Source organism: Diuraphis noxia, unplaced genomic scaffold (genome assembly GCF_037042655.1).
Source record: "Diuraphis noxia isolate RWA-SAM2 unplaced genomic scaffold, SU_Dnox_SAM2 contig0001, whole genome shotgun sequence".
NCBI lineage: Eukaryota > Metazoa > Arthropoda > Insecta > Hemiptera > Aphididae > Diuraphis > Diuraphis noxia.
The window spans coordinates 40,748,687-40,820,775 of NW_028301711.1; the positions used below are offsets into that span (position 1 = coordinate 40,748,687).

At 25.2% G+C, this 72,089-nt stretch overlaps 4 protein-coding genes across 12 annotated transcripts; all 4 read right to left on the reverse strand.

Annotated features, from left to right (window-relative positions):
- Positions 1–884: 884 nt before the first annotated feature.
- Positions 885–10,445, reverse strand: LOC107161511 (ATP-dependent DNA helicase DDX11). Of its 3 annotated transcripts, none has more exons than XM_089217060.1 (17): positions 10,204–10,445; positions 9,724–9,903; positions 9,379–9,624; positions 7,517–7,714; positions 6,455–6,618; positions 5,862–6,105; positions 5,630–5,782; positions 5,182–5,305; positions 4,955–5,109; positions 4,733–4,865; positions 4,419–4,626; positions 3,796–4,006; positions 3,568–3,717; positions 3,331–3,454; positions 3,129–3,256; positions 2,851–3,069; positions 885–1,460 (listed from the first exon to the last, which is right to left on the reverse strand). In XM_089217060.1, the coding sequence occupies exons 1-17, from the start codon at positions 10,228–10,230 to the stop codon at positions 1,428–1,430; spliced, it is 2,697 nt and encodes an 898-aa protein (XP_089073186.1). In that variant the 5' UTR covers positions 10,231–10,445; the 3' UTR covers positions 885–1,427. The 3 variants fall into 3 exon arrangements, with proteins under 3 accessions (XP_089073186.1, XP_089073185.1, XP_089073187.1); XM_089217059.1 differs by having other exon boundaries at positions 3,126–3,256; positions 10,204–10,441; XM_089217061.1 differs by having other exon boundaries at positions 3,126–3,256; positions 10,054–10,242.
- Positions 10,446–21,597: 11,152 nt separating this feature from the next.
- Positions 21,598–45,128, reverse strand: LOC107161533 (uncharacterized). 3 transcript variants are annotated; one of them, XR_016189948.1, is made up of 19 exons: positions 44,671–45,128; positions 35,587–38,148; positions 35,383–35,442; positions 35,069–35,185; positions 34,869–34,997; positions 33,837–34,032; positions 33,677–33,774; positions 33,407–33,614; positions 33,100–33,342; positions 32,906–33,027; positions 31,706–31,878; positions 30,653–30,698; positions 30,528–30,587; positions 30,283–30,372; positions 29,969–30,192; positions 26,635–28,868; positions 26,433–26,577; positions 25,358–25,477; positions 21,598–24,035 (listed from the first exon to the last, which is right to left on the reverse strand). XR_016189948.1 is itself a non-coding variant. In XM_015507977.2 (17 exons), exons 2-17 carry the CDS (start codon positions 38,127–38,129, stop codon positions 26,425–26,427), a joined length of 6,699 nt encoding a protein of 2,232 aa, XP_015363463.2. In that variant the 5' UTR covers positions 38,130–38,148; positions 44,671–45,128. The 3 variants fall into 3 exon arrangements, 1 of the variants encoding a protein (XP_015363463.2); XR_016189946.1 differs by having other exon boundaries at positions 30,283–30,375; positions 44,671–45,127; XM_015507977.2 differs by lacking the exons at positions 21,598–24,035; positions 25,358–25,477 and having other exon boundaries at positions 26,425–26,577; positions 30,283–30,375.
- Positions 45,129–48,144: 3,016 nt separating this feature from the next.
- Positions 48,145–55,571, reverse strand: LOC107161517 (uncharacterized). 3 transcript variants are annotated; one of them, XM_089217040.1, is made up of 7 exons: positions 53,824–53,969; positions 52,534–52,625; positions 52,379–52,463; positions 51,058–51,161; positions 49,442–49,638; positions 49,233–49,368; positions 48,152–48,822 (listed from the first exon to the last, which is right to left on the reverse strand). In XM_089217040.1, the coding sequence occupies exons 2-7, from the start codon at positions 52,604–52,606 to the stop codon at positions 48,743–48,745; spliced, it is 675 nt and encodes a 224-aa protein (XP_089073166.1). In that variant the 5' UTR covers positions 52,607–52,625; positions 53,824–53,969; the 3' UTR covers positions 48,152–48,742. The 3 variants fall into 3 exon arrangements, with proteins under 3 accessions (XP_089073167.1, XP_089073166.1, XP_015363435.1); XM_015507949.2 differs by lacking the exon at positions 53,824–53,969 and adding an exon at positions 55,256–55,571 and having other exon boundaries at positions 48,159–48,822; XM_089217041.1 differs by lacking the exon at positions 53,824–53,969 and having other exon boundaries at positions 48,145–48,822; positions 52,534–52,618.
- Positions 55,572–58,359: 2,788 nt separating this feature from the next.
- Positions 58,360–69,166, reverse strand: LOC107161536 (protein FAN-like). 3 transcript variants are annotated; one of them, XM_089216385.1, is made up of 18 exons: positions 68,973–69,166; positions 67,676–67,870; positions 67,293–67,386; positions 67,121–67,234; positions 66,825–67,007; positions 66,184–66,255; positions 63,744–63,937; positions 63,208–63,370; positions 62,973–63,127; positions 60,957–61,135; positions 60,753–60,884; positions 60,458–60,631; positions 60,087–60,372; positions 59,794–60,024; positions 59,322–59,410; positions 59,091–59,232; positions 58,847–58,956; positions 58,360–58,657 (listed from the first exon to the last, which is right to left on the reverse strand). In XM_089216385.1, the coding sequence occupies exons 3-18, from the start codon at positions 67,332–67,334 to the stop codon at positions 58,557–58,559; spliced, it is 2,367 nt and encodes a 788-aa protein (XP_089072511.1). In that variant the 5' UTR covers positions 67,335–67,386; positions 67,676–67,870; positions 68,973–69,166; the 3' UTR covers positions 58,360–58,556. The 3 variants fall into 3 exon arrangements, with proteins under 3 accessions (XP_089072511.1, XP_015363465.1, XP_015363466.1); XM_015507979.2 differs by lacking the exon at positions 68,973–69,166 and adding an exon at positions 68,376–68,558; XM_015507980.2 differs by lacking the exons at positions 66,184–66,255; positions 68,973–69,166 and adding an exon at positions 68,376–68,558.
- Between the last annotated feature and the right edge of the window lie 2,923 nt (positions 69,167–72,089).

Here is a 72,089-nt window from a genome sequence, read left to right on the forward strand (position 1 = left end):
TATTATTAATTTAATATTTTTTATTGGTATGTATTATATTTTTCTATTCAATTTCAATTTTTTATTTTTATTTTTTATTGATCTATTCCAATCTTTTACTTATTTTACTTACTTTTTTTTAAAAATGCAGGTTCATTTATTGCTATTATATTTTTTAATTATTTAGGCATTTTATTTAATTTAGAATATTTTATTTAGTATTATAGATTAGAAACCAATTTGCAAAATATTGACATAGTTTTGTAATCGATCGGACAAAGTCGGGGGGCTGCCTGAAGGTGCCCCCCCCCCCCCCCCCCCCGGTAATGGTTTTTTGCTTATAATTTTTTTATGAGTAATTTGCAAATTCTAAAAACCATTTTGCAATTATTTGCAATTATTTGCAATTAATTTTCAAAATATTGACATAGTTTTGGAATCGATTGGACAAAGTCGAAGGGCCAACTTCACACACATTAAGATAATAAGTGATAAAACCGTTGTTTCTTTGTCAATTATTGTTATAAAACATAATACAAACACTCAAGCAGCTGATCAATTTAACAATTTAAACCACGTGTGAAGACAGATATTCATAATCTATTCTATAACTGTATACTAGCACAAGCAAAGCAACTGCAGTACCTACTGCCACCAAAATGTAAAAGCTATGATAAATTTAAAAAATAATGATACCTAATAACTAATTAATAAACACAAAATATTTTTTAAATAGATTAATTAATAAATAACCTTGCCAGATAACAATAATATATACATATATTTTACTTAATCCTGGCAACGACAGGTAATTCAGTTAGTAAGATATAAATGACAAGTTAAATATATTTAAAAAAAAAACATTGACATCATCCTGAGCTCCATAACTGTTGATTGAAACAACATTTTTTATGAAAAAAAAATTTAATATCCAAATGTAAAAAATAAAAACCAACTCTTTTACTATTAGGAGGGGAAACATTTTATTTGTGCAGTGTTATTCCATGCTGAACATAATAATAAGTAATGATACAAAAATAAAATATTTTTAAAAAAGTAAAAACTATATTATATAATTAGGTAATGCAATCAATCAAACATTTTAATAAATGCTAATTAATAAAAAACATAAATAAAACTGATTACAATTTTGGCGAAATACATTTTGCGATATTATTTAATTTTTTTTTAAAACATTTTATTTTTAACATATATTTTAATTAAAGACTATTCAAATGATATTCTTACATGATTTATTCCATTTAAAAATAACACCCATATTACATAAAATATTATACATAGTTCATAATACATAACATTAATTATAAAAATAAACAGTAAATTTTTCAAAACTATGAAAGTAGAAAAATAGGTAGGTGATTTTTATTAAAAATTAATTTCAAAATCTTCTTTTTGAAAGTCCTTGAAGTCTTCATTTTATCAAATAATCACCGTTGTAATTTTTTTTTACCCATAAAAAACTAAAAATAAATAATAGTGGTCAATAAAATGTAATAATTAACAATTATATACGTAAATATTAAAAGTAAAATTTAACACGAAAATACTCATTATTTTATTATTTATTACAAAACAAATTTGGATAAGTACAGGACATATTTGATTTATATTTTTAATACCTTATTCAATATACTATTACAGGGTTCCTACTCGTTTTTTTTTTTTTTAAGTGAATAGTGAGTATTATTATCATTAAAATGAGTTCTTTAAATCAAAAATATATAATTTTTTTTAAAACAACAGTTATTAATATTTTCACTTATTTTTTTAAACTTTTTATTACTCTTAAATTATTATACTATTACATTATTAAAAACAATTCTTTTAAATATTTACTATAACAGTGATATATGCATTTTTTAAAAATTTATTACTAGTTTATAAGTCTATGGAAAATTTGTATTTTCGTGATAAAATGTTTCTTTCATCAGACAATGAATTTTTTTAAAAATTTTGCACTGAATTTCCAATGAACAAAATAGTCCCAAAATATTATCAAACATGAAAATTTCAAATATTTAATTTAAACACTTATTTACATTTAAAGAGCTTTAAAATAGCAAAGATAGTAATAAATAGTGAGTGCATAGTAATATAATAATATATAATAACAAGACTTCTTAAATGTAGGTAGAAAAAAATGAACTTGCATTCATTTCCATGCAATGGGTAAAGTATTTAAAAACATTAAATGTGTACACTAATGAAAGTTAAATTATATTACCACAAACAATCAATTTTTGCTTTATATAGTGTGTTTTGATTTCTTAACAAAAAAATTGTCAACAAAAAGTGAATAAATAACAAAATAAAATATGAACCTTAAATTCAATAGCAAATAATAAAAAACTAAAATAAACATATTTAAAATAATTTAAATACATAGGTAAAAATAAAATAATAAGTGTTGCTAATAATAATGAATGCTGGATAAACAAGATATTAACTCACCGAGTCTTAAGATTTTAATAATATACCACAGCTACAATTATAGTTTAATAATTTAATTTGATAGTATTTGTAATTTTATTAATTTTTTTTTTTTTTGAAATATGAAAAAAAAAAATTAAAATTATGTCCAAAAACTTATGATTAGCCCATATTATAAGCGATCCCCTCCCCCTGGGATTTTCTGAGTAACTCACCAACCCAATGGAGCCCAGTTACTGCAAATTCACTTTATGGGTGTGCAAATTAACTATAAAATAATTTTGATATAACCTTATCAGCTTGATTTGAATTAATTTTGAAAATTTTAGTGGATGTATTCAAGCATTTCACACATACAAAATTTACAAAAAGGCAAAAATAATTTATTTTTCTTAGAAGTATATTTCTACAAAAGAATACCTTATTTAACTGAGCAAATGCTGGTCCGAACTTGGAATGTTCTTGTAAAGAAGGTTGCAACCATTTAGGAAGAGCATTACGAACATTATCTCGTTGGTAACGATGATCTAATAGCAATACTGCCGCATAATCATGTTGATGACGAACAGAACGACCAATTGATTGGTTGACAGCTTTCATACATAAATTTTCATAATGCTGTTGCCCGGTGCCTGGACCCTAAATAACAATAACTGTGTTTTTTAAACAATTAACTTTTAAAATCAAATTTATACCACGTAGCTATTAAGATAGTTCATTTTCTGTTGTAATTCAAGTGACTTAATATTTGGATATGGAAGACCAATGACAATAACACAACGTCCCAAATCATCACTAAAATTCAAACCTTCGCTTAACTTGCCACCTGTAAATATAAAACAAATTATATAACTCCCTATTATCAAATGTATAGTATTTATTTATTTTATGTAAAATTACCAATAACACTAAATAACAGTGCACCCGTTACTTTAGAATTTAAAGCCGATGTTGTTATAATAGCTTGAGAGTAATTCTTCAAAACTTCGTCAACTTGATTAGTTGACTTTGGTTCTCTAAACAACTTCAATTGATGTAAAGAATTAAGATACATTTCATACATTTTTAGATTTGGAACTTATTTAAACATAATATCATGTGTGATAAATATAATGCATTATAGACAAAAGTAATTACTTTTTTTCTTTCGGAAAGTCTATTAATAACTTTGTTTTTCTCTAAATGCTGATAAACAAACTGTTCATAGTCATAAGATGGAAAAAAACACACAATTCCAGCAGGAACTGTTCGACAAATATTTTCTAGTAATGAACCAATTTCGTTAAGCTATAACATATCTTGATATTAAATAGTATACTAGTTAAACATTTTAAACTTTAAAATAACAACAAAATGCAATCCCACCATTTTAATTGAAGTTCTTTCTTGGTAAGAAAAATCTAATTGTTTTCCAGTAGGTCCAGAACAAACAATCAATGGTAAAATATTATCAGGTGGTACAACATGGCCACAACTAAAATGCACAATTCTATCAGAATTATCTCCATTCAAATTGAAAAGCTGATCTTTAAATTCAGATATAGGTTCCATTGTTCCACCCGAAACGATCACTGACCTAATGATAAGAATATTTTTAATTACAATATTTAGATACAGTAATCTCGCTTATCTGGACTAGATGGGACTAGGCTCTATCCCGAAATCCTTAAACGAAATAACGTTTTATTTAAAATTTTAAACTTAATAATGATTTTTTTTCAAAAAACGTCTATGTATTTAAATAAATTCAAAATTTATTGATTTACAATTTTACATTACACATAATTATTGCTATTATTCTGATATATGTATTACATATGTACATATATCAGTACAAATGTATAGAAAATGTATATGTATATATACATGAGTACTTAAGTACAAAATATAAATTGTCCGAATTATCCAGATATTCGGATTAGCGAGATTTTACTGTACATAAATAAGATACAAATATAAAAGCATTAAAATAAAAATGAATTATTTACCTAGCTTTATCAACAATTTCTTTAAAATGAACTGCAGGATTCAGAAGCAAAAATTTTAATACTCCTTTGCTGACAAATGCTTGCGTAGTACAAATAATCCGACCATCCTCACAGTAATTTGTTAATGACTCTATAAACGCCATTACTGGTGTAAGAGGGTTGTTACTAATTATATCAGTAACTTGTGGCTCAGTGTGTTTGTTTTCATCTTTAACACATTTATAAATTTATTATTTAAAAATAACAACTCAAATGCAAATGTGTTTGTTTAAATACATAATTATTTTAAATTGTTAGAATTTCTGTTTTCCAACCTGTTTTTAGATTTTTGCCTTTGTTATTATTTTTGGTTTCAATCTGTTTAAGGAAAGCTTGCAAATTGCTTAATTTAGGTTTAGATGGATGCAATGATACTGAAGGCATATATTTTTCAGAATAACCTCTAATCTGAAACGAAAATCATATAACATATATTATTATTATTATTATCATTTAGAAACTTTAGCATAAAACTGTATACTAAGTAAACTAATTACTTTTTGACCAATCTTGCTTTTTTTAAAAAAATCAACAAGCATAAACATATTTAGATGATCAATTTCAGCTTGATGTACAAAGTTTTCAAGTGTGTATACTTTTGAGTCGACTCCTTTTCGGCTAGATTCAGCATGACTAACGCCAGGAGTACCACCTTTAGCATATGAAAAGTATCAAATAATATAAAAAAATGTAATAAATAATAATATATTAATATCTACATTACCAAGCATATTAATGAGCTTTCCAATGACATAAATTAACTGATTCAAATGCAGCAAATTACTAGCGCTAAACCTTAACTCAAACTTGTTTTTATACTGTATCAACTGGCTATAACTATGGGTCAACTGAAATGTAATAATTATAAAATTATTATAGAATCCATATAATATGGTTTAAGTACAATAGTAAATTAGCAGAAGTAATATATAACATTTTCAATTGCAATCATTATATTCAATATATGATATGTTATTTAGTGATGATAATATGCATATAACAGCATCTGGAAGCAACTCTAACTAGAAATATTTTTAGAAAATACATCCGAGAACAAAAATAAACACAACAATAAATAACCATATTTTAAAACTTCGATTATGGCTTTATATTAGATTCTAAGTGATAATACAAATGATTATATTATTAAATAATATTTATTATAAATGTACCTGTTGACCATTTATTTGTGAACTGTGTATATGACCAATAGTATCTAGTAAATTATGAGCTTCATCAATAATGAATATATTACCCTCAAGGCGGATACCACTTGCTTCTCTAGTACTTTTATGTAATAATGTATTATATGGTAAAGTTATGATCTATAAAAACAAAAAAAAATAAACATATATATGATAAAACTTATATTATAATATATTATTATAACACATTTTACATTACCTGGGCAAATTTTACAGATTCTCTACTAGCATAATACGGACAAGCAGATATTTGATCTCCTCTATTCACTAATTCTTCCATGTCTCTTAATTCTGTAGTAACTTCCTCAGCTAATGATTGAATTTTATCTTTATCGTTATATGGACATTTGCAAATAGTTTCAGATTTTTTCTTCTTAACTACTGAACCATCTAATACTTTTGTAGGTTTTTGAGATGTTTTAGATTTTCCCATTTCTAAACATCTGCAAGTATATATTAAATAGATATTAAAGAAAGCAAAATAAAAAAAATGTATTGTAGAATTTATTTGTCAAAATAAAAGCTGAACATATTTAATACTTAAGTAGTGGCAACGAACACCATCTTAGAAACAGTTGTTTCTTGATTTTTTTTAAATATTTATGGGAGGGTGGGTAGATGAGTGCTCAAGATGAACGCAAAATAGTTACTAAATAATAATTATAATAGACAAATAATAGGCAAATAGTACTTGGGTTTATTATAAATTATTGATAAGATGATAGGTGGGTGGAAGGTCAATTTTAGGTTTGTTTTGCACTGTATTTGAAGATATTCAAGTAAAAAAATTACCTTTCATTCATTAATGTAATATTTTTTAATTTTTTCACGGTTTTATTTATGCAATAATTTTGACGAGATGCTAATGGTGTAATACGAGATGTTGAATATGGACTTTTCTTCAGTTCAGCCACAAATTGTGACAGTTGAGAATGTGTACGACTACAAAAATAAATCTATAAATTTGAAAATTAATTATTACATTAATTAAACTCAAAATAATAATTAACCAACAATTATATAAAACAAGAGCGAGTGCGCTAAATTCCTCGTTTTTAATCATATTTTTTAATTCAATACAATAAATTATAGTTCTATACACAATTATGTTCAGTAACTACAGCTAATAAATAAAACATCAACAATCATAACTATGTATTAGTAATTAATGGATGGATCAACATATGCAACCGGGAAATAAGGCGTTCTAAAAAATGTTTAAAATCTTAAAACCAAAAAAAACATTAACAAGAAAAATCACATATTTATTTTGACTTAATTTGACATTTGTTTTAATTTAAGACAATATTAAAAAAATTGGCTATCAAAAAAGTTTTTTTTTTCATTTTTCAGTTTACACAACTAGTAATAATTATTAAATTATGTAGGTACCTATCAATAAAAGCTAATGAAATTGTACTTTGTACTCAAACCTTTCAATATTTTAAAATTTTTATTAAAAGCTGGTAATAAAATGGAATTTATTAGACAATATTAACTAACTAATATTTTTATACTATATTTACTGAAATGAATATTTCACTAAGATTTCTTTTTACTAACTACCAAATAAATAGGCAAAATATTATATCCTTCTTAAAATGTATATATTTTTTTTCAAACATTTAGTAATACTCTAAAATGTATTTCTTATACTAAAATTATACAAAATGTAATGTTTCTTCTACGATTTAAAATAAAACTATCTAGCTTTTAGAAGTATAAGTATATAAATGCTATTCAAGATATGAAGAAGATTTAGAATAATTATAGTATAGAATAATAGAAGATTAACTAGTTTTTTTTATAATCTTAATTAACTCTTAAAATATAATATTAAGGGTTAAAATTTACTTTTACTCCATCGTACACTACTTTTTCATCAGATATTTCTTCCAAATCATCAACAGATGACAATTCATCATATTCTTCAAGTACAAATTCATTTTCTTCTTCAAAAAAATCTTTTTCATTTTCTATCTCAATATCATTTTTTTTATTTAAAGTTTTTATTATCAATGACTTAGCTTTATTTTTTTTAAACTCTTGTTCCTGAATATATAATAAAACAAAATGTATTTATTAATTGAATACAATATATGTATTATATTTATATACAAAACAATATAATATTGTACATTTAATTGCCAATGTATTAAACATAATCAGACACAATTATAATAGCAGTAAACAGTATTTATTATTATTAAATTATAAATCAGCATCAGTAAACATACTGCTAACTAAGCTAAATATAAAACATTTGTAGATTTGTAAATTTGATTTTTAGAAAAATTTATATGGTAAAAACACTTATTTAAGTCAAATGGCTGATTTTTTAAAAAATTTTTAAATATCAATATTTTCGTTAAAAAATCATTGCCAAAGCCAAATACGTCATGTTAGATGTTGAAAAAAAATTTATTTATTATGCAATCTTTTATAACTTTTAATTGTATACAGATTTGTTTAAAATAAATATATACAGTGAAACCTCTAAATACCGGACACTCTCGGTCACCGTAATTTTGTCTGTTATTTAGAGATGTCCGCTAATCATTAGACTTTGATGCATAGTAATTTTGTGTATCAAAGCATTTTCTAATTCAACTGTGTTGGAGCAATAAGTTCATATGTAATGGAATCACAAACAAAACTAAATACAAGTAAGAAATAGTAATAAAGGATACTTCACAGAACATAAACTAGAAAAATGTTTTAATCAACTCGATAATAGACAGATAAGATCAACTTAAAACTATAATAGATAGATCTTTAGAAAGGCATTCCACGATTATTCTATATTTTAGAATTGTCAAAATCAATATGAAATTACCATAATAGTGTCCGGTATTTAGGGGTTTTCCTGTATAATAATAGTGAAAATCTCTGCTATTTGGAGATGTCCACTATTTATAGGTATCCCTTAAGGGAAGTTTCACAGTAATTATTTATATTTTATAATAATATTATGTTATTGAATATTTCTTTAATGAATTTGGTCAATTTAAGAAATGTGATCTATATTTTAGCATCATTAGATTTTTAATATTAACATGTTCACAACGACGTGCAAATTGTGTATCCTTAAAAAAAACCAACTTCATTTAAAAAAAATTTATTAAAATAAGTAAAACAAGATCTAGTGAAGTTATTCAAAAACCAATGACACCGTATGATAAAGAAAAATGTGTTGAAAAAAACCAAACATTTATTTGGGTGTTAAAAAAACCACGTATCAGGAAACCCTATATACAATTTGACATGCGGTTGTGAATGTGTAAATTGCAATCTTGAATACAATAAATCCTCGGATACACTTCATTTTGTTGGTTTAATCATGTTATTCTATGTCATGGAATGTCAGTGATTATTAAATTGCAGTTAATAATTAAAAATAGACAATGAATACAATTTTAACTCTTGTCTCTTGCTATATATCAAATTGAATATTAAATACATTTTTCAAAGTACATTATCCTTAGCTGTCTAAAATATGGTATATTATAACATATCGTTATAGTGTCACAATTAATTTTTTGAAGCTTAAATTATAAATTATAATTTTTAGATACTAATAGTCTAGAAATATTTAAATTTTAAAAAAGATTACAAAATATGGTAAATAATTAACCGAGCTTTTCTGATTCATAGTTAATTTAAAAATTACTAATAGATAACTACTCAAATAGATACATATAACGTTAAATAACTACCTTTTTTATTTTTTCAATATTATTATTGAATTCTTCCAATGATTGAAGCATTTTATTTATTTCATATACTTTACGTTGTTGTTCCACTAATTTAGCTTGTCCAGTGATCCAATCATCATCATCATCATTAGTTTGTTCATTTTTCATAGTAAGTGACTCAAGTGCCAACTTAAGTTGATTCCACTCTCTATTTTCATGATCAAGTAACCAACGTACAGCTCCACATATGATACTTAATGTTTTACCCTAATAAAATATACAAAAAACAATCATATATAAAAATAAATAAAAGCTTTATGTTTGAAAAAACATAATGACTTGTAAGGAAAATAATTCATGACTTACAGTTCCGGTAGGGCTTTCAAAAATTCCAAGTTTTCGGCCCTCTATAGCTGAATAAAGTTCAGTCATGAAGTCGTGTTGGATCCCATACGGAGTAAATGGGAATAAAAATGTTGAAGGAGTTTCAAGTTTTTCTTCCGTGATCAAGAATTTTAAATCGTCACCTTCAGGCATGTTGTTGAACTGAAATCGAAAACAATGATACAATTACAGTACACAAAATGTTACATACACCTTGCAGAATTTTTAAAAAATTAGTTGGGGAATGATTGGATTTAAGCTATCATAACTAAATGTGCTAAGCACAGTTATGCACGGCGTTCCTATACTCACGATTTAGCAGGTCAATTCTTTAGCCACAATTAAAAAAAAACGGACGACAAAGAAGTAAAAACGATAAAAACAAATCATTAATAGTTAGGTGTCTTGGCGGTTAAGCAGTCAGGCTGTGCTCCTAACTCCTAAGCGGCTAAGCTTACTTACGAGGTCTTCGAACTTATTGACGATCATATTGATATTTTCATTGTGTTATCTCAAATCTCGGACTCGATCACAATTTTTGGCGCGAAATAATAACAACTGCTGTTCCTCAATAGCGAGCAAGTGCGTCATAAAAACGAAACGACAACTCATACACGGTTGGACCAAATTCAATGTTGTTAACTTGTACGAACACTGTATAGTATTCGATTTACTGGACAGTGAACGTACACGTACGCTTGTACCTAGGTACATGGTGACAATCTTAGATCATTTACTATGTATATGATCTAAGGTGACAATAGATATTAAAGAATGAATTGCTATATTGCCTATATTAATCAAATAGATGGAAATGTGATGGAATGGGGAAGAGAAAAAGACAGATTTTATCAATCACGCCTCTCATTCTAACAGCGGTCTTATCATAAATTATATTTTGTGATTGTTATCATTGCTGGACACATTTTTTTTAATTTACAATCTGTTACATAAAATGGTTATAATAGCTTTGTCATCGGCAAAGTCAGCGATTAGGCTAGTGGGCAGTGTGGGTTGATCGGATACGAAAATATTAAATAGCAGAGGAGCAGTCACTGCGCCCTGGGGGACTCCTGCATTTATGGGTTTTGGTGAGGAGGTAGATGAACCATAACGTACCGAGAAGAAACGATCTTCTAGGTAGGACTTGAGTATAAGGTAATAATTAGACGGTAGGAGGTAGGATGAGTTTCAGCTTAAATAAAAGCCCTGCATGCCAGACTCGGTCAAACGCTTGAGAAACATCTAGGAAGGCCCCAGTGCAATATTGTTTTTCTTCAAGAGAAAAATATATTTTGTCTACTATACGGTGAATTTGATGTATCGTGGAAGGTTTGGTGCGAAAACGCCGAAAACCAAACTGGGAGTCAGGCAAGATTTTTGATTCAGTGATAATGTTTAAGATTCTTTTTAATAATATTTTTTCAAACACTTTCGACAGTATTGGAAGTAGGCTAATAGCTGGTCTATATGATGTTGGACAGTCGAGTGGTTTTTTTGGTTTGAGAATGAGTATGATAGTGGAAAACTTCCATAACAAAGGAAAGTAAGATAATCGGAGCATTGAGTTAAATATATAGGTGAGAAGTACGATAACTTTTTTTGGAAGCTGGTTGAGTATTTCAGAAGTTATTAGATCATAGCCAGGAGACTTTTTCCTGGGGAGTTTAGATATTACATAGCGAACTTCAGCAGGAGATGTATGCTTCGGTGGAAGGGACATTTGTAGTGGTGAGTTGAGAAATTGTTCAACTATATTAATTTTTTCCGGAAGGAGAATGGTATTATGGGGTTGAAAATTATCAGCGAGATGGTTTGCAAATATGCTAGCTTTCTCACATAGATAATAGATATTGGAAATTATAAATTATTATGAAAACATAAATAAAACTGATTATTATTTTAAATGTATAATATTCATAGGCGCCCGTAGAAATTTTTCTAGGGGAGGGGGCAATGTTAGGATTTGAGGATAAATATTATAATTTTAGTATTTTACTAGGTGTTTTAAAATAATAATCTTTTTTATTATACTCGTATACAATATATTTTATTTTATTATATTACAACTTATTTTATAATTTAAATTTGTTGTATATGTATAGTATAATATAGTAATTTATCTTAAAACATTCAATTAAAAAAAATATTTTGAAAAAGCCAGGGGGGCAAATGGCCCAGCTTGTCCACCCTGCGGGCGCCTATGATAATATTGTATTGTAAAATAAGTATATAATTTTAGTAATTATACCTGTTGGCTGTTACCAATATTGTTATTATTAATTTCATCATTAAACTTATTTACTCCTAATTGAATATTTATATTAAAACTATGGTTCATATTTACAGAGTTTGTAATGTTTTATCTAAGGATAATAAAAATTTACCATTTCATAGATAGGAAGGTAGGATCATAGTATTAGTCCCTTATGAATTATTTTGAATTAGTAGTGACAGATATTAAACGTTAATTATTAATTAATAATTATGATGGTTAGATGTCCTGAGAATTTGGAAAAGAGGCAAAAAAGGGCATCAGCATTAGGGTTGCAACAAATTGGCAATTGGCATTATGTTTGCGGAAATCACTTTACAAGTCATAGTTATATTTTTAGTAATGCTAGAAAAATATTAAAGTCTAATGTTATACCATTTTAAAAATACTATATTTTATTTATTAATGAAAATTAAAGTATAAAACATAGTTCGTTGAAGTAGTGTCACTGGGCACCCTTTTCACTCACTTCATCAAGCCTTGTAAAAAAAAAAAAAACCATCAAAATTACTTATTGTATATTTTCTTTTCTAATAAAAAAAAAAAAAACAAAGTTAAACAAAAACTCATTTTAGTGTTGTTCCATGAGTTATAGATCATCTTAATGGAAGAGGGTAAAATTAATTTGTGAAGTGACTACTCCCAAAATATATTTAATATGTTTAATATTTTTTAAGATTATTAACCTACACTAAAACACTCAAATTTAATTTTAATGGAATTTGTTAACACAATATGTCCTAAAAAAACTTATTTAAAATAGTAATCCAATTTGATGATTTGAGTGTAAGAGATTTTAAAACACCAAATCGTGCTACAAAAAATTTTAAAGTAATTAAAATAACTGTTTCACAACTGAGAAAAAATAAATAAATATTTGAAACAAAAGTAAAAGTTTGTACCAAAAAATACAAAAAAATTGGTAAACTATGAAAATTGTAATCGTAACTGCGAATCGCGACACATGATTTGGAAACGCTGGTATATTATCCATATGGTATAGTATCCTTGAATGTTACTCTTAATGATATAAAGTATAGTATCTTTTTGTATATTTTAGTATCTTTTGGACATGTAGTAATTATTATAACATTGTACTTTTTGTAACATAATATAATTTTGTTTTTAAATTTTACTAAATTTTTTTATTTTTTTTTTTAAAATTAATATTCATAATTTACCATATCATTTTAAAATTACTTTTTTTTTATCAGGCACTGGGTTCAGATGTACTAGAAAAAATCATCAAAAATGATCTATCTCGAAAAAAGCAGCCTTATACAGAAGAAATTAAACAATTTTCTGTAACCCTCCAGTATTATTATTCTTAAGTGTATAACTATGTAAAAAAAACTTTTAATAAATTACTATCTCATCCTAGTCCACTGCGTTGGTGGCATATGGTTGTAGATGGCCAGAGGTGTATTTATACTATTTTATAGGGTGTGGGGAAGTATCATCAATAAATATCATTAAACATAAATTAAAATATAGACTGTAGATCACAAAGAAATGCATATACAATATACATGCATGAAAAAATTAACATCAGATATATTTATATAAGTACTTAAAATGTTCCAATACTGTTATTTAATTTTTTTAGATAGGTATCTTCAACTCTATTATAAAAGTTTCAAAAAGTGTCTTAGTTATAGTATCTGCCAGACCAACAGACATAGATAGAGACTGTTCAATGAGACTAAATATTATTAAGTAAATCATTAAACATTTAAACTGCGGCATGATTTGTTTAAACTCTTATTTCCCTTGTAATAGTTTGTTATCATGGCACCATGAGAACTATTACTAAGCACATTGTATAATGAAAATTGTGGAAATACATAACAATTTGATTGCACTTGTATGTTGGAAAATAATAAAGTGGACACAGGTGATGTTTTCGTTACATCAACAGAAACAACTTCTGGTTCATTTCGCAATTGCTTGAGATTTTTCTCAAATTTTATTATCACTCCCTATAGATACTTTGATAAAAGCTTTTCAACTCGACTAGTACTTATGAATTTTAACGCTCTATCAACACATTCAGCTAAAGCAAAGTGTTTATAATAATAAATAATAACAAATATTTATAAATAATATCGTAAATTATTACTGTGTACAAAAGTTCTAAAAATTAAAATTCTAGACCCAAATATTATAAACACTTAAATGGTCAACTACATGTTTTAAACTAAGCGATTATCTAATTATATAAAACTATATTAAAAATCAAAATATAAAAATCATGTAAAAAAAGTATAATACTCAAGTCTTTGTAAATTTAAATTTTTATAATTTATTCTCAGTAGGTAACTGATATTATTACTCAAACAATATTTTAATTTAAAGTATTTTATTGTTATGTTATTTGTTATTGTTATGAAAATTAATTGGAAATTTCATTCATCATAATATTAACCTCAGCAAGTTTCATGCAAAAATTCCATGTTCCAACCTAATAAAATCTCTTTTAAACAATTTTGATCCTTCAAATTTAAAAGATAAGGTGTTAGAGAAGTATCATGGCTTGGATGTGATAATTGAGAAAAATGATTTATAACATTTGGACACTCTTTCACAAAGTTCATGTGCTTTTTAAGGATGTGTTTTTTTAAGTTACTCAGACTTTGGCCTCTACACTAATAATTGCGAATTAAATGGCCTTAACACGTGTATAATCTTATAATGGTAAACAAGCGATGGCAATCATGGCCCTCCTTAGGATTTGCGAGGCCCAGGGTGAAAATACTTTTAAAGCATTTTAGGTGTATATTTATACCAATGATTTATCTATAAACTGATAAACATATAATGACATCAATAATTCTTATCACACAACAAATTTGGTAGGTACCTCCCTGATTATAATTTAAAATAAGGGTTTTTTTTTATACAACATTATAATCTAGTTGGGAAAATAAAATAAAATAATTGTATAGTAGACAGCTTTTTTGAGAGGAGTATACAGTAACAAAAACATGATTATTTTCAAAAGCATAGTGAACAACATAAAAACTAACAGCTTAATTTTGTAGAAAATAGTTAAATATATTAAATAATATAAATTCTATATACGAAAATTACTTTTCATTTTCACTAAATGTACCTACTGTTAATATATTTAATATTAAAATAATAAATCTGATTAATAAAGTAACTATAACCTTATAAAATTATAATTATTTAAAATTAATATCATTTTCAGATCTGGTGAAGTGGTGAACATAAATAAATTGTAACAGTGTAATGTTATATGGTTTATTTCTTATAATATTCTTATAGTATAACAACATAATATCATATCTGTTATCATAATATAATAATGAATGACTTGTAAGTAATAAAATTTAACGTCATTACAATATAGCTACATACCTATAATAATGTCTATAATAAACATAACTTGAAAAAATACACGGCACAACTGAAATGTAGCTAAATTGCCTATCTATATCGCCGTTCGTTTGGTTGTAATTTATAATTGTTTTATTTTTACGTAATTTTAAATAATAAATTATTCATCATCACAGGATGAAGATAAAGTTAATAAATGCATATATTGTTAATTCAAAAAAGCGGGAAAGTGGCCAAAGTGGGTATCGCTCTGCTGTACATTAGGTGGTGGGGTGGACCTCTGACTTGAATGCAATGATATGTATCATCGATTATTATCGTTGTAAAATAATTGAAAATGATGTTATTTTGATATAACACAATAATCAGGCTATTACCAAGCAAAGGTGTAAATTTCATGTCACATGAAGTATGTATTATCTCACTATCTCTCAATGTATATTTGCATCTACTTATCTCTTGATATTTTTCGAAGAAAGATTATCTCCAATTTAATTAGAAGTTCGTCGTCATTTGTAATCGATAATTGGTTCTTATTTTATGTCAAAAGAATTTTTATTTTCAATTATTTATACAGTTATTTAGTAAAATAAAACACAATTCGTTTATATTTTATGGCCATCGTGTCCCCGTTTATTTGTTATTAAAGAAATTAGTTTTCTACACCTTATTATCTCAAAAATTTAAATGTATAAATTAATGTTTATATATATGCATATCAGGGGCGTATTTAGGGGGGGGGGGTGATATGGGTGTTAGAGCACTCCCCATCATCCGTATTTTTTTATATTTTCACCAAACTCTGAATTTACTCATTAGACCGAATTTCCATGAAAGACGAAAATAAGTACTTTATCTGTGATTTAAGTTTCAGCTAGCTTTCATTGAATTATACACTACCTAAATATCAATGGTAATTTTTATAAATTATAATGTTAATAGAATACGATGTACTCTGATAGACTATACAGGGAGATTCTTTTAAGTGGGTACACTAATTATCTCGAAAAGTATTTACTTTTTTCAAAATATTTTTTTACATGGTTTCAAGTTGTTAAAAAACCAACGTTTTTATTAAAAAAATATTTTTTATCCTTATCATTTTTTTAAAGTTTTTTACTTTTTTGAATGACAACATAGAGTTTTAATTTCATATTCCAAAGCAGAATATTTTTCTAAGTATTTTGATTCATAAAAATTGAATTTAGCACGAGTAGTTTATGAGTTATATGTATTTAAAGTTTAGACAAGCGGAGTAGTGGACAAACATTTTGCGGGGTAATCCCGTACCACTCCACTCTGCCAATCTAAACTTTGAATACTTATAACTCAAAAACTACTAGCCCTAAATTCGATTTTTATCAAAATACTTAGAAAAATATTCTGCTTTGGAATATGAAATTAAAACTCTATGTTGTCATTCAAAAAAGTAAAAAACTTAAAAAATGATTAGGATAAAAAATATTTAAAAATATAATTTTTTAATAAAAACGTTGGTTTTTTAACATCTTGAAACCATGAAAAAAATATTTTGAAAAAAGTAAATACTTTTCGAAATAATTAGTGTACTCACTTAAAAGAATCTCCCTGTATTATAATATAGACGATACACAGACTATCACAACCGTGGGTGAAAACAGGCTAAATGGTCTAGCTTTAATGAATATCCATGGAGATATACCTATATCTACGGCAGAGTTTATTGATGAACTTGCACTCCAATCCCGCTGCTTAAAATTCGCCTAGGTTCTCAATTTATCATAAATCATAGTACCACATTATTATAATCATCTATTTTTGTACTTTATAAAATAAAAGTTTAATATGACTTGTAAATTGTACACATACGACATACTTATTATAATTATCTCCATTAATATAATAATTTATATCAGTATATGGTACTTGTTTAAATTATACAGGGGGTGTGGGGGGCGGAGCCCCACCTTCCAAATGTCTATTAAATTTAAAACACCCCCGTGAAATGAATCCTGGATACGTCACTGATGCATATTGTTATATTAGGACAATATTAAGGAATTAAAAATATGTAAACATTATACAATTTATAAGATATAAATTATTATGTATTTAATGTATAGTATAGAGTGATAAGATATAAGATTATCTCGATACAAAAAAAAATGTATTTTTCATATATTTGATATCTGTGGTATTTTTAAATATTTAAATGTTTAGTAAATAATCATATGATAGATACGACAATTAATAGGTAACAGCTAGTTATGGTTGCCTCAGACTCGCCTTGTGAATGACGCCCCTAAAACGAGTAGAATGCAAACAACTACAAGAATACTTATTATAAGTCTTCTATGCATAACCATGTGTGAGCATATGGTAATTAGATCATGACGATGTGTGTGACGTTTTCTTTTCCGGCTAAAAACAAATAATAAACAAAATTAAAACCATAGGTACGAAAAACATTGATGGTTATATTTATTTAGTATGCATGGTAATAATTTAAAAGTAAAATACGGTGGAAATCTGACACATTGTCGATCTTATCAACAAGTCTCAGTAACAGTAGACTGTAACCAGTGGCGTATTTAAGGTTTTTCCGCCTCTAGGCACTTTCCAATTCACCGCCTTCCTCCCCCCTTCATCCTTCCTATAATTATTTATATAACATATTTAAATATACAATTTATTATATTATAATATTATACTAAAAAAGATACATTGAGATACATGTAGATATATAGTTGATTCATTTTAAGCGAACAAAAATTAGTTGAGTTTGATTTCATCAAATGAAAAATACTTTTTATAATTTTAAAAAAAATAATTGTTGAAATTTGCCACTCTTCGATGTTGCCGCTCTAGGCCTGGGCCTATAGGGCCTGTGCCTAAATACGCCTCTGACTGTAACGTTTTTTATAAATTTCTAGCTTAAAACAATTTGCGAACTTTTGTGATTTTTACGTATTTTTTCAAAATTCGAAATTTTAATCCTTTTTAAAAAAAAATAGTGACTACCTATGAATTTATTTTATTTTTCAACTGCTATTGTAACAATATGTTCAGAGCCTTGTATTAAATTTTCAAGATTTTCTACCCAAAACATAATTTTTATCGATATTAATTTAAAAAAAACTAATAATGACCGAAAATTGCATATACCTATTGAATAGTTTAACTTGAGTCAAACATTTTTGAAAATTTCATGGTGGATAGAATATACTTATATTAACATTCGGTGAAAACTTCATGTATCAATGGTCTTTTGTTTTAAAGTTACATCAAAAATCAAAATCGATTTTGTCGAAAACTAATTGTACGTAAAATTTCCTGTTTTTCCCTTAATTTTTAGTTTGTTTATATCGTTTATTTGACCCCCAAAGTACCAACTAGATTCACTTTCTGATCGAATAAGGTACTGAAGTCAAAAATCGAAGTATTTTTACTACCCCAAAACGTGATGACAGATACAAAAAAAAATATTCATGGTTATGACGAATTTTTGTCAATATTTGAATTTCAAATGCTAATAAAAAAAAATTGTGCCTATGTATTCTTATAATTTTTTAATCACTATAAGAATAACTTATGAGGAACTTTGTATTAAATTTTCAAGTATTTTGATTGGGCCAAAAAAATTTTATCATCACTTCAGTTGACAAAATTTCAGTTGTCTATAAATACCTCAAAAAAAGTCTAAATATTTTATAAAATTAAATCATGTAAAGAAAATGCCAATTTAAATAACTGGTAAAATTTTCAAGTATCTACGACTTATACTTTTTGAATAATAACAAATATCGTTTCAGGATAAATCGTTATCGTTACGCAATTTCGTAAAAATTTAAAATTCAAACGCACTTAAAATTTTTCCTATAATGATGCTTCGAGTTTTCTCTATAGCTATTTGAAGAAAAACTTACGGAAAACTTAGTGTTGTATTATTAATCCTTAGTTAAAAACACAAAAAATTTTATGATTTTTCCACTTCAAAATTACTTGCAAATTTCCGCGTTTTCGCTGATTTCGTAAAAATTTGAAGTATAGACGCTTATAAAAAAAAAATTGTGTCTAACGATTTTTAATTTTTTTTATCTACATTAAGAACAACTTATGAGGAACCTTGTGTTAAATTTTCAAGTTTTTTTGGTCATCTAAAAATTTTTTAACGACCCTTAAAAAAAATTATCATAAAAATCGAAAATTTCAGTGGTCTATAAATAAGTAAAAAAAAAAAGTAAAAAAATTTTAATGTACAATTTTAAAAACAATTAAACTGTATATAGATAACACTAACATAAACATTTGGTGAAAATTTCAAGTATTTACAGTGATGAGTTTTTGAATTATAACCATATAAAAATCGATTTGGTCGAAAACTGGTTTTGCGTAAAAATTCCAGTTTTTCTGTCACTTTGTTTTTGTTTTTCTCGATTTTTTTTTAAAACTGTTGGAAAATGTTTACTGTTGACCTCTACAATGCACCAAGGATATTCACTTTTCACTCGGAAACCACCCCCAAAGTTTTAAATTGAAGCATTATTTCGACTAGTTATGCTGTACACAAACACAAAAAAAAAACACACACATGCATCATTGTAAAATCAATACATTCATCACTTCGTTCAGAATCTAAAACTACCTATATTTAATGAAATCAATTTTATTATTTTTTTTATTTTATAAATTTTAATATATTATGAGTTAATATATGTGTTTTCATTAAGATAGTGTTTAATATATTTTATTACTAAGGTTTTTCACAAAGTGGTATCTTACTATTTTATTTTTTTATTTTTTTTTATTTAAAGGTTACAGGCTTCAACCGCTATTTGAGAAAAATAGGTGGGAAAAAAGATTACAATATTTGATTAATTATAGGTTATTTAAGTAAGTTTATAATTGAATATGAGCTTAAACTATATTTTATTGATAATGTTGTCTTTAGTGATGAATTGGATGATTTTTGGAGTAGATTCTACGTTGAGGGCTTCTTTGATGTTGGGTGGGAGGTTGAGGAGTGTGCGAGTTGGCTCGTGTATTGGGTATTCTTCAAAAATATGTCTTTTGGTGATACGAGTTTAAGACGTTTAAATATGGGCAAATACTTTATCTACAGTATATCCATGATAAAACTTAATGTGTTTACGAAAAAGCTTCAATAAATGTGTCATTTAAATTCTCCTTCCACAATCAATATAAAACAGTTAACTGTTAAGTATACGCCATACTCTAATTTTAATTAAAATTTTAGCAAAAAAGATCTTGCACTAATATTTATTTAGTTAATTGAAAATATCATGGCGTAATACAAATAGACACACTTTTATCATGTAATTACTACATTTCTAGTTTACTTTGGTTTAAAATAAATAACAAAACCAAATGATTATTTTTTAAAAGAATACAATATATAATAGTTATTAATTATTGTCCATCTGTGTTAATTTGTTTAAGTTCTACACATATTCCAATTCATTAACTCTATATTAAAAAAATGTAATTAATGTGGCTCAACTTGAAGCAACCCTTAAAGATTTTCCTTAACTACACCACTTATTCAGCCCAGCAGAAAATTAAAAATAAATAAACCTTTGATTCTTTTAATAATTATTCTTCTAATCATAGAAAGACAGGGGCAGCTCCAAGGGGGGCCTTAGGGGCCACAGCCTCCTCCCAAGCCCGTATTTATAAAAATGTATCTTTAAAAAAAAAATTCAAATAAAAAAAGCATATTATAATATCAATTATCGATTACTATATGTCACACACAAGATTGAGTTGTAGAGGTATGACAGTATATATATAAAGTATAGCATATATGATTTACCTATCTACATTATGAAGAACCTATAAGTCTATAAATAAAATACACTATATTATTATTTTATTATGTTATAATAATTATTATTATTTTATTATTTTGTTCAAAGCATAAATTGCGTAGCACACATTTCTGTATGGACTATGGGACTACTAACAATATTATCTTGATAAGAATTGTTATAATCTTATTCTATAAATAATCTTTTTGTTATAAAATTTTGTGAAATTATAACTTGGACCCCTCCTAACCAAAGACCTAGAGCCACCTCTGTAGGAAGATTAATTTATTTTATACCAAAATAAGTAATCATATTTATATTTTTATATCGAATTGAAGCAGCAAATTAAGCAAAAAATGTTGTGCTATGCAGTTCACTAAGCATTTTTTTTAGGATTATAAAGTAGAAGTTAAATACTCAAATGTTACACACATTTTTATATACCAAACACAAACATACATAAAAATTATAATTATTAATTTACAAGAATGTATTTTATTACATTGATAAAGGTGAAAAAATTACTTAATGAAGTTGAAAAATTACAATATAATAGGACATAATATACAATAAGGTGAAAAATTGATTTATTATTAGGTAACAATAAATAAATGAAAAATAAATAAATTAATAAAAAACCAACAAAATTAAACAATGATTCCGTGTTTTGAATACCAATTATATATTGGTCTATCATTCAATTAACTAAATAATACTAAATGTTATAAACAAAATAGGTTTTACAGTATCCAACATATTAAAAATTAACAGCAACAATATTAGATTTTCATAATAATTTTATATTTATTTAACAATTAAAATCATAATTTCTAATTTATAGTTCATATGTCATATAATTTTAACAATTAATATAAAATTTAAAATCTTTAGAATTATGTAAAATTATACATAATTTGTATAATTAATAATATGCAACATAAATTATTATTTTAAATACATTCATATCTAATCATAAAAAAATACCCTATTGATCCTTTAACTTTTTAATATAATAGTAGTAAATAGTATTTTAATTTTAGGAATTTTTTAGGCTTGACGATCTTGATTATTATTTCAAATAAATTATTGTTTCAATACCATAAATGATTGCTTTTATATTAGTGGACTATAATTGATACATTTTGGAAATTAAAATTTATTTTGAAATAACTTTGAAAATGGACAATATTGATATTACTGTACTAGTATTACTAGTATTTAACTACAAATCACTATTTTATATGTAATACATGTTATTCTATAGTATTTATTAATTACTTTTATCTAACAATATAAATTAGTCATGGTGAAAATTGATTTTTATTTTTAGAAATCCACATTATATAAGCACCTATTTGTTTTAAAACGGTTTTTATGAAGTCATAGCATACACTTAGGCGACTCAATTTTTTTTAATTAAACTTAATTTTGTAAAATAAATTTTTTTAAATGTATGCAATAAAAGTACCTATGACATAATTGTTTTATTTTTAAAATATATAATAAGTAGATTGAATGTCTTCTTTTAAATTTTAAATTATACTTATTGTTTTGACCATTTATGTAATTACGTAGGGTTAGAATTTATTAAAAAGTTTATTTAACAGTTAACATACATTTTTCTATGTTTTCTCCAAAAATTAATAAAAAATATTTATAATATTAAAAACCAATGAGTTAGCAACATTCCAGAAACTTACTATAATATTGATTTGCTTCGTACACAAATAGTATATTATTCTTACATGTATGATAGAGCAAGACACATGTTTACAAAATTACATATCTCTGGGGATTACCATTCTTATCATGGGCGTAGGTAGGAAATATTTTTGGAGGGGGTTTTGTCTAAATCTATATTAGTATGATAAAATTAAGAATCATTTATTTGTATGTATTAAATAATATAATTATAATTATAATTATTTATAATATAAATACAATATTTTGTCCATATAATTTACAAATTTAAAAATATAAAAAAAATTATAAGATAAAACTTTGTTTTCTTGGTTAGGTTAGAGTGTTTTATTTAATTTCGGGGGGTGTTTGAACACCCAAACCCCCCCTTACCAACACCCATGATTCCTATCTTTTTAATACCCATTCCAATGACGAATATGTTTGGCTATGCCAATAATTTAGTAAATGTGGGTTTAATCAATATTAGAATATGCATTTTCAAAACTTCAGTTGGTTATTTTTTAATCAATAACAAAATAAATATCACCTAGGTACATAAGATTTTTATTCTTTCTCATAAACAAAAATGTCCAGCACAAAACATTTAAATTTGGAGAAAAAAATTTACACACAATAAGAACCTATTGTAAAAATATTTCAATAACTGAACAAAAACCTTTGAAATAGAAAAATTACTAATTATTGAGCTATGAGGGAAAGTTACAAAATATATGATAATCAAGTATACACATAGTTAGACAAAGAATATACATTTCAATAAATATTTGTACAAATACACTCATATAATACACATACATATATATTTTAATATGAAAAATATACACATAGTTAGAGATCAGCGGGTAATTTCTCAAGCTTTAAATGGTATGGTATATATATTTCATTAAATAGAAACTTTTCCCGCTAGTAAATATAATAAAAGGTACACTATGTGAATTATTTACAAAAACAGAACAATACTTAACAAATTAAAAAGTAGCCTACTTGAGTTTTGGAAATATAAAATGTGAATATCAAATATCATATTATGTTAACATTGTAAAAATTATGGGTATCAAAAATTTTAAAACATTTTATTAAATGTCTGCAGTCTGCTTTACCAACAAAATTTATCTCTTGATTATTCATAAATGGCAGTGCAAAATTTACTAATAAAAAAAAAAAACAAAATATCAATTACAATAAAGTAATGGTTGAAATTTAAATTTCTTAAGTAAAATGTACATTTAAAAATCATGTACAAACATTTTTAATAATATGGGGGGAAATACAGACAATTTGATACCAAGTTGATAATACATTAAATTAAGAAATAAAAATTTAAATTATAATTCACATTATTAACTCATTTGGTTAAATTAATAAGTTTTAAAAATAAACTCTTGAATAAAATATCATTTGTTACCTTATTATTGCCAGGAGCAAAATATATGAAAAATCATGTACTTTTTGGTTATCATACTCCAACGACTGGGAAATACCGATTCTGTTATTATACTCCGTGCTGTACGATAAAAAAATATTGCATGAAAAAAAAAATAATATTCTTTATTTTTATTAATAATTATGTTCCTATATATTACATAAACAGTAAAATATAAGTACCATAAATACAATTATTTATAAAAAATAAAGAATATCATTATTATTATTTTGTCATACAATGTTTTTTTTATCATATGGTATAGAGTATGATAATGGACCTGGTATTTTCTGGCCTACGCCGCCAGCCATTAGAGTGCAATAGCCGAAAAGTAACAAAAATCCATATAATTGAAAAACAATTGGCTTTAATCAAAATATAAGTATTTAACATTTAAATTTAAAATGATGACTACTAAAAAAGATAAATAAATACCCTACCAATTAATGTACAGAATATGACTTCTTAGAAATACATAATAATATGGTAAATAATAAATTGTGTATAAAAGAGATCAAACATCTTTTTAAGAATGCCCAACTTTGATATTAAAAATAGTTATTTTCCGTTTTATAAAACTACACTTTAGAAATACATGAATGCATTTAAAACAGTGGTTCCCAACCTCTCCTATTCTACGTCCCCCTTTGAAGATTTTCAAAAATCTCACACCCCCTCTTATAAATTGTAAAATATCGATCACCTTTTTTGGTGTAATTTACATGTAAGCTATCTATATTCTATATTCTATACAATATTCGGTATAGACAAGAATTATTAAACAGATAATGTGACATAAAACGATTAAGTTATACGCTGCGGCCAAACATTTATAGTCTTTATCGGTTATCTGTTATTGATATTCAATTAACAGATAAAGATTTCCGGTCAAATATTTTTTTTTTTAAAGTTTTAAAATAAAAATTGTAGTTCGTAATAACTACTTGCGTCTGCCCAGCAATATGTGCACGCTGCCCCCCCCCCCCCCGCCAGTTTGGGAACCAGTGATTTAAAACAATATTAACAATGAAAATAATAATGATTTACCTTGAAAAATTTAAAAGTAAAATTTATAAAAATAAAATAACTTTTCTACTATCATAAATAGTATCCATAAAAATTATCTTCAGATTGGTTGAAAATGTTATTTCAGACAGCATCATTGATCTAAAAATAATTAATATTCATTATTTACATTTATCTTACATAAATATTTAAAATGAATCCATTAAATTTTTTCTGTAATTAATAAATAATGTTAATTTATTTATTATTTAGTATAATATTTATTAATCCATATTCAAGAAAACTGATATAACATTTACTAGATTTTTAAATAAAATTTTTATATTTATTCTTAGTAAATTATTGTGTTTATAACATTTTAATCTAATTAAAATGTATGATTGTTATGAATATGAGTATGATGTTACAAATATATTTTATGAAAAATCTTTATTTTTTTTTAATAGTTTTTTGTTAGTTTTCATTAAAATAAGTATTCTTAAGTATACATTAGTAAACAAATAAGTAATTATATTTGACCCATTGATGAAACATATAATATTCCAATAAAATAGTTTAAAAATATTTACTATTAAGAGGACGCTACACCCGTATATTTTTTAAATATCAGAATTACAAAAAAAGTTATTCATGCTTAAAAAACACAAAATTAATATATTTTAAAACAATAAAAATTTTTTTTGTATAAGTGATATCGAAAAAATAAAAACGATATTGCACAGACAAAATTCTCCTTTTTATGTGGAGAAAATTTCGTTTCTTAGTTATAACTATATCTTTCTAGGTTCTTTCCCACGTGAAACAGTTTTTGCAATGTTACGCACTAGTAAGACGGAGACAACACTTGCGGGTGTAGCGTCCTTTTAAAAGTAAATATTTTAACCTAACCTAACCTAACAAAAGCGGGTGTATCGTCCTCTTAATAATTATTAATATATTTGATGTGTGAACTATTTAAACTAAGACATTTTGGATTTGATAACTTGTAATAACTAATAGTTATTGAAATAATGTGAATAAGAATACTAGTAAATAAACAAATTCCGTGTTTGTACTAATAATATCTATAATTCATAAAAGTTAAATGTCTACTTACCAGTACTTTTTCTTCTGTACAGCTTTCCATACTTCAACATATACTTTTTAATGTATTGTTCAACTTTATGCTTGACACTATCACTAATTCTTAAATCTTCTACCTTTTTAACTTGAAGTTCTTTGAATAAAATATTAGAATTAAGCTGTAAATGTCAAATTAATGTTTAAATAAATATATTAATTTTATATATAAATATTACCTTTTTAGCTAAATATTTGAAATCATCATCATTTTTTATACGCCCTTGTTTGCAACTCTTCTTCACATACAAGTCTAATACTTTAACAATAACTGTAGCCATAGCATGATAAAAGTCAATCACATACTTGATTTCTCTTTGATTGTCTGGCACGAGGTCAAGAACTTCAACAGGTAAAGACATCATACTTTCTGGTAGCTTACACTTACGTTTAGTTTCGTGTGTTTTCAATTGAGTACGTTCTATATAATCTCTCACAATAGGATCATCAACAAGATTTCCACGTATTATAGATTTCTTTTGACTAACAGAATTTTTGAAGTTCAATACAATTGGGTCAATTAGTTCACTATTGACTTCTGTTGATGGTGAAACATTAGTGGAATCCATATTTAAACTGGAAGCTAAAAGTTTAGCGTTTTTCTCCAGTTCAGTTATTGAAATGTTATCTACTTTATTGAATGGTAAACACTTCATTAAAGGTTTTTGTCTAACTTCATTCACATGTGTTTTTAATGAAGTAATATTTTTGATTAATTGATTTGATGGTTCTTCACTTAATTCATTTGGATTTATTTTTAATTGATCAATATCTAATTTTTCATAACTGGATGTACTAGGTCCTAATCTAAAATCATTTGCATCTTTTTTTAAGAAAGCAGTACTTGGTATTAATTTACTTGATGTACAAGGTTTCTGTTTAAATTCGTTTGGATTTGTATTTATCAATGTAATACTTGATGTTATAGGTTCCTGTGCTTGGCTGGTAACAGAATTATTAATACCTTGAAGGTTGTTTTTATTAATAATAGGAGGCATTGGTTTTTTAAAAACCGTAGTATCATTAGTTTTATTTATAATTGTAACTTGCTTTCTGGATTTATTATTATTTTTCACTGATAAATCAACTATTTTTCTATTTTTAGCGTTGAGCAAAGGTGGTAAAGGCATTTTTCTTTTAATTTGTTTTTTAACTTGTGGTATTTCTACACTGTTTCCTGATAAAACGGAATTTTCTTTTAATAAATTAACTGATTCTGGAATCCTCGTTTCATCATATTGCATGACTATTTTTTGTTTGTACACGTTTATGACGTCTTTACCAACTCCCCTATTTAATTTGGCACACAAGATATTTTTCACTGAAGGATTTAATTTGTAGTGTAGTTCTATTTCATTTGAAGGATTGTGAGTTATTATCTTGGTATCTGATGGGAATTGGAGAATAAAAGATTTGGGCATGGTTGAATTATGTTTTATCAAACCATTTAAAATTTTAAATGCAAATTTATTTTTTGTTATTACTTTAAATGATTTCTTATTAAACATCTTATTTAAGTTGAGTGTTTCAGGAACAGTACTTAATTGTTCATTATGTAACATTAAAGCTACTGATGCTGTATCAGTTATTTCAGTCTTTTGATCGTCCTTAATTCTAAAAATGTCATTTTTACTTTTCTGGGTATTCAATTTCACTAAATTATTTATTTCAATTATTTTAGATGGCTGTTTTCGATAACAATTACTAACTACTTTAATGCGTTTGATTAAGTTTGGCAAAACATATTGATTTTGATTATTTTCAGGTGTCACATTTGTTGAAAACGCTTGTTTTTTATTAAAAAATGATTGAAGTATTTTAATTGGGGAATGATCTACATAATTTTGTCTTGCTGTTTTATTAACATTCAATATTCCTTTGTCAATTAATTTTTGCACATTTTCTTTACATTGTTTGAATAATTGTTTACGTATATTTTCATCTAATGGCTGTACTGCTTTGTAGTTTTTATTAAATTCTGTGTTTTCTGCATTAGTAATTGGTTTATCTGATTGAGTTTTAGTTGGTTTTTTTAGTGATATGTCAACTGGTAGGAAAGCCAGTTGTTCTTGAATGCTTGGATGTTGAGCATCATACATCACATTTTCCGGACGCATTATACACCAATTAGTATTATCATTAGAAAATAAACATTGGCTAGTTTCATCAGATGTATTTGAAATAAAATCATTCGGTAAACATGGAGGAACTGTTTTTAACATAGAATGTAGAGTAGATTCATTACAAAGATCGACAATAGTTGGAGGTGGCAAATTCCATGTTTGGTTTGTGGTTATAATTTCTTCGATAGGGTAATATACAATTGTTTCAGTATTAAATACTTTGGTACTTTGTGTACAAGAAGTATTAATTTTTTCAGTAGAATCAGCTAGATCACAAACTGCTGGGTGATCTGTAAAAATTAATTTAATTAAAAATTAAAAATTATATAAGATAGTATCCAATCAATTCCAAATTTAATACATTATTATTAACATATTTTTATAATAAAGTACAAATAGAAAAAACATGACATAGTTGGAAACCTAAGACTCAACATAAAAGCATTTGGGTATGCCATTATAATAGGAATGATGAACAAAGTCATATTAAAGATAAGTAATAAATCTTGAATTTTAGACTTTGAAGGTAGTTTTTAGAAGCGAATTGGATTTAGTAGGAACTTTGAAAAGTTCAAAAATAGTCTTTTTGGTTTAATAACTAGAAAAATGGAATACCAACAAAAATGCAAGATAATATTTACAAAACAAGTTTTTGTTATTATTTTAACGACCGTAGATATTTTTTATCTAATATTAATACTTAGCTATTAGCATTTTCTAGATATATTGTTTTCAAAATATTTTGGCTCCTTTGTGCTATCTATAAATACTTAAAAATATAATGAAAGTAAGGTTACTTATAAGTTGTCCTTATTGCAATTTAAAAACATATATGAGCATAACTTTTTTTTTATTAGAGTTTAAAGTTTATAATTGCTTATTGTTCTGAGTTATAATTCCTTAAAATTTTTAAACCTAACATGTAAAGTTTAAAATGTAATACAATATTGCTAAAAAATTCCTAAAATATTTTTGCCTTTAAATAGTAAAATTATGTTGAAATTATAATACATACAAAGTTATTACATAATGCTGCAAAGGATAGAATAATTATAAAGGTAGGCCAGTGAAATAAATATTAAAGAATTATAATGAGTTCTGAAAACTGCATAACTTTAATCAAAGAATAATGATTTTTATTTAATCAATTACTATTATTAACTGAACAAAACTGATTATCAGAATAACTATTATTATACTATTAACACTTAACCATCCAAAAATTATAAAAAAAAATTATCTTTTTCAATAAACATAATATAATATTCAATAAGAATAAAATTAGAAGATATGAGTCAATCTTTATTTTGGGAATAACATATGAATATGAAATTAAATAATATTCATTTAAATACTAAATTTTTAAGGAAAATGTTCAAATGTTTCTTACTTTCAGTGATGCCGCTCCATTTTATATTCTTACTAAGTGTGCTGCTTTCAATCGTTGGAATATCTTGGTGAATAATTCTTGATTTAAACGTAGATGTTGATCTTTGCTTTGGATTTAAAACCGAATTAATTGAATGATTTACCATGGCAGGAGTAATAATTTTATTTGTTTTAAAAGGTAAATAATTCCAATGTTTTTTATTCCATTCAAAAACAGTTTTGTTTCTATTAAAATGAGTTCATACATACAAATTAGCATAAATAAATCACAATAATAGTAAACATTATAATATATACTTAAATACTAATGCTTACTTGTCTCGATTAATTTTCTGATTGGGAAGATTTATTATTTTGTTTAATACATCCACAGAATTGGTTTGACTATTACCTTGGCTTTGCACACTACTAAAATTAATTTAACATGAAAAGTGTGTTTTAAAGGCAAATTTAAACAAATATATTAATCCGGTCATTTTTTATTGTAATACAAGAGGAATGAATAACATTTAACTTTGTGAGCATACTATTTAATTTGTCACGAATGCTTTTAAACCTACCTTATTTTAGAAGATTGATTAGAAACTATTGAATTTCCAATATGATATGGAACAGAATCTCTGAAATGATTATTTTAATAACATTAAAAGAACACTTAAAAAATGAATTTTATTAAAATTCTTACGTTTGTGGTTGTATTGGCGGTTGGATAACTTCATCAGGAATATTCACTAAAATCAAAATTATTAAATCACAATTTATTTATAAACTTTAACTTATAAATTATAATATTATATTAAGTATATTAATTATAATCCTATTTCCCAAGCTTATTTTCCTCACCAGTTATAAACAGTTGTGGTACATTTTTCGTACAAATTTGGTATTTTTCAACAATTACTTTTATATTTAACAAAAACAATTGTTAAACATTAATGAAATACTTAAAAAAAAAATTGGAATAGATAAAAGTAGAATATAACTTAGTCCACATGTTTATTTCCTAAATAGTTAAATCTCAATAAGACATTACACCCACATACATTGTCTCTGTCTTATAAACGTACAATTTTGCAAATTTTACATTCACAATAATCTATTTTACTTTGTAGTTTCTAAAATTAGTGAAACAACCATTCATAAAATTTAGAGGTAAGAATTATATAGGGCATTTCATAGGCAATTTAAAATTAAAAATTGTTTTGTAAAACTTAAAATACTCATAGATAGAGTATTTTTTTATAGGAATTATTAAAAAAAAAAACTCTTGTTGCTTACATTTTATCATCACACTCTTTGTGAAACACTGATATTACATACATAATATGTATTGTATTTATTACTACAAATGTATTAGTAATTTTTGAGTTACAATTTAATGTACCTAAATATTTAAACTCTATACTAACAAAACTTATAGATTATCCATATCACATAAAACAAATACAATATATCTATTAAAATTATATGATAAAATATAACATAATTTCAATATTAAAGCTAATATTTGAAATAACTATATTATAGTTAAATACTATATTATAAATATACTATTTCAAACTTAAAATGTTTTGATAAAAATTAATTTAGAATTAAATAGTAAGTTTATGATAACCATCTAACCATATAAAAAAACAAAAATGATATGAACTTTACTAACTCAGTTTCAATTTTTAATACCACTGTAGCAGTCAGTAATGTACAATATAGAATAGTATAACATTTTTATGTGATATACCTTCTTCTTTAGGACGATCCAATTTTGGTATTTTAAAAACAATTTTTAGAATTATCCATTTCTTCCATAAAATTCTTGCTGCTTGAACTAATGGTGATAAATTTTCTATATCTGGTAATAATTTATCAATTTCTTGCTCATGTTCCTTAATTTGTGATATTGGATACTCTAAACTAAAAACAAAAAGTATCAAGATAAAATATATTTCTCACATATTCAACTAAGGCTATAATAATCAAATAGTATTTAAAAATAAATGTCATGTACTTATATAAAACAAAATGTATTACAGTATAATTATAACCATTGCATACAGGGTGATTTTTTTATCATAAACCACTCATTATTTCAAAAAGTATCAATGTTTTTGAAAATATTTTTTTACAAAGTTTCATGTTGTTAAAAAAAAGTTTTTATTAAAGAAATATAGTTTAAATACTTTAAAAAAGTATTTAAAGTATAGATTGGCAGAGCGGAGTGGTACGGGGTTACCCCGCCAAATGTTTGCCCACTACTCCGGCTTGTCTAAACTTAAAATACTTATAACTCATAAACTACTAATCCAAAATTTGATTTTTACGTATCAAAATACTTAGAAAAATATTCTGCTTTGGAATATTAAATTAAAACTCTATATTGTCATTCAAAAAAGTAAAAACTTAAAAAATTATAAGGATAAAAAATATTTTACGATAGATAAAATATAAGGATAAAAAATATTAAAAAATATATTTTTTTTAATAAAAACGTCGTTTTTTTAACAACATAAAACTTTGTAAACAAAATATTTTCAAAAACATTGATACTTTTTGAAATAATGAGTGGGTCATGAAAAAAATCACCCTGTATAATAACATTTAATTAAGGATGGGCCGGTTCCAGTTTTTAGTTCTTTGGTTTTATCGGTTCGTTTATAATTTTTTATTGGTACTGGTTCTTTTTTTCTTGGTTCACACTGTTTGTTGATACTGAGATAAGTTACTTATAACTAATTATTATTCTGATTTAATTAATAACAATTTAAATTCTTTAAAAATTATGGTATTATATAGTATACTAATTAATTACTATTCTTAATTTTAAGATATTTTTTGTTTTTAAAAAAACTTGTATCGAGAACCGAAGTGGAATATTTTGGAACCAGACAAGAACCGAAGTCGAAAACTTTCTAAGAACCGACCCATTCCTAGTTATAATTACTTTTCGATAACTTCTTTTATGTGTAATGGGATATTAGCCCACTGAGCAACAATATCTAAAACTTTTGATTTTGTTATTGTATTTCTGTTAGAAATTGGAAGATCTGAAAGTGTTTTAACAATCTGAAATACAAAATAATATTATGTTTAGAACACACTTAATAGTATTATTTATATGTCAATAAAACTATTTACTTCTAATTTCAAGCTTTCGTTGTTATTTGAAATCATCCAACTATGGATTATATTCAATCCATTAAAATTCATAAATAACCTCTTACAGTTTAAATCATTATCTCGAATAAATTTCAAAATATGTGACCTACTCATTGAATCTGTGATATGAACCATTAACTTATTTAAATTTAATGTTGAGCTCTCCAAGTCTGAGCGGTTTTTATTTTTTAATTTACTGATATCTGTTAACTGTTGATCGAGCTAAAAAAAAAAATAAAAAATAAAATTTATTTTCATAATATTTTAACAGGAGTATGATTCTAACCTGTCTTAAACGTTTTCTATCTTTATTAGATATTTTCTTAATTTTCTTTTTTCTTTTTTCCTGAGAAACATCTGGTTTAACAACTAATGAGTCATCTTCATTTTCATCGCTTTCCTCAGAACTGCTCTGATCGCCTGTTCTAGATTTTTTGCTAATGAATCCACGACATTTTGGTGTACCACAATAACACTTTTGTTGTGCAGCATCTCTAGATAATATTAATAAAGATAATAGTTAATATAAATTAGAGATGGAAAAAAATAACAATACCCAAATATTTCAAAACTGTAATCAAAAGTAATTTCTTCTCCTTTTTGTATTGGTTGTTTACTAAAAAACCCCATTCGAGATTCACCCAACACATTCCACTGAAATTATATTAACAAAATGAATTATTTTCTGTATGTTTATTAGAATAGTAAGGGTATACTTTTTCTGCAACACAGTTTGGTTCACAGCTGTGGTTTATGAATCTTGTAATGTTTCCTTTCCGGGTAGCATCAATTATTTCATCATGTTTCAATTGCACCATATAATTGTTATTTTTATACAATATTTTTTTCATTCGTTTTATCATTTCATTTTGATCTATAACTTCTCCCATATATTCATCAACAAATGTTCCACTATACAAAATATTAAATACAATTATATACCAATTTATAACTATTAATAAAAATCAACATTTTGCAAGAAGAAGCAAAAAAAATTTATAATTTGTAATAAAATACAGTGAAATTTGTATAAATTGTTTATAAATTTTTATTTAAAATTGATTTTCCCTTTCATTGATATGAATAAAAATATCAATAACATAATTAAAAGTTAATAGGTACTATTGAATGATTAGTTGAACAGTACTTAAATTAAAATATATTATTTATATTATATTGTATTAAGATTTCAGATTTTATATTTTGAAACATACACCAGGTGGGGGACAATTACATCTTGTCACTACAATACTACTGTTTATTAGCGTTGGAATTCATCAAGGAACAAAGTTTGGAATAATATATTATATTAAGAGAATATTGTGCTTGAATTTACTATTTTCGATTTTAGCACAGCACATCACAAATTTTACATATTAATATTTTATTTATTTTACTCTGTTATAAATTCAATATTACAGTTTACTGACCAACTTTGAAGGATACTAAACAATGGCTCACATAATTTTTAATATTTTTATTTTTAAGAAACTTAAAGCATTTCAAAATTTAACTTTTTTGTGGATAAATATGGGTTCAAATAATATTTTGACCTTTAAATTTAAGAATAGCTCAATTTTACACTAATATTAAAAATAATAGGGTAAAATGGATTCTTCTCAATGTTAGGTAAAAAAATTTGGTATATTAGCGTTGAGAAGGAGAACAGATGATCAAGTAATTAAAATGTTCTAAAAGTAATAAAATATTTATCTAATAAAATTGTATGTTACTATAGAATTTATTACCTTGGGATATCTTCAAGCGCAAAAACACCATATCCTTTATCTGCAGTTTTGACAATTTTAGTACGTTTGAATTGTTTATTTTGAAATTGCTTGTTTGTACATAATGACTTCAAAACACATGCTTTTCCACTTTTAAAATAAGATAATTATTTTTAAAATTAAAATATCAACTTATTAAAAATAATATTGATTTAATTTACCATTCAATATTCAATAAACGATTTAAACACTCTGTAGCACACCCAGGTTTTTTTTCAATCCAGTCTTTTCTTGTATATTTACAATGACATTTGTAAGTATCAGAATTTATAATTCTCCTAAAAATTAAAGTAATTAGTAAAGACTGTAATGAAAATTTTAGCACATCCAAAGTAATTAAAAACTTTCTTATACTAAACATACGAGTACAACAATTTCAAAATCAATCAAAAACCTTCACAATATGTTAATATAATATCAAATACCAGCTGTCAGAAATTTCAATTAGTATTAAAAAAAAAGATATATTAGTTACCTTGGTTTTAGTCTCCGTAACTCTTGTGCTTCTGCTGGTGTATACTCACCCATTTTTTTCCTAAAAATGTTTAATTGATATTAATGTAGGCAACATACATATTATGATGGAATAATTTTTAATAATTGAAAATTATAGATAACAAATTATAAAATACTATTTGACTATCGTTTAAAATTATATATATATATATATATTGCTTACCTATGGGGCCTGAACAAATTGTTAGTTATTAAAGTGAAGTTCAATCTTTTTAATTTTTTATCTAACTCTGGATCATTTGCTCTAGCTTCTGCTAAATGTATTTCATTGTCTCTTCGTATTTCATCAGCTAACAGTAAAGAGTCAATTTTTGAATTTTTAGATGATAATAAATATTCTTCCTCTAACATATCAGAATCCTTAATTTTTGTATTTAATCGTTTAGATCGTCTAATCTTGCCTTCAGATTCCTCTTGATCACTTTCAGAATTTTTTGAATCGCTTATGTTTCGGGATATTTGGAATGATGGCATATCATTTGTAGAACAAAATATATTTAAATCATCTAAGCTTTCAAACATATAGTCGGTTTTTTCTTTTGGTTGTTCATATTGCTGTATGGACCCACTATTTTCAAGGTAACAATATTCACATCTATCAGAATCTCTATGATCCTCTGAATTACATACATTTCCTGACATATAGTTGGTTTTTTCTTCTGGTTCTTTATATTGCTGTATAAGCTCACCATTTTCACATCTTTCAGAACCAGAATTTGAATTGGAATACAAATCCGATTGCAATTCATCACTTTCTTCTGATTCACTGTCATATTCACATTCTTGAACTAAAAATCTCCAGATAACTGTGTCTAAATATAAACAGTTGGGAAAACTTCTGCTACGTTTCAATTTTGATCTGAATTTTTTAACCAATTCATCTTTTATGATTCTTTCAATCTCTATATTTGGTCCACGTTCTATATAAGAAATACTTTTCCAAGATTTTAGTAACTTTAAATCGTCAAACATTTTTTTTGATGTTTTTGAAGCGTTGAATACAAAATTTTCAGTAAGAGAATTTCTTCGTTTTTTTATTTTAGTGGACTCATTAACACTGTTTGATCTAAACCGTTTAGTTACTAGATTCCAATCTACATTTTCAAATTCATCTTGTTCACTTTCACTTAAAAACTTGTTGGTTTTAATTCTTGTATCAGAAACACAATCAATTTTATCTTGTACATTTGACTTACCACATTCTTCTAAAAAACTAACAGATGTAGTGTTTTCTTGTACAATTGAATCATTGCATTTTATTAAAAAATTCATAGATGTAGTGTTTTCTTGTAAATTTGAGTTATCACATTCTTCTAAAAAATTAACAGATGTAATGTTTTTTTGTAAATTTGAGTTATCACATTCTTCTAAAAAATTAACAGATGTAATGTTTTTTTGTAAATTTGAGTTATCACATTCTTCTAAAAAATTAACAGATGCAATGGTTTTTTGTACATTTAAATTATTACATTCTTCTGAAAAATTAATAGATGAAGAGTTTTTTTGTACATTTGAGTTATCACATCCAGTTAAAAAATGTATGCGTTTGGTGTTTTCTAGATCAATTAATTTATCACATCTTTCTAAAGAAACCAACGCTGATTTTTTTGTTTCATTAAATCGTGATAAACTTATACACTTAAAATCATTACCATTGCCTGGAAATAACATGATTGGTGAAAATGATCTTTCCCCAGATTCAGAACTGTTTTCATTTACTTCTGTTGAATTAGAACTTGGAAAATGGTTATTTAATTTTTTAGTTAAAGATTTTATTGCTTTACTTGAAGACAAATTTTGCGATTTAGAATCATTAGTGTCTTCATTTTCAAATTTATCACTTTTCAATCTTGTAGCGCGCTGCTCCTTTATAACAGCAGAACCTTGTTTCATTCTTGTTCGTTTTTTTGTTGGAGCTGAATTTGACACAATTGGTGATATTTGAATATTAGTTGATGTTGTTTCATTTTTTCTAGGTCTGCCTCGACCTCTTTTTATAACTTTTGGTTCATCTGTAGTTTTAGGTTCAATATCAGCAACTGAATGTATATTAACTGGATCTTGATTACCAGTATTTGAAATGATTGATGTATTATTGGTAATATTATTAGTTGTTTTTTTTGGTCGACCCCTTTTTCTTTTTACTTGTATTAAATTATCATCAAATTTGTGTACGACAACAGAACACCGACTTTCATAGTTCAAATTAGGATCAGATTTTTTATTGGTTTTACTAGTGTCATTTGTATGTTCATCATTTTGATTAATAATACCATTTGCAGGTGAAACGTCCATTGTAAATATTTCATTGATTTTTTCAGATTTAGATAAATTAGTTACAGGAAGAGTATTTTTATTTGTTGAATTTTCTAAGGCTAATTCCATTTGACTTGTACGGGTCCATTGGGATTTAACTTTCACTGGTTTGTTATAATCATCAATTTTTGGTACAAAATTAATTAAATTAACAGTAGAAAAATTGTGTAATTTATAAGTTGAAGTTATGTTCTTATCAGGTGTGTGAGTTGTAGTTAAATAGTCTTTAAGTCTTTGTTTTCTAGATGGTAGACTTAATTTAGAATCAGTATTAGAATTGTTTTCATCTATTAATTCTATTCCAGAAGATGAATTTATTTTATTTGATGGTTTTTCCACTTGCTTGTTATTGTGTATCATTAAATCATATTTTGTGTGAGATTCATCCATATTAGCTCATAGATAAATCCTAAAACAAATAAAAATAACAAATTAGATAGATGTTTAAAACATAATATACTAATATAATAAACTTATAAATCAACAATTAATTAATCATCAATAATAATAATAAATAATAATAATAATAACAACAATGTCTACAGCACCATGTAAACAGAATGTATGGGCAATTATTTAATTAAGTAATCACTACTTTTTTTTATATTTAAGCCATTGATTTTTAACTTTTATAAAATGCCTCTATTTACCTAACTCAAAAAGAAACAAAATATTTTGAAAATATTATCATAATTGCGATTTCTAAAAAATGCCAATTTCACACATTTAAATGTGTTTGTCAGTCTAGGATATATTATACTATATTACATGGATTTAATCAGCAAAGCCATTGCTTTGAAAATATGCAACAAAATATGCAAGAAAAAATTATAAAATATACATGAAAAAATGTGAAATATGCAAAAAAAATGTATTTATTTACCTATTAAAAGTGTGTTACTTATTTATTAATATACACAAAAAAAAAAAAATAAAGACGTATAATTAAAACTCTTATATAAGTTGTATATAAAAAATTTAAAATATGGCGCGTTACCGGTTGACGTTTGAGATTTTATTGAACTGAAAGAATAGTTAAATAAATATATTTTCATTATTTGTGAAATACGAAATAAATATATGTTGAATAATACCTGTTAAGTTGTTTTTCATTTTACTAGCGTTGTGTTATGTAACATTATTTAATATAAATTGGTTAAGAATGAAAAAAAATTTAATTTTTGTAGAAAATATTAAATATGCGAAAATCAATGACAATTGACAAAATATGCACTTTTTCTCTAAAATTATTGGAATATGTAAAATATGCTTTTTTAATTTTCAATTTTTAAGCTCAACATTGTATAGCTCAGATTTCTAGCTTGGTCTGCTATAATTCGACAGCATACAGATCAATATGCAACTCCTATAACTTCCGAACCCTACTTATAAGTAACAAGCATGGCTCAAAAATCCATGAATTTGAATACTTTCTGAGGAATCAGTATATTAAAAATTTGATGTAACACAAAATTATTTTATAATACTTACAACTTAAATCCAAAAATGTAAGTTTAAATTTTAAAAATTTGAGTGATTTTGCATATTATTTAACTATATTAGGAAAATATTGATGCATACTTTATTAATAAATCATAACAATAAAAATAAACAAGTTTAAAAATAAATACCCTTCACAGGCACTTTTGTGGTCATTAGATACACCTAATTATTATTTTAATCTGTATATTTTTTCATATTATAGTTTTGAGAATTTGAATAATTATGCATTATTTAATGTTTATTTACAGATTTATTTAGCGTTGTGTTATGTAACATTATTTAAAATAAATTGGTTAAGAATGAAAAAAAATTTAATTTTTGTAGAAAATATTAAATATGCGAAAATCAATGACAATTGACAAAATATGCACTTTTTCTCTAAAATTATTGGAATATGTAAAATATGCTTTTTTAATTTTCAATTTTTAAGCTCAACATTGTATAGCTCAGATTTCTAGCTTGGTCTGCTATAATTCGACAGCATACAGATCAATATGCAACTCCTATAACTTCCGAACCCTACTTATAAGTAACAAGCATGGCTCAAAAATCCATGAATTTGAATACTTTCTGAGGAATCAGTATATTAAAAATTTGATGTAACACAAAATTATTTTATAATACTTACAACTTAAATCCAAAAATGTAAGTTTAAATTTTAAAAATTTGAGTGATTTTGCATATTATTTAACTATATTAGGAAAATATTGATGCATACTTTATTAATAAATCATAACAATAAAAATAAACAAGTTTAAAAATAAATACCCTTCACAGGCACTTTTGTGGTCATTAGATACACCTAATTATTATTTTAATCTGTATATTTTTTCATATTATAGTTTTGAGAATTTGAATAATTATGCATTATTTAATGTTTATTTACAGATTTATTTACATACAAACTTTTAACTGAAAAAAAAATTAAAATTATTTAAGAATTTCCTGAGGAATGAAATATGTTTCATTTTTTTAGTGCATAGACTTCAAAGCTCTGCTCAAAAGTAATATTATCATGTGGGAGATAGGGATAGAATCGAGATAGAATACATTATTGTAATCTGTAATGAAATGAAACTCTACATGTAGTATACAGTAGTATAACTATTGGGTATAGGGTTAAATCTCCCCCATTTTTTTTAAATAAATAAAAATTAATGGAAAATAGTTAATTATTATTATAGCTTAAAACTGATAAAAACTTACAACTTATTATTCCTGATATCATTTTTAACCACCTAAAATGTATACCTTTTTAGTTACAAACACAAAATAAATTAAAACAGTTAATATTGTTTTATATAAATATGGTATACTTAAATGATAATATACATTTTAAAGGATAATAAAAAAGTTTACAGACAAAACTGAACTTTTGAACTTGGTTATTTAATATGTAATTTCATCCAAATTCATTTTTAGAAGAAAATATACAATATATACATAAATTTGAGGAAAGAAGCCACCCACTGATGACACTTTTGTTTTAGTTTAATATTATGTGATTTAGTTATATTTTAGTATTTATATTATATATTTAGTTATATCACTGTCAATTATAAAAACAAAAAGTTAAAAGGTCAAAAATTTCAAATGTCAATAAATAACTTAAAAGATTTGAAAATTTTATTAAGTATGGAAAATGCCAGTATAAACATTCAGTGAATATGTGTCTATGGTAATTTGTTTTAGAGTTACATCAATATCTAAAATTGATTTAGATTATTGTTATTATTATTATTATGTAGACTATCCATTATCTTCTATCAACAATATTAGTTTAAATTATTGGCCTAGTTGATACCCGCCAAGAGAGTATTCTTCTGCTACTTATATCTATTGAATTTTAAACGTTCTAATCATTTGTTATAAAATGTTCATATTGTAGATAAAAAAGATACGAAAATTATATATGTTGGGTATACTAGTGAAAATCACTTATTGGTTTTTTTTATGAATATGTTTGATAAAATGAATCATATAAGATAGGTATAACTGTAAGTATCGTATATTCAAACCGGAATAACGGGAAAATTCTTTTTCACAACCCTCAACTAAACCAATACCTAGTTTATCAAGCATAATAAAGCTTTTTCTCTATAAAACAAGCTTAAGAGGACGCTACACCCGCATGTATTGTCTCCGTCTTACAAGTGCGTAACATTGCAAAAACTGTTTCGCGCGGGAAAGAACCGAGAAGGCTACAGCTATAACTAAGAAACGAAATTTTCACCACATAATAAGGAGAACATTTACTGTGCAACGTTGTTTTCAATTTTTCGATATCACAAATAGAAAAAAAGTTCTTATTGTTTCAAAATTCATTATTTTTGCATTTTTCAAAATCGAATAACTTTTTTTTCAGTTCAAATATCAAAAAAATAAAAACAACGTTGCACAGTCGAAATTCCCTTTTAGCTGTGGTGAGAATTTCGTTTTTTAGTTATGACTGTAGCCTTCTCGGTTCTTTCCCGCACGAAACAGTTTTTGCAATGTTACGTACTTGTAAGACGGAGACAACACATGCGGGTGTAGCGTCCTCTTAATATAATTATTATACAATAAAAACAATTTATTGATCATTACCTATATAGTAATATTTGTATAAGCTAAATTTTAAATAAATACATTAGAATGATGATCTTTAAATACTTTACAATATACTGATAATTCATAATAATTAAATTAAATATTACATTTTTCATAGTTTTTAATAGTTTGTATGTTCAATACACCTATTAGCCTAAATAGGTATTATCTCGGGTATTATGAAATATTTAAAAACTATGTAGGTACAATCGAACAAACATGAACTTATATATAAATAAAAATAAATAAAAAAGATCAATTAAAGATGACTAGGTATTGAAGATAATTGTTTAACTATTGACAACTATTACCTACTTTTAGTAATTGATTAATAATTATTAATTTTTAACTGGTATAGGTTATGCATTTCATAATATATAAATATGTAATTACTTATAAATTATAACTAAGGTAATACCAAAAACTTGAATTGCGGAAAAAATGGCCACGGAAAAAAACCCACGGAGAAAAAACTAAACTAAAAAATACACCCCGGAAAAAAAGCCCAAAAAATATATTATATATAATATATTTACATTTATTTATAGATACAATATATTTTAAATAATATACATAGTAGGTATTTAATTAATTTTTTTTTAACTTTTTACCTTCAGTTAAATGTTGTATTGTTTTAACTTAGCTTTTTATAGTTAATTATCATTATTGTACAGTTAAGTTAATTTACAAGTAAATCATGTGATTTGAGTAGTTAAAGGTAACACCAGCGTGTAGCTGAAATGCTGAATTAACTTTACAGTTCAACCTAAATAAGTTATATTTAAAATAGCTATAATGTCAAAATCATTTTGTATTAAATATTGATTCTAATAATTGTATTAATAAATGAGTTAAATTAATCCAAGCAAATGATTATTAATTAACCCTTAATAAGTGTTTTGTTGTTAATTCACCACTAGATTTGTACGTGTGATAGTTAACAATACAATCTATATTATTATGTTACCACAAGTCCAGAAACGTAAATATTTTATATTTTTAATATTTTAATTCTTATGTTCTGTTAAAAATGTATTATTCTATCACAGAAATAAAAATATTATATGATTGTAAATCCATTGTATAAAATATTACAATTTACAATGATTGCACTTTTATTTTCTCGGGCTTTTTTTGCCGGGGTGTATTTTTCAGTTTGGGTTTTTTTTCCGTGACCATTTTTTCCGCCTACCCAAAAACTTATTATATGTCCACATATAAACAAAAATTAATGCCCTTATTTTTGCTGAGCACAAATTTGCTGTTGCACTTACAAAGAAAACAAATGTCAGTGTTACATTTTCTTAAGCTCAGAAACTACTAAGCCTTTTCGACTAACAGTTTTCTTAAGACTTCAGAGGTAGTTAGAACTTATTTTTTTCAAATCCTTATTGCATTAGGATAGCTCACAGAAGAATTTCGTTTTGGCTAACGAAAGTTGAATAATTTTTATTTTATAATTAGAGTTACAATTGGCTAAAATATTAAGAATACAATAAAAAAATTGTATTGTTTAAATTAAACCTACTATGCAACAATTTTTTTAATAAAATAAAATAAGTAATAATATTTAATTTATTGTTTTTTAATCAAATGTACTACAAAGGTAATGTTCTTATGTGTGTAATTTAAAGACTCAAGAACTAGTCAACTGGTTAAGTCTTAAATTTCAGAATTTGAGAGTAAATTTAGACAGGGATTTAGACAGTAGTTGTAACCATGTTAACATATTATACATCATGTGCTATAGTCAATCTAAAATTTTCAAATTGCCGTTAAAACATGCTGTTCTCAAAACGAGGTAAACCAATGTCAATTTAAATATGGACTAAGGTACACAAAACCGAGATACATTGATATTGTACATAATATTTTATGCTCGATTTTATGTTAGTTCATTTATCCCCAGGCAAACTGTTAATTGAATTCTTGTAGGTAGGTAAGCACATTTGATTGTAATAAAAATTTGATTGATGTTTGGAAATATTATTTTTGGATATTATGAGTATTTACTGTAGGAGAAAAATAACAATAATTGCATCATAGATTGCATCAAATATGCTATTCATTTAATAAGGTATGTTTATACAACTTGTAAGTTCTTTTTTCAACAACCCACCATTTATAAAACTCAGATATGCTAAGATGTTAAAAATTTTTAAGTTTGTTGATTGAAAACAGTGGTATCAGAGTCTAAAATGAGTCGATAAAGTATTTTTCATTGAGTTTGGGGGACAAAAATTAAGTAAGATCATTTGAAGTCTAGTATGTTGTCAGAACGATTACATTATTAAGAAAACACTATTTGGTATGCATAATATAATAGGGCTGTTGTACTAATGATAACTAACTGATTACAGATGTATACCTACAACAAATAAATTAAATACAACAATGACAAACTGATAAAGACTACGAAGAGACCAAATAATGGTAATATTTTGTATGAATGTTGCAACAATATCTATTATGGGCTTGACATTATTCTTGGCCATTCTGAAAATATCAAACATGTAGACGGACAACAAAGATAAGACTACTACATTGGGCTGTACATAGTAGGTGTGAATGAGTTACGAGTAAACACTAAATTGGGCACTACTGTAGACATGTCGAGATGGTTCTTCATACAACAAACATTGACAATAGCAATTTATCGACCCTGCAGGTCGACAGCAATCAAATACTATAACAGTAGGTATACAGTACAGCAGGTCAGCTAATAATATAAAAATATAATCGTCAACGTACAGCATGAACAACTAACAACGGGTAATGCAATCACAACTACAGATAAAATCTACCTGCTTCTTAAATACAAAACACGGTAGGCAATCACCTGAATTCCTATGGGTCCGAGAAATGACGCATCGCCGCCGGTGCTCAGATCGAAAGTTGCCATCGCTACTGCCGATGTACGAATGAACGTTACGTTGAAGTGTAGGATAATTGTCCACGGAGACGTTACACGGACAACGATACTGGTGTTTCAGGGGTAATTCAGTGTTGGAGAGCAAAGCGCACGCGAAGCCAGACAATGATGGATTGCACAGTGGAACTGAGGAAGAGTGCGGGCCAGTGACAACGGGTGTCGACGATATTTACGCCGTGTCGCCGCCGCGGATCGAAACGACCGTCTGTATACGCGAACGACTGATAACGTTCCAACGCCGACGGTACAAATGTACGATTTTTAATGGTAGGTTGAAGCGCGCGACGGCGGTGCGTAGTAAATGTAGTAAAGGTCCGAACACTGAACGTAGTGCGTGCCGCGTGCGTGAGTGTGTGCCGAGAGCATGCGCAACGCCACCCGCCAACATAAACTACTACTGCAGCGTGTTACCCGGTTACTGTGCTACCGCCTACCTAAGTGTATTTGTCGTATCATTAATTTAGTTTGTTGTACCACCAATCCCCTTCACATAAAAAAGACAACAATAATATTATTCAAAGGAAGATAACATCTGAGTGTATCGATACGTATCGATTCGTATCGATTTGTAACGTGTGGACGATGGCCGGCATTTGATACAAATTATTGTGTGAAAATTCTTTAACGGATGTATTGTATTAATGTACTATAATCATTTGGCGATCTAAATAATTATTTAAATAAAATATGATTACTATTAAGTGTTGTTAGGTTTTTACCCGATTTAAAAAATGTAACCCACGAGGCCATGATACAGAAAACTATAAGAAATAAAATACCTAGGTTAGCTACCTTTGTATCTAAGTTTTTAAAATGTGACATTGGAATCCTCAAAGTGGTTTTTATTGAATTTAAAATAGTTAAGCATAATTTTATATTGTTTAGTTAAGAGACTGAATATTGAATTTAGTCAATAATGCTTACTATTCAAGACTTAAAACAACAAATAAATAACAATTACCAAATTGTTTAGTAACAATATTTATGTACTTATTGTTGAGCCTAATTAAAACAACTTTAATCAAATACATTTCCCACTATTAAAATTTTACTTATAAATAGAACAACATTTACATAATTTTTTCAACTGACTTTATCATATGCTTAAAAAGTACTCAACACATTTCACAATGTTTGTGATCGAATTCTAAGTTTTTAGAGCATATTTTGAAAGTTTATCAAAAATCTAGCATAGGTAAATATTTCTCGTGAATCGAGGACAACAATTAAACACTCGAATGAAGATAAATGTACTTAGTATTAGTATACATGTAGGGACATAGAAAATTGAATAAAAAAAACAAAATTATTTGAAATAACAAATAACTTTTTACCAAGAAATTTTTTATTATTAGGCTTTTAGTGCATATTCAAATAAAGTACTAAATTCATAAATAATTATATTATCTTAGTAAAAAATTTTAATTTTAGTGTAATATAAAATATAGTGATGTATATTTTTTTTATATTTATTGAATATTAGATTCTGAACGAAGTGAGAAAGGTATTAATTTTATTATGATGTATGTTTTTTTTTGTCTGTCATCATACACTTAGGAGTAGAAATAATGAAAAATAAAACATTTTTTACTTCAACTCCTCTTTGAAAAAGAAAATTCATCTAGTTTGGCAGGTCAAAAGTAAAAAATGTCGAGTAGTTTTCAAAAGCGTCAGGAAACCCGAAAAACCCTAAAAAAGTAACAAAGAAACGGTAATTTTAACGCATAATCAGTTTTCAACAAAATCGAATTTCACCAAATGTTTATTTAAACATCATCTATTTAAGATTACATTTTCAAAATATTTATGACTTTTATATCCTTTTATAGAAAATTGAAATTTTCGATTTTTCCAATTTTTTTTTTATTAATTGCCTACCCAAAAATCTTTAAAATTTAATGCAAGGTTCAATATAAGTTGTTCTTATCGTAGTAAAAAAAAATTAAAATCTTCTTCTTGTCGTATCGGTCTCCAATTCTTCATATTCCCTTCGCTTCCCAATAAGCCGCAATTTGTATTGCTTTGTCTGAAATTTTATTTTATGCGTCAAAAAATCTTCCTTTCTACACTTATTCGGTAATTGTGGGCATACAAACAGATGGTCCGCATCCTGCTCCCCACCACATTCGCATTTCCCATCATCTTTCAATCCCCATTTTTTCATATTACTCGCTGCATTTCCTACCAGTTTTGATTCCAATTAAAATTAAAATTCGTTAGTCACAATTTTTAGTTATAAGTAGGGAACCGATTTGAATGCAAGTTGCATTTTTTTCTGAATGTCCGAAAACATTGGTTAACTAAGGTTGTATTGTATTTAAATATTTTTTATTAGATTTTTCATAATAATGTTTTTTTAAAAGTTTTAAATACAAAATTTTGTTATTATTGAATATAAACCCAATTTTAAAGTTTTTTAGGGCATTTTTTTAGTGCATTTTTTAATGTTAAAGCATTTTTTAAGGCGTTAAATCGTATTTTTTTAAGGCATTTTTCTTATATTTTAAATCCGTTCCCTAGTTATAAGCATTTAAAGTTCAAATGTTTAGGAAATACGTCAAAATCACAAAAATTTGCATGGAATTAATAAGTTTAAAATTCATAAAATTGTTGTGATTTATACCTAAGGTTAGAAAACCTAACACAAGATTCTACATAACTTCTTCTTTAAATAACTTTTTAAAAAAACTCCAGAGTTAATATAGAAAACTTTTTATATAAAAATACACTACAGTAAACTATTATATTAGCTATGAATAAAACCAGTAGTTATAACAAAACTTTTCAAACGCCTATCAATATAATGATTTAAATATTATAATATTTGATTAGTTATATACTATTTAGAGCGTAACAATAAAACTACAGATATATTATAATCCCCCTACATGTACACCAATGTATACTTTAAACACCTATTTTTTTTTTAAATTGCATGACGAGGTTATTGTTTAAAATCATTAATATCATTTTTTTAATAAAGCTTAATATGTTGTTATAATACAATATCAAAATCAATTTTTTAATACAGATAGTTTAATAAATCTTTCATATAAAAATTTGTACTTATCTAAACATGAAAACAAACAAAATAAATGTGTAAATAAAACACAAATTACAAAAATAGTGTTTAATTCTAAAATTAATATAATAATAATAAAAATATAAATGTAGGTATTTAATAAGATTAATATATTTACAAACTGTAACTAAATAATGTTACTTCAAGACAATTGCTATTCTAAAATACAATATTTCTTTATACATTCAAATAAATATGATAAAATATATAAATATATAATTTCAATTTCAATTTCAATAAATTATTATTATTAATTAGAAAAATAACAAAATAAATTTTAAATTATAAAAGTGAGCACAACATTATTACAAAAAAAACACAATAACTAGTTTATTTGTTTTATTATTCAAAATGTCTTTTTTTATAATAGTTTGTAAGGTTTCTGTAATTATACAAGATAAGTAAACTACAATAATTTAATTAATAAATGGACTACTAATTTGTTTTAAATTCTTATATATAATATCTAAAAACCTAATAAAATACAGTCCGTTATTTTTAGCCTCAAAAATTTACAACAAGCAAATTTAGTCAAAAACATCATTGCTGAATTTATTCATTATATAAATGAATTAATAAAATAAATAAAAATTTACTATATAAAAAGTTATCTTTATGAAATGGAATACTAATTAATGGACATTTCAACAAAACACATTTGATACAATTTTTATTTTGGGTAAAATGTGTAGAGTAAAATATATATTTTGATAACAATTTTTGATTTATACAAAATGAGAACAAATGTAAAATGATTTTAAGTAGTTTGAATTCAATATACAATTCTGTATACAATTAATTTATTGGAACATTATAAGTTACTACTGGTTATTAAAAGTATAAGCTATTTGGCACTTAAATATGAAAACACATTCTACTCTGATTTTTTCTGAGCAGTTATTTTATCATTTTGTGTATTTTAATTATACGCCCCAGGCGTTGTTTTGGTGTAGCCATACCTTTTCTTGGCCTCCCAACTAAAAGGCAAACATAATAAAATATAAAAATTATTGTAAACAAACATTATTATGAGTTAAAACCAAACATAAATAACAAAATAAAACAAATTGGGATTTCAATTCATAACTTTGAACATTAAACACGCAAAAGCATATATTAGCAAACTCATTAAAATGTCTGGGGGGTCTTAAATTTCATGAACAAAAAATTGATTATTTAAGGAGTTAATGGGATATTTAGGACGACTAAGAACTCTTGTGATTTGTACATATGTACACAGGTAAAGGCTGTAGTGTCTATTAGAATAAGCATTTTAACTTTAATATACTGTTTACAAAATATTTGTTTTGAATATATATGTGGCGTATTACATTTTACTCTAAATTAAAAATGCAAAACAGTGACATAATATTATTGACTGTATTACCTTTAGGTGTCAGTGAATCACAATTTTTTTTTGTTATTGATTCACTAATCGTTGTTTCATCTGTAAATTCAGTAGCTGGTTCTGAAACACTTATGTCTTCTAAGACTTGTTTACTTTTTGACAAATGACTCTTTTTCTAATTGAAGTAAAGTAAAAGGTCATAAACAAATAATAATTCAATGATTGACACCATTTAACGAATTACATACCAAACGTTTAATTGTCACTTCATTATTTTTATTATTTTTACATTTATTTTTCTTTGATACGGTTTTTTCAACTTTTGAATACATATACTTATTATGTTTGCGTGTCAAGCGATCCCCAGGAGTTAAAATATTAGATGGTGGTTGCCATGTCACATCATTGGTATCTTCATCATCAGAGTTAGTTATAGCTGGATATACTGATATTAAAATGAATTGTTACAACATACATTTTATATTTTATAAATTTAAAATAATATGTTGAAGTATTAATTTTATTTGCGTGCAATAAAAAATAGTTATTTACTATAAAATAAGTTATAACTAAATAACTATTTAAGGTATTTATTTAATAAATATAACCAACCTAAGGTTATACCTAAGTCATGTATTTTATTTACAATTTAATTGTATACATGATTACAACAAATAAAACTAATTGACATACAACCTAAATGAAAATGTTTATTCTAACAATAAAATAGTATTTATTTCTTATCATATTATCAATCAACATTTATAATTAAATTTTTTTAAAGAATGATAACACCTTTTTTTAATTTAAGTATGATTTTTTACCAATTTTTAGACCAAAATGACTGTTTAAAAATTTAAATAAACAATATTGATAAAACAAGTAGTTAAAATAAAATAGTACATATAATTATTTTTTTGGATTAAAGCAACTACTTAAAAATTCAACTGTCCTAACAGTCCATGAGAATTAAATACATTGTTAAGAAATAAGAAATTTTTCCATAGCAGGGAATGCAATATTTTTTTACTTCTTAGGGTTTTCTGGTATATTTATTTTAAAAGCTAGAAAATTCTGTATTGACCTTGCACATTCCAAATTCATAAGTCGTTGAATGCACTCCTTATACATTGAAGAGGCATTCAAAAATAATCCAATAAACTTACATACCGTACAAATAATTGATCAATATTGATATTTTATATAATTAATTATATAAATAATTTATAGATCAATATCTATAAATTATTGATATCAAATAGAGAAAATAAACATTCTCAGGTTGTCAGAAACTAAAGAAATTTTAAAATATTAAAAACCATGAAAAATGCCACCAGTTAATTTAATTATATTACAAATATTATATATAATACAAATCATTTGAAATTGGATATATTTACTTAAAAAGTGATAATTCATTAAATGATTCAGATAATTTGGATTTAGCTATGGTATCAAGAATTTTTGGACACCAACTAACCAATCCTCCATGAACTAAAATTATTATTTCTATATAAAAAAATTATTTTTATAATGTAACTCTACTTCTATAATTGTGAAAAAACAGCAGTAATGAATGACAATAATTAATTTAGTACTCATAATAATAAATAATAAATATAATATTATTCAAAATGTCTAGTTAACACTCAATACCAAAGATTTATAGGTTTAGTGATATTAGGTGGGTATTATAAATTAAGTAATAGTGATTAAAAAAATAAAAAGTTTTCCAATAAATCAACTACCTAGATTCTTTTGTCTCATATGTTGCTTAAAAAATTAACCTAAATTATATTTTTCATACTATATTCTACTAAAACGGGTTGGTAGATTATTAATTTACAACAAACTATTAACTTACTAAAATTTTCATCTTGACGAATAGATTCAATTGGTTCATCACAAACATCGATCAACTCTGATTCAGTATCATCAACTTTTTGAACAAATTCGCAAGTGTATGACCTATAATTTGTGTATATATTTTATTGTAGATAGTCTAATTATTTATTATTAACAAAGATTTGGTTTTAAAGCACTTAAAAGAATTATTATACAACATATTAAAACTTGAAATAGAATAAAAAAATAATATAATATTCACTAAAATATGGAAAATAACAACAAGAACAAATAGTCTTTTTATATGAATTATTATTTATTACTTTTAAGATTATATAATTACAAAAATAAAAATATATCATTTTCAATTCAATTGATCTTCAAATTTATAGCCAATACTATTCAAGGTTGTTTTAAAAATAATGAAAAATAAAAAACATTTAATGTTCCCAAGTTCCCAGATTTGCCCCACTCAAAATATGTTTCATATAAACCATAACTAGTACAGTAAAAAAATATAACTTCACCGATACAACGCGGTATGATATGGGCTTCATAAAATAACAAAATTTCAATCGTTTTAGATCAAGTATTTAAATAACTGTATGCTAACATATTATAGTTATAATACATACAATCATTCTGAACATTATTTTAAGAAAAAAATTATTATTATTTATCATTTTAATTAATGTTTTGTAATACAATTTTTTTTTAACCTTTATTTTTCTCGTGACTTTCAAAATCGGATATAAAGGATAAAACATACACAATTTAATGATAGTAGACAAAGCATAAGACTACATTAAAAAAAAAAAGAATGTATTTATGTAATATATTAATATAATTTTCAGGTAAAAATAATCTTAACCAAAACTCAATTACAGTCTTTTACAACACTAAATTATATTTTCTTATATTCATAAAAGTATATTGATTTTAATATTTAATAAAGTTTAAAATATTTTTAACTTTAAATAAAATATAGTTAAAATATAATAATAAGTGTAATTATATTTAACAAAAAAAAAAAAAATGTTAAAGCTCTTTGAACCCACAAATAAATATTAAACAAACTTTTTTTTATATTAATTTCCCTATGAACTACTATCTATGAAAAATAAAACAAATCTGAATTGTGAATTAACAAAAATAGAACTACAAATTAAAATTATCAAAATACCCAGCGATCAATTTTATATTCAAAATCCTCAATCCAAAAACAAATCTATAGCTTACTCTACTATTTTTATTTTTATAATAATTATTAAATCTTATAAATTCTGAGACCATATATAATTAAATTGTGTAGTTTTTTAATCAATTGCATTGAAACTTACACAACTTCTTCTTGTTCGGAGGATGAATCTTTACCTTCAATGTCAACGTCTGGCTCTTGCTTCTTTATTCTAATAATCACTTTTTCTAAACAAAAATATTATTTTTAAATTAATAAAAGTATGGAACATAAGTAAATCACATACAATAAACATACCTTGAGTAGTTAATTCACTAGAATACTTTTTATGGTGAGAGTTATCAAGCATTTCATCCATTTCTAATCCCATATTTGTCAAAAGCTACCAACTAAAAAATATGTTAAATCAACATTTAAGTAATTTATATTATATAATAGTTTGTAAAATAATAGCTTAATTATTGAAAAGTTACTATGAGATTATAAATTCATAACTTAATAAAGATTAATGAGCTCAATTTTCTAAAACTAAATATATAAATATATAGGCAAAGAAGTACACAATACACAGTCAATAATCATTGGATATCTATTCAAACTTCACGGGTTTGAGAATTATTATAAATATTAATTTTTATATTTATTATAAATTATTGTTTTATGATTTATTTTCTATTTGTTATTAGGAATCAGGGAATCAACAAATGTTTATACATAATAAATCAAAAAATACTCAATTATACAGTAATCAAAATTGTTCAGTAGTTGTAAGCAATACTCAGATTTTTTATATTTTTCCCCTGACAAAAAAAATCAGCTTTAAATTATTCCTTAGTTAAAATGAAAAATACTTGAATGATCATAGATAAATATAAAAATATGACAGGATATCTTCAGTCATTGAAGTGCCTTGTGCAGTTGTGCCAACACCAGTCGCTACTAATAATTCCCAGATGGTCACCACCAAAATTCATAGTGGCAAATCCTTGCAACACATACAAGTATTTGAACCAATCATATCAACCGTACAAACCATCGCTTCGAAAGAAGGAAGGGAAGGGGGGTATATCCGGATTTCAAAAATCCAAATTATTTAGATTTAGTAAATCAACATTTCACAGATTATCCAAATCATTCAACTTGAATTTGCTGTTCAATGACACATTTTTATAATCTAATAGTATTTTAATTCTATAATGTAATTTTCGGACAAATGTATACCAAATTTTGAACACATTTTAAATACCAGTGATATCATAAAACATAAGTATTAATTTACTGTTAAATTTTCATTATAATAAAATAAAATTATTTTTTTAACCATTGGTACATTAAAAATAATTGCAAGCCTAAAGTCACATAAAAAGCAAATTCATAAATCTGGATAAGAATTTGATTCAAATCCAGATTATGATATCTGGATGTTCTGATAATTCAAATATTCGGATTTCATGCTCATTCCTACCATAACCACTACTGCTAATGGCCATAGTTACCAGGCTCGAGATCAGTAAAAAAAATATAAAATAATATAATAATTGGGTTCAATTATCAATACTGTAACTAAGATTATAATTGTATAAGTACCTAGTATGAACATATTTGTATATCCAGTAACATATTGAGTTGAGGGTATTGAACTATTGACCCCCAACCAAAAAAATATTAAACATTGTAATCACCGAATTGGTTTTATATTAATATAGGTATAATGTATCACACCTGGAAATTAATAAAAAATTAATGTATGATTAATATTTATCAGAGATAAGACATTTAAATCGGTGTCACTTTAATATCAATCTTCAATAATTTTACTTTTGCATTGGTCATCAATTTATCATAAAATATAAAACAAAAAAATAAGTATATTAAATGTTATGATATAAAATACTATTAAGTATCAATAAATAACAATATAATCAAACTATTAAGGTGTGTAAAAGAATATAAGGAGTATAAGGCATAATTTCACTTTAGATATCCAGGAATTTTTTTAAGATTTTTATGGAATCATATGTATTTCAATTAGTAATGAACGATGGTGTTAATAAAAATTTGTGGAAACCATTATTTTGGAAGTTATAACCTTCCAAAGTTTGTGATTTTAAATTTATACATATGCGTGGAATACCCGAATACTACATTAATGCCGTTCAGAGGTCATCAAATTTGGGAATTATAGTTGGTAGGCAAAGCAAACTACTATACTATATTTATGTTACTTTAACAGGTAAGGTTACAATATACTCATTTACTTGTTGTTTACCTGAAATTAATTGCAAAACCACTTAATATTACTTAATACTTATAATAATTGAATATGCATTATAATAATAATATAAAATTTAGTAATAATAAGAGTTATAAAATAATGATATAGAAATAAAATAGAACGGAAAGCAATTAAAATGTACAATTATGTATAGTTAAGTTACTTAAATTTACAAAATAATATGATCTATACTATGGTACCTAAATATTACTTACGCAATTAAGCTAAAAGGAGGGAAAGGATAGGTATTCAAATAAAAACTTAGTTTTAAGTAGTAGATCTAAAAAATATCTCAAACATTATCTTTGTGTAAAAAGAAATTAAAAAAAAATATGGGCAGCTAAAGTGAATTTGTTCCGAATGTAAATATAGTACCTACTATAAACGCTACAGAAAATACACTTAACAATTTCACTTGATTCATAATTGGCAAAGGAATATTTTTAAAGTCTAATAAGAGTGAATTCACTCATAAACATTTTAACAAATTAATATCAACTGAAACTCTTATTACTGTAGACTTGTGATAAAAACTATATAGTAGGTATATACCAACAGAAAGGAATAATTAACTTGAAAACACTTTCAATTCAACGCTAAGGAAACATTGAAACAAATAATCCCCTGAATAATCATTTGGCATAAACTTACAGCATAAATAGGTTTTAGCATATAAGTAGATACTAAAACTTTAAAACTGAATAAGATCTAAATGAATCCGCTGAACGGCTATTTAATACTCACCTAAAACAAGAGAGTTTGTCACTGGGTTGTGATGCAATAGTGAGATCGATAAATCTGACAGTCTGGTTGATAGTTACGCCAAATGTTTTCCATTTGGGTGCACAAAGCTTGAAACTACGAAAACTGCATTTACGACGACATATCAGAAAATAGTTAACTAACAAAATGACAAATTGAACTAACAAGTAACAACTAACGTTATTTCCCACAAGAACAACACAACAATCATATTTCGCTTTCTGAATATTATCATTCGTGATATCGGAGACCGGCTATCGATAGCCATTCGATAACATTACAGTGCCCATTGTAAATTCGAAATCGCCGATCGGCAAATAAATAATAAATAATAATAATTTGATGATTACCTTTACCTATATATTATATTGGTAAATATAATAGTAATATTATAATTCAGAGTTGAATCTGGTAATCAGCAGCTGTTGGTATCGATGGTATTATCGGAACTTGCTATTAGAAATTAAACCAATAACTTACAGTGTTTGGGAGGCGGCGGTCAAAAGTAATAACACTCTATCGATTGTTTGGAATTCAAATCGTACGATAGCGTAAATAAACCACTGACCACTGTTATCGTTATTCGCTACTGTAATACCACGGAGAATATAAAACATAAATATAATTTATATAATCTGTTTTATAAATTTAAATATACTTTGTTAATATCGTCGGCTTGAACCAAATTCATACTAACAGCAAAAACTAAATTGTTAGAAAAATGCAGATATAAGAATACAGAAATTAAATTGGGCATGGAAAAATCTGAAGTTTTAAAATCTAGAGTTTAAAATATATTCAATTGAAAAATATTTTTTACGTAATCTGTCAAAAACGTGAAAAATTGCGAATAATTTTGAAGTTGAAAAATCATAAAAATGTTTGTGTTTATAACTAAGGATTAAAAGTAGGTACTTATAAATATTAGAGTGAATCAGTGGCGCCGATCGCTATGTCCAGGTATTGCAGTTGCAATACCTATTAAGAGTGGGTGGGTGTAATAAGCCTACGAAACACACTGGCTAAAATTATTTTAATTTATGAAAGTTATAAATTATTTTATTTATCATCATAGCTAACATTATGAATTAGGATAAACCATAAACCTAAACGCCAACAATAGAGTAATTTCCGGGGGGGGGGGAGTGTCGGCCCACTATGCTATCGGTTTATATACCTACTCTACTATCCCCCTTAATACGACCCTGCTGGAAATCTTTAAATGTACTTATAACTCTTAGTTGTTAAAATTATAGATAGATGAGTGGAAAAAAATTGAGGGGCAGTCGCTCAACCTAATGTAGGTGGGTGGGGGTCTTGTTTTGCAGGTATGCTTTGCAATACCTCTAAAAACTGACTTCGGCGCCACTGAATAAAACCAATTGGACTCGGCATTTACAGTCATGTGGTAAAAAAAGAAAACTATCAAATTGTAATCATATTAGTGTCACAAATACAAATACTACAATATTAGGAATTATATTGATTTTTGTGAAAACTATTTAGAACTTGAAAAAACAGTGACTCTGCCAGAATACATTCATACCGAAACTCCTAATCAGACTTCTGATGAAAATGAAGAGTTGTTTGATGATTTTGATCAAAATGAAAGTGACGATGAAAATGAAGCATCTATCAGTGATAGAACTAATATTGAAAACGCAGGAAGTATGAACAAGTTATTTCAGTTATTTTGTATACTTCAGTTAAGAAGTGTATTTCCAAGTTCATATACATTACTACAAATTGCTGTTACATTACCGGTATCTAGCTGCAGTGTTGAGCGCTCGTTTTCGAAGTTAATACTTGTTAAAACCAAATTAAGAAGTACTATGACGGAAGACAGATTGGAAAATTTAATGAAAATTACGTGTGAGCAAGACTGTGAACCAAACACTGAAAGAATTATACAATACTTTTCCACAAAATGTACATTATTATCAAAAGCCTTAAATTAATTTAGTTTTTAATAAGAATTAAATGATTTATGTTCTATTATAATATCAAAACTATATTATTTTTATAGTTAACTACATATAAAAAATATTTATTTTTTTGTGGTAAAAATAAAGTATTTGTTGTCTTGTTGAATACATATTACCTACACTTAACTCTCCAATATCTAAAGTAATACCATACAATCCAAGATCAATAGTTTTAGCCTGTCCATCTAGCTATAATTAGTTAATATAATATGAAGATGTTATATAATATACAATTTATATATACATATTATATATATGTATATACATATTATGTGTATCATAAAACAACTTTAGGTGGTAGGTATTTGTATAAAAAATTATAATTTCGCAACATAATTTGAAATGGACCTCGGCGTCACTGCATCATGGTTAGATTAGTCAGAATCTAAAATATATTAAAATTGAATATAACAATAAAAAAAAAAAAATGTTTTTTTTATTTGCATAAATTGCGTGAAAAACACTTTTAAAAATAAATTAAAATTTGCTCGTGATTAAAACGTATAAAATCATTAATACATTTTTTAAAGACTTTTTATTATATTTAAATATCAAATGATTTAAAAAATTGACAATTAAGATTTATTAGCTTTTTTACAGGTTTGCAGTAAGTTAATGGTGATTAAAATAAATAAAAAATATTATAAAAAAATAATTTATATTTCTTTTTTTTTGTTTTGTGGATATTAATAAATATATTTTAAATTCTAAGATTTTCTTTTTTTGCTTGGTCTTCTTTATCAATTACCATATTAAAAGTCTATAAAAACTTGATTTTTAACTATTTATTTTCTACCATTGCGTAAACAATAATGAGCATAGTCAATAATAATTTTTTATTGCAGTACTTAAATAGTTTAGCTATAATTGAACAGACATGATATTGTTTAGAAATATGATATTTTTAAATTGCTTTTATTGAAATATTATTGGATTCTTTATCTTTGTAGTGAAGTTCAATGAAATAATAATAAATTTGATATTTGGATTAAAATTCGGAATACCAGTTAGACATAAATAGAATATCTTTTTTTTTTATAAATTTATAAAACTAAAAAAATCCACGCACACATCTATGAATTTAAATGAGTAACAAACACATTATATTATAGTATATATTTAATACAATGTTTAAAATTTATAACAATCTTTATAAAAAATATTTTATTATTTAATAAATGAAAAAGTTATGAGTACACATCAACAGATGTTTAAGTATATTTATATAAACTAGGTTTAACAAAAAATAAAAGATGTATTACATTTTTTAATTAGTAATAATACTAACATTAGAATTCTTAAATATCAAAAGATGTTTTCCATACATGTACTAAACAATCTGTACCAGCAGTAGCAATCATACTTCCATCATTAGAAACATCGATATCAAATAATCCACCTTAAATATTTCAAAAATAATTTAATAATACAATTATTTTTAAATTGTACAGATATAAATATTATTGTTAGAAATTAAATTATAGGCAGTAGAATATTTTTATGTATTTTATTTTAATGCTATCTATTATTATTTATCAACTACATTTCATTATCCTAAATATAAAGTAACAAATATTTAACTATTTACCAGAATGTGCCTTGACTTTACAAATAAGTTCAAATTTTTCTAAGTCCCACAAATACAACATTCCATTTTCACCACCAACAAAAACATGATATCCATCCCATGCTAGTGTTCTATAAAATATAATTTTTAATTTATTCATAATTAAGCTTATAATTACGTAACTTATAAAAACATTTTTACATATTTTAGACTTGAATTAGCCCTAATGAATATGAAAGTAGATTTACAAAGAGAAATATTTTACTTTAATGGACATTTAAGTGTATTGGAGTAAAGTTCTAATCCACTATCAGAATCAAACACTTTGAAACAGCAATCATCCGAACACGAAAGAAGTTTTGAGCAATCACGACTAAAACTTATTTTATTTACATTCTCTGAATGTCCTGTAATACAAATAATACCAGACATTGTGGTTTTTTAGTAGTTTTATACAAATTAGGTATAGCGATTAATGGCATTTACTTAGGTATACCTGGTAATTGTTGTATAAATGAATAGTCAAGAAATGACCACAGAAAAATTTCTCCTACATTAGTCCCAGTTGCCAATAATTTATTGTCCCTGTAACATATGCATATTATAATTAAACTATAAAATTAAATAATTATAATAGTAATAAAAATATGTTTTTATTGTTAAAGATGTTAATGAATATATTGTAAAAATATTACAATAAAGTAACAATGTTTAAATGCCACATATTTTTTTAGTAGAAATATGCATTATTTTGTCTTAGCAAAAATATATTATAACCTATTTTGTATATTATATTATATAGTTTTAGGCAACATACTTTGTATTTGAACTGTTGAATTAAGGTATCATAATATAAAGGGAATCAGAGAAAGATTACTTTTTCAATTAACAAACTGATTAAATACAATTCTCTTCCACAAAACATAATTTTTTTTTCTTTTGTCTGTAAAAATATTATTAGCACTCACTCAGAAAGAGCTAAACTTGTGACTTTATTTTCATGTTCCAGTTCAGCTTTGAGTGAAGTTATCAATTCAATTTTGGTCCAAGGGGCTTGTGGAGCCTTCCAAATACGTGCAGTACAATCTAAAGAACCAGTTATTAAGTATCCGGTTTTAGACCAAGCTAAACAAGATATAGAATCTTCGTGAGCTCTAAAATCATCAGTAATACGACAACAGTCAATATCATAAACAATCCTATAGATTAAAAAATAATTATTAGTTCATCATTATTTCCTATATGAGATTATATTAATTACAAAGAGCCATGCATAGTAGCAATCAGCGCTGTTGATGTATAAATTGATGGTAAAATTATATCATTAAATTTAACAGGAAAACCCTGTACGATAACACTTCTAATTTGTTTCTGGGTTGATATGCAATGAACTTTTAGCATAGCATCATATCCAACTGACCAAACTGTTTGCAAGTCTTCACTAAGTTTTACACTTGTAGCTATATCTCTATGTTTAGTTGTAGTGAATAGTTTTAAAACACTCAAATTTTTCCAATTCCAATACTGTTTTATATTAGATAAAATTCCTGATAAAAAATATTAAATCAATTAATAGTGAAAATTGTTAACTAATATTTAATAGTACAATAGTAAAATAAACTACAATATTACCAAGCTTTTGGAAATCTTTAATCAATAAACATGTTTTGGGTGGATGTGGCTTTTCAAATATCTGTTTTGGTATTTGTCCAAACTCCATAATTTGTACCTCTAATGCATGTCTTTGATTCCAGTCTCGTATATTGTTTAAATCAACAGCTCCCTCATAACATAAGTAGTAAAACACTAACAATAAAACAATATTATAATGATGATTAATATATGATGTGAATCTAATGTGACACTTTAATCTAATTTTTTTTTAAACATTTTGTAATTTAATGTAATTTATTTGAATAGACTATACCATTATTTGCTTTAATTGCTTCTGGTCCGTTTTGTTTAAAACCAAAAATAAGATCTATCCAATGATGTATATGATTAGACACGTAATCACTTTCTAAAGCTTGTCTCAATTTAGAAATAAAGTCTGCAGGACCTGATTGAATAAAAATAAAATAAAATAATTTAATAATTTTTAAAATATAAAAAGTATATAACATTGATTTACTATTTGCCCACTGTGGAAGTTCAACGTCACCAACTTTGCGACCATCATGCCTGGTTCCAAAATCAATAGCATATTTATTAGTTAAAAAATCACAGCACTGATCAGTGTCATAAAATTCAGGAACTAGCTCTTTAAAGTCTGACATATTGTTTAACACATTTCTCCAAGTATCTGACATACTTAAAAAAAAAAAAAATTATGAATTATCAAATAAATGTATCTCATAATCAATGATTCAGTTTAAGAGAATAATACACAGAAATTTGTTTGATGTCTTAGTGTCTTATTACCCAGACAAAGTAGGATACATTCCTAATTATATCAAAACATATGTTTCCAACAATGTCACTGACATTGGATTATGTTACTCTCTTATGAAGGGAAATCAAAATTATTGTTGGTGATTATGGAAACTTTTATTCTTGGTATGAAGTAGATATAGATACACATATGACAGACCTGTTTAATTTTTATTACATTTTAACAGAACAAAAAAAAAAGCTAAAATCAATTTATTTCAACACACTCTAATACTGCTTACTAAGCAAGAGAACCGTAACTTGAAGAAAAGAGTTAGCTACAATATCTGATAAATATAAAAATGTAAATATTTTTTTTGTAACAATTACATTAAAATATATTCAGTGTTGCTGTATGTATATTACCATTTATAACATTTTTTGTTTGAGTAAACAAAATATTTTATTAATTTATAAGCATAATTTTTTTTCAATTTTAGCATTACATATTATTGATTTTTAAGCTATTATTTTTTTTTATTGATAATTGGAAAATGTATTATTTTTCTTTGAGGATGGCATTAAAATAATTATGATCTGATTGTTCTTTTTTAATATTATATTCACTCCAAATGCAAGTTCTAAATCACTTTATTCAAAGAATCACAAGAAATGTTTATTTACGATCGGAAAATAAATTTCTTCCACGCCTAATAAAAAGTATACAGAGAATTACTAGTATTAAAATATCATTAAATAAAAATTAAATTATGAATTATATTGTTTTTTATGAATGGATCAACTTAAAATCACCACAAAAACTTAGTAAATCAACAAACCACATTTTACTAAAAGATGTTGTGGTTATAAAAATTGTTTGAGATAAATGTTTTAATGAAGAGGAATATTCAGAGCTTGATTTTTAATGAAAAATATCTGGAATGACTGCACTTCAACCATTGAATGAACCTTGTTGCATTCCTGTAGAAAAATGAAACAACATTCTCAAAAACTTAAGATTAAGCCTGTCTACAAAATGGGAGACAATTTTGAAAAAAAAATATTTATGAATTAAATAAAAATTTAATAAGTATGACATATTTTAATTAAATATGAATAATAAAAAATAATTTAAGTTTGTGATAATAATTCAAAATAGGTAATAACTTATAACATTTTTAAATATAGTATAATTAATGCTGACAATTTTAGTCATAAAATTATAAGGCTTATAATTACTTATCAAAATGACACTTATATAAGAATAACTATCTAATAGTATTTTTACTTCTTGAATAAAGATTTGTACCACTTATTTGCTAAATAATAAAATTAAAATTACTGTTGTTTGGCAATAAATATTGATAAAAATATTTTTACTAATATACCATTATATTTTTGTGGAAATATTAATAAATATTTAACCTAAATACTAAATCAAATAAATCGCGCATATTTAAGGTCTTAAGAACATAGATAAAAATATATTTTTTTTTATCAAATCTTACTAATTGGTTTATGCAGCAATTTTGCTTAGCAGGCAGAATATTAACTATGTCACGTCTTAAGGAATATGAATGCAGTTATAGTTAAGTAATAGTTATTTTAACTTTTAAGTATTAAGAATTATGGAAATCATTACATATTATTAAATACAATTTTTTTTAAGTAACTATTTAATTATTTAAAACATTAATTTACAACTTAAATGGGTTAATTGACTATTTAAGAACTTGGAAAAAGATAGATATTCCTTATTAACTATAAAGTAAAATACCTGTTAAACATTCGGTCTGGATGGTCAAATCTACCATTTTGCAAACACAACATGTATTGAGGATATTTGCGTACTAAATAAAACAAAACAAATCCAGGAGTTGAATAATGAGATCCATATAAGAATTTAGGTGCATTCATTTCATTGTATCTATCCTATAAAATGAAGTACCTTAGTTAATAAATACATGCACAAATCATATTATGTAATATCTAATGTTAGTTTTGTTTAAGACCTGGAGTTTTAATAATCTTTCTGGATTCAAGGCACCAATAGGCTTAGTAAGATCACGGAATGTATTTGAGTTAGTTAAATCTAGGGTAGGTGATGAGTAATCTGCTACAACCCACGGAAAAACAGGATACTGTGTCAGATCATTAACAGTTCTATCAGCCAAACTAAAATATAATACAAATTAATTTACTTGATACATTTTACTGCATAAATACCGACTTCAATTTAATTTTCAATAAAATAAAATATATGACTTTGATCTAATATATTTTAATAAACATAATATATAGTAGCAAATAGCAAATAGCAAATACCAAATAGCAAACAAATAAAAATATATTATTTTTGTACACATTTTGATGGTATGAAAATATTAAATTAAGATTTAAAACTGAGTGTAATATACTTAATAATATTCCATATTTATTATAAAATATTTAATTAGAATACAAATGATGTCGTGAAATATTAATTTTGTAAACCTATATAAATATATGTATACATTTTTTTTTTTAATTGTAAAATATAAATAAATACCTGTTTAAGTACAATAAATAATCATAGTTAGACAAAGCGCCGTTTTGCCATTTCAGTGTCATGATGCATCTTTCCCGTTTTTCCATTTTTAATTTTGACTGATTTAATGAATTATCATAAAAATTATCTCGTATTTCAGTATTTTTGAATGTCAAGTAAAGTTGTTTATTGATTTCATATTCAAATTCTAAGCCCTAAAATAAAATGTCATAAATATATACGTTATACTTCTATGAAAATAATAATATATTGATGCTTTTATAATTAATCTACACATTTTACATTTCTACAAGCAAATAAATATGTTTTACTTTGTAAAATATAAATAAACACTAAATACAATGGAACAAAAGTTGTGTAAAACTGTAACTATAATAAATAAATAATAAAACATATATTTACATTGATTAGCAAGACTAGAAATTAAATTAATTTTCTTAACTCTGTAGGCTATCACTTTTTCATTAACATTGAGACATTATAAACACATAAATTAAATTAAAAATTAAGTTTTTAATCCCATAAATTTAACTTATATGAAGCTTATTTTATTCAACTCCCGCCCACCCTTATACTGTAAATTATTTAGTGAATGACTCTAGAAAATGTTAATGCTTATCAATCAAAATTCTAAGGAGTAGTTCTTGGGCTATTAAGAAGTTTATGCTAAAGATAATAATCCCTAAAAAATTATTTCACAATAATAAAATCTAGATATAATCCTACATTTAGAATTTATAACACTGATACCTTTTTTTAGAAATTATTAATGTGTATAAATCAATAGTAATTACTAACTTTTTCATAGTGTCTAAGCCACTTTATCTACTTAACCCCTTACCATAGATATATTATCTCCTTAGTTCACAAAGTTAAATAACTTGGAAACTATCTGTTTGAATCTCTAAATTACATACATCAAAAAATTCTCAAAGAAAATATCTATTCAGGAATTAAAAATGAAAAATGGAATTCTTATTTGTATTGTCATCAAATCATTTTTGAGTGGTACATAAATACTCAAAAAGTTAAAAATATGACTTTCAACTTTCAAGTATATTTAAAACATTTGAAAATCAGAATGTGAATATATGCATAATTTAAGCATAAAATTGCATCCTTAAAAAATTACACTGTAATGTATCAACTTCTTAAAAATTTTAAGATTATTTTTGCAGATAAAAAAATTGTTATATTCTACAAATGTATGTATATAAATGATAATAAACAAATACATTTAACTTAATAACATAACAATTAAAAATCAACTTTATTGAGAATATAAAAACTTATAAGTTGACTTTAAATTAAAATAAATGCTAATTAATTAATGAGTTAGGTAAATAAATGAAAACTCACTTAACTTTTTAATTTGTTAACTCATTAATGCCTTTTAATTGTTAATTAGTTTATGGTGATCTAATTAAATAATACTGTGAGGATAAATAATACACCTATTCTAAGATTTATAAATCCTAAACTACATTTTTAAATATGATTCCAACAAAGCACTTGACACCGTCGTCAGCTGGTTTCAAATTGCGAGTTCTAGACGTGACTTAAACGCAGCGCGCTTGCGGTTCGTGAAAACACCTAATAGCGCATCCTCTCGGTCGTTGCATGTGTAAACGTTTCGGTGACATGTCCTCTTAAAAAATAAAGTATTTTATATGTATGTTTTGAGCATACACAAAGACTCAAAGCTTAAGCATCAAAATTTATCATATATTTACTGTGTTTTACTAACACAAAACAATCCTATAAATATGTAATGATATAATACACATAACTAAGAACAGGTTAGGTTATAATTTGTTGAAACAATTATCATTATTTTCAAAAATTATTAAAATTTCAATAGATTATTTATTTTAATTAAAAAGTAAAATTTTATTAATAATAATAACATATCATGAACTATAATATAAATTTATAAATAATAATATTGTTTTAATATTTTACTACCATTAACTTCAATTGAAATTAGAAATATTCTCATTTATTAGAATATACTTAGCAATTTAATATTAATTCCTAATTTATTTGGCTTTGTATAAATAAATGAATTTAATTTTAAATTACTTTTCTTGTAATTTTTTATTCGTACTAATGTGAAATATTGATAGCTGATTCATCATTCAATTTTCCATGCAATGAAGATTAGGCTGAAAACTATAAAATCTCTTAATCAAAAGATTCATGGTGAAGAATTTCAGCAACACATTTTCCTTTATTATAACGTCTCAGTTATTAAATTAATTAATAAGAAGAGAAAAATTATAATTAAACAAAATGATTGTTATATATTATAAAAATAAGTTTCTTAAAGAACTATTTTAAGGATTAAATTAGAAAATGTAAAATAATGCCAAGTTAAACAATATGCTGCAAAAAATGAATATTATTACAATACTATGTTTAACAATTTATTAATACTTACAACTTGTTGTAACAGAAATCTTCTTTTAATGATTCGCTTTATTTCTGACAATTTAATTTTTAAATATAAAGTCTAAAATAATAAAAATATTCGTAATTTAGAATCTTATTATCATACAAATAGAATGTTAATAATTTTATTCAAGTGCAAAGCAAACAGTGTTATAAGTTAATGTTAATTGTATATAATATTTTAATGATATACAACATATTTTATTCTAAGGTATAAAAATATTTACCTAAACCACATTTATAACACTTATCAAAATCAGGTTTAGGTGTACGGGATAGATAAAAAATAAAAAATTGATGCTAGTTAAATGAATAAAAAAATTATAAAAATTAATGAATAATAAATAATTAAAGATGTATTTATATCTGAAAATTCTCAAGAGTTTCAAGTTAAGTTTAAAAATGTGAAAAATAATATATTAGATTAAAAAAGATGTTTTAAACATCAAACACTTTCTAATAATTTAATTATAAATTTATAAATGGGCTATTTTGAATTTTTCTATAAAAACTAAATTTTTAAATATTAGTCAGAAAAAAAGTTATTTTATTTGTCAGGTCGATAACTTACAAAGTAATCACACATAAATTTGCATAAGAAATAGTTAAAACATTTCAAATTTAACTTACCACCTCATTATTGTTGAAAGGTTGGAAATACACATGTAGAGTAGTCAATACTATTCTCCCAGAGTTTATACTGAGAGGTGTTATTTTCTGACCAACTTCTTCCATTATTATATTTTCACCCAACTCTAACCATGTTGGGTCAAATGTAATAAGTGTTTGTCTACCAAATGCTATTGCTGCAGCCTAATAATATTCAAATATATCCAATATAATTAAATTGTATAATAAATAACATTTAAATTCATTAATTTAATAGTAAATAACATTAACTATCTTTTTTAAATTTAATTATTTACCATATGTCTATGTTCTGCAGTTTGCAATGAAGAAGCTCGATGTAGTTGTAATATAAGAGACAAGCATTCCTCCACTCGAGCATATTTTAAATCAATTCTGAATAGTGATAATTCCTAGAAAATTTAAAATATAAATATAAAATGTATTCAATATGGACAAATAAACACTTACATTAATAAACTTGTAGGGTTCTAACACATTATGATCTAACATTTCAATGTGCTGTTTGCTTATTATATTTAATATATTTGAACCTTCATTTGAACTAATTATATTGATATGAAACAAAATAATATTAATATAAAATTAATGAAAGTATAAACGCTTTATCCTACAAACATATGGATTTGATATTTGATTATTTGGTTAAGTTATCTAAGGTTTAAATACAACATTGAAAGTGACAATATCAAACATATTTCTTTACTCTTTGTATACAACAATTTATAAATGTACACATTATTTAAATGTTATAACAAATATAAAATATTAGATAAGTTGAAAAAAAAATACTAGGTATATATTTAACTAAGTGTTCAAAATCTATCACAAACCTCTTAGTAATGGATCCACATTGTGTAAACGGTATCTTTAAAATTGGTTTATGATAATCTTTTGGATCAAAAACTAGTGATAATGAACATACTTTAAGTCGTCCACTAAGCCATGTGTCATTCTCAGTAATTGCTAATGAAGCTATGTAATCTTCAAAATAGTACTCTCCAGGTTCCAACAGCAACAATGAAAATCTATTGAATTATACATTGGTTTATTTATATTTTATAAGTAAATAATATCTAATAATATTATATCTACACTAGGTAGGTATATACTATGTTTTATGTTTCAATAATTCAACTAAGTATAAATTTATAACCCAACAATTTAATTATATTATACTTGGAAATATCTAAAAATATACAATTTTAAATTTAAATTTAATAGTTGAATTTACAGTCAACTAACAAATGGTGGTAGGGCCAATAGGTCAATAATGACAGAAAATATTACGATAGAATGAAAGGCCCAGTATATAATTGCTTTAACAATAGTTCCAATATAGTCTAGTCCTATAACAGCTAGCTCCTGGAACAACTAGAGATTAGAGATTAAAACAATTCAACAACTACCCACAGAAATTGTAGTTAGTTGTCTAATTTTCTGCAACCAAGCCTTTTGCAGCCAAATCTTCTGTCGATTTTTTTTGCCTTCCTTTCTATCATAAATTAGATAATTCATTTTTCAAATAATTACCTTTCCTTCTTTTCCATGGTATAGCGAGGAAAAACAAAATACCGGTTGTATTTTAAAGTAATATACTTATGAGTATCTGACAATACATTGTTTGCTGATTATTTTTAAGACGTAATAGTAATATAATTAAATAACTATGAAGTCAATAATTGTTTAAAATTAATATTTTTAGTCTCGGTAAACCTACCAACAAAGAGTATAAATATTGTAACTCAATTATTTATTAAATACGATTCACAAAAACCACTTCCATATTACATAATAATATATAATACTTATAATTAAAATTTTAATTAGGTATAATTTAATATTAATTACAGTTTGAAGTTTATACCGGTTGTTATGATAAACGATAAACTAAATAATATATATTTTGTCATACAGATTACTTAATACCACGAACGGCACAACTATTAACCTATTGTACTAAAAAGAATTAAGATTTAGAATTAGTTAATCAAAATGTTTTTCTTATAAGATAACAATCATAGTGAATCAGATATTTATTATTTATCATTTTCCGATGTCTTATCTTTAAGTATAACAAACTTCATAACAAATCATAATATTATTACAATCACATATTAATTTTATTACCTTGTTACAGACTACTACATTACAGACGAACTACGTATTACTACTTTGCACGTTTTAATAAGATGTACTTGGCACTACTTGTACAGATATATCACTTATATGTTATAAGTATTGAGCTTATTGTACAAATTAATTTTAATTATTGTTGTGGGCTTGTGGCTTACGGATAATATCGATATGTAAATAATTACAGTAGTAGCATGATGGCTATATTTATTCAGTCATGAGTCATGACTCATGAGTAGATGAATCTAATTGTGTTTTCTAGCCTTTCAGTATCTTATCAATATTTTTCACCAAGTATAATGACAATTACTTGAACTCCTTTTGGCTGTGAGTCGATGCACATTTTAAATCGTAATATTTTATACAAAAATAAAATAAAGTAGATTTAATTAAAAACTGGTTTAATGTAATAATGTTTCATTCATTTTAATCAATTTTTCCTGATTACTTTGGAAAATTATGTCTTTACCACTGGAAATTGTTTATATAAGCTAAATCCAATTTAACAGATAGGCACAGAAACTGAAGGCTGAAACCACACTCAAATTTAAAAAAATCGAATTTGTACGGCTCCCAAAGGTGTTTTGATTTACTGTCGGTCATGAAAAAAAGATAAATAAAAAAACCTTATGAACCTTTATCAATATAGATTTTTTCAGAATCAAGTCATTGTTGATCGTTTCGTTATTGTATATTATCTTGGTTACCAAGTAATCGATCTAATAATTAGGGTAAAGCTTATTTACCCACTAGTCAGTCCAGGTGTAGTTAATTTTTTTAAGAACATGCTAATCGAATAACTTTTTGTATTTTTTAAATTTATATAATATGATAAAATAGGTTGGCGAAAAAAATGACCAAGGAAAAAAAACCCCAAAAAACATTCGTTAGAATAATTTTAAGAAAAAAGTTTTTCAAAAAACTAACGTAATAGGTTTTATCACTTATTTTTTGAACAATTATGTGAAGTAACGTGATAAAAAAAAAAAACTTTAAGGACGTAAAGTATTTTGTTTGGCATTTCACTCGGTCAACAGTAAACGCCAAACGCCAAGTATCCATTTGTCCTATAGGTACCTAAGGGCTAAGGGCTAAGCCTAAGGTACCTACTACAGTACTAACTGACAGTCGCTGTTCGCGCGCAAAACGGCGAAACGAGCAACAAGTACTGAAACAATATGGGTTTCACGCGTTGTTATGGGCTTATGGCGAAGTGAACTCAGACCAATGCCTATACACAACAAAACGACGATTACGCGGATATTACGGGTACCGTTCACCAATATTGGTGATGGGTACGGCGGTAAGGGTATAGCCCACAGATATAGATTTTTTTTACAAATTATAAATAAATGACAGTACCCACAATTCACTCATTACCGAGTTCGTGGTAGACCACAACAAGTAACTATTTATAGGCAGCTGCAGTGTCAACACTGGGGAACAGATTGAAAATAGTTATAAGATCAAACTATCGGAGCCGCGACTGTTGTGCTTTGATGGTTTCTTGCCATATTTTATGAATGGGCTATAATATTGGGTTTATGAATTATGATATAAAGTAATAAAGTAGTTAGGTAGGTACCTAAGTTTATACTTTTTAGTATCATATTATCAATAATCAATGACTGTTGTACCTCTGTGCTTGTACTAGCTGTAGACTGTACTACTGTAGTACCTAGTCCAGAGTTGGGTAATATCAATATCTATTCTGTGGTAATATCAAAGATACATCACATAATCAAGGATACAATATTCTTGTATGTTGTGTCGTGAACTCGTGATACATTATTTTAAGTATCAAGTAGCATGTACCTTATTTTTCCTAAAGATACAAGATGCTATTATTGTAAACTAATAATATTGATTTGCACAAATGTTTAGGTTAGATATATTAACCTAACTTAACTTAACCAAGAAATTTGATTTATATTAGCAGGGCACTCGAAACTTAAAATAAAAGTAACAAATAATACTTTAATTTTTTTATCACTCGAAACACTGCACTCAGTACTGTATTCCTAGTTTATTATACTGTATGTTTATATTGTACCATTTTATTTTTATAATGCTTAGGTACTGCATTGTGTGTAACCGTTACCGTTTATAATGTTTATATTATAAACGTATGGGAAACCTTGTATTCAATTTTTAAACTTTTTGACCCAAAGGAATAAAATTTTATTGACATTTATGGACAAAAAAAACTAAAGAAGTGGAAAATTAAAAATGTCTATAAATAATTTGAAAATATTGAAAATATTTTGAAAATCTTATCAATTATAGAAAAGATGAAAATCGAAGCATTATTTCGACAACTGATCATAAAAAATAATTAAAAACATCATTGTAAAATCAATATATTCATCACAACTCTCAGAATCTAAAATCAATTATTTTGAGTTACATTAATACGCAAATGTTTGAGATACCTTTGTAGTTATGTGTATATTAATAATTAGTAATAATATTTACATTTACATATTATATAATAGTATATTAATACATACATACATTATACATATAACATGTATAATAAAAAGTTGTAGGTAGTAACTAGTAGGTATAATTAGAGTTGTACATTTTGATGAACATTTTTAAAACTTTTTTTTTTCATTTTGTAACTATTTATTTTTTTTAAGTTATAGAACATTATTTTGTTAAATTAATACAAGTCACACCCTTGTACCTACCGAAATTATAGTCATATAATCACTATCGTTATTAAAATAATTATCACAGTTTTTGTTTCCTATTATTTCTAAATAAGTATGTAGAACTACTACGAATTGTTAATACTATAAATACATACTTACGCATAAGTTAAAAACGTGACTGAGGTTTTGTCTATCTCTTCATATTCATGTCTGTAACGATTCTAACTATGAACAAAGAAAATTTGAAAAATTTGAGTTTTGAAAATGTTGCTGAAAATTTCATTGAAATAAAATGTTTATAGTTGATGTTCATGTTATGGACATTTTCATTTTAACAGCTTATATATAATATTTATAGAATATTTAGAATTTTTTTTAACTTTTCGCCAACTATAAAAATAATGAATCAGGATTTTTTTCCAAATGTTGTCCGGCTTAAGGACTCAGAAGTACC

Coding starts and splice junctions, on each gene's coding strand:
- LOC107161511 (XM_089217059.1), bottom strand. CDS start 10,230: ATGATCGTCAATAAGTTCGAAGACCTC. Junction 5,306..5,629: donor CACAAATAAATGGTCAACAG/GTACATTTATAA, acceptor ATTACATTTCAG/TTGACCCATAGTTATAGCCA. Junction 4,627..4,732: donor AGGCAAAAATCTAAAAACAG/GTTGGAAAACAG, acceptor AATGTGTTAAAG/ATGAAAACAAACACACTGAG.
- LOC107161533 (XM_015507977.2), bottom strand. CDS start 38,129: ATGGATGAATCTCACACAAAATATGATTTAATGATACACAATAACAAG. Junction 30,588..30,652: donor CCGCCAATACAACCACAAAC/GTAAGAATTTTA, acceptor TAATCATTTCAG/AGATTCTGTTCCATATCATA. Junction 28,869..29,968: donor ATGGAGCGGCATCACTGAAA/GTAAGAAACATT, acceptor TAATTTTTACAG/ATCACCCAGCAGTTTGTGAT.
- LOC107161517 (XM_089217041.1), bottom strand. CDS start 52,606: ATGGGATTAGAAATGGATGAAATGCTTGATAACTCTCACCATAAAAAG. Junction 51,162..52,378: donor TCCGAACAAGAAGAAGTTGT/GTAAGTTTCAAT, acceptor CACAAATTATAG/GTCATACACTTGCGAATTTG. Junction 49,369..49,441: donor AAGTGACAATTAAACGTTTG/GTATGTAATTCG, acceptor TACTTCAATTAG/AAAAAGAGTCATTTGTCAAA.
- LOC107161536 (XM_015507979.2), bottom strand. Junction 67,235..67,292: donor AACCCTACAAGTTTATTAAT/GTAAGTGTTTAT, acceptor TAAATTTTCTAG/GAATTATCACTATTCAGAAT. Junction 59,233..59,321: donor ATTTATACAACAATTACCAG/GTATACCTAAGT, acceptor TTTGTATTACAG/GACATTCAGAGAATGTAAAT.